Below are 72,089 nucleotides of genomic sequence, written 5' to 3' on the forward strand. Positions count from 1 at the left end.
GCCATATACATCTATTACAGGTCTCCCATAAGTCAAGCTATGGGTGTACAACATAAATTTTCAGCTGGGGCTAGAGATTGAGGCCACCTTGTATTCACCCAGCTGCAGTGACTCATTTCCTGTGAAGATGGCCCTGGCTTCCTACTCTGAGTCTTGTAACTTGGTTCATGAGGCTATGAGTCACTGAGATCTCATTCACTGCATTGCAATGGGCCTCACTGCAATTTGTCCTGTATGACCCGCCATTGGCTGGCTCAAATCTGAATGACATTGCCACCAAATAGAACAGGAACCACTGCTGCCGAGTGTGTGTTGGGAGGGCTCAATTTCCAACTCCGTCTCCCCCAAGACTGCCCCTTGACACCAGGCTGAGATTGGGATTGCAATGGCATGGCAGCAGGTATGACAATGAGTAAAATGAATGGTCATGGTAACATGTGACATACGTGTTTTATAACAGCTCAGAAATGTATACATTTAGAAACAAAGAATATAGGGTTATACTTATGGGATGAGGGACTCTATCCTGGGAAGCAGTGACTCTGAAAAAGACTTGAGGGTTATAGTGGATGATCAGCTGAACTTGACCTCTTTGGATAACACTGTGGCCAAAAGAGCTAATGCAATCTTGGGATGTAAATATAAACGGGACTATCATAGAGAGGTTATTTAACCTCTATGAAGGGGAGCTGACCACTACGCTGGGCCCCTGGGCAAAGTGTGGGGAAGGAGAGGCAGCTCTGTGCTCCCAGAAGAAATGGGACCTCAGGCAGAAGGGATGGGGCTGAGAACAGCCAGCCCTCATCACGCCTAGACTGCAGTGCTCCCCCCAGCACTGGGTGGATCATGCTGTGTGGTGCCCCTGCCTTCCCAGGCAGCCCTAAGAGCCACCTGGAATGCACTGCATGGCACTCCAGTGGTGATTTAGAGGGCTCTGGGCACTGGCTGCTTTGAATAACTGGATGCTAGGCAACTGCCCCTTTTGCCCCTCCTCTTCCCCTCCTGCCCCCGTCAGCAGGCCTGCCTCTGTGTTTGGTAGTGGTGCAAGTCCTGCGGAAGTATTGTGTCCAGTTCAGGTGCGCAAAAGTCAAGCAGGGTGTAGATAAATTGGAGAGGGTTCACAGAAGCGCTATGAGAATGCTTAAAGGATTAGAAAGCATGCCCGAGAGTGACAGACTCCAGGAGCTCAAGTGTTTAGCTTAATAAAGAAAAGGTTAAGGAAGACTGTGATCAAGTCATATCAGTACCTACATGGGGAGCAAATATTTAATAATGAACTCTTCACTATAGCAATGAAAGGTATAACCTGATTCAATGGCTAAAAGTTAAAGCTACACAAATTAGACTGTAACAGAGTGCACTTTTTAACAATGAGGGAAATTAGAACAATGTACCAAGGTCATGTTGGATTCTCCATCTCTGACCATTTTCAAATCAAATTTAGATATTTTTCTAAATGATTTGGTCTAGGAATTATTTTGAGGATGTTCTATGGCCTGTGATCTGCACTAGGGGAGCATAGTGGTCCCTTCTGGCTTCATAATCTTTGAATAATTGAAAGTGGCACCACCAATGACTCCCCATCTTCCCTGGTTGCAAAACCCAACTCTACCACTATGTACAATGATTTGTGTGAACTAAACTGCATTCATACAAAGGGATGTGAATTGATGCCTTGATGAAATAATTCTCCATAAACTAGAGTTCCTGCAGAAACAATATGTTTTACAGTTTCAGTGATAACAGAGACATGACTCAAAATATTTCTCAAGGCAGTGCTGATTGTTCACAAACATAAGGGGACATGTTAAATTAATTGCCTTACTGAGTACAAACAAGCCTGGAAATATTGGTGTTCTGTAAAGATATAGTCAGGGTACATACAATAGTAGATCAATTCTATCAGGCAGTTAAATATTTGGTATCATATAAAGAAGAAAATTGTAGCAGCATTACAGATTTGGTTAAGGCCTTAATACAAATAATGTTGCTTCTTGTTACATATACTCTATTTCAGCAAACTTTTGATAGCATGCACATGCTAGTGGTAAAAATATTTACATATGAAGGGTTGTTGAACAAGTACAGGAACTATATATTTCCCCATTTGATGTATTTATTGCAGCCAGTGAGAGATTGTGGGAGAAACTGGTCTAGGCCCAAGAAATTAATGTACTGGAAGGATTGAAGCTAGTGTGATAATCTATAGTACTGAACTCCTAATGCTGAAGGTATGGATTGCACTCATTCTAATAACTGGAATTGATGGTGGCTGCTCTTTGGAGACACAATGTTTCTTTGATGTGTTTCTGCAGAAGTTGCTGCCAAGAGATGGTGGCAGGTGTTTCAGAAGCAGCTTTTTTTGCTTGGGGGAAGTCAGAGACAGAAGCTTGCAGGAAGTACAACAGTGGATCAGGATGTGGTGACATGGACAGAGATGATGCTATTTATCATGGTAGCATCACTTTCCCACATAGAACGTGTTTCTGGACTAGGCTCACCATCACAGATTGGTAGGAGTATGAAACATAGAATGACTTGGGTGGGTTTGTTACAGCCAAGAACTGTCAAATGTGGGAAGCCACATTCCTGGAGCTAAGAATGGAGCTTGCTCATCTTGTGAGCATCAGCATACCCTAATGAGAAAGACAAGACCACTACAGATGCACTTTGTGATCACCCTATGCTATCCCCAGTTTGCTGGCAATCAGCCTGAAGCTGGCAAATCCACAGCTGGCTCAGTGGTCATGGAGGTCTGCAAAGTAATTAATGCTGTGCTAGCCACCAGTGCTGTAACAGTTGGAAAGAATCCTGGCAATAAATGGTAGAGTTTGTACAAGTGGAGTTCCTGAGTGTGCAGGTGTGTTTGATGGTATACATATATCATGTGCCTGCCATTTGACGCAAGCAAACATATTAAAGTGAAAGCAACCAGTCCATAATTATGTAGATCCTTTTGGATCACCATGGCGTGTTTGTAGATACATACACTGGATGCCTTAGCAAGGTGCCTGATGCCACAGTGTGCTGGAAGTCTGGCCTCCTTTAATCTAGGCAAGATGGCACATCATTCTGCCAGAGTAATGACGCAGTTCTCAGTGGGTGCCCTTTGTAATTTTAGGTAACTGAGCTCTAAATTCTGATATCCTAGTTTATGATGGATTTTCCTGATTTGTGATAACTGTGCAGGAGATATATGTACAGATACATGTTGAGTAGATGCCAGATGGTGATGGACCAAATAAAAGGGCATCTTTTTCTAGTGTATGGTCCTCTATGGAATATACCATACGGGATGTCTTGTGCACTCATAGTCTCAAGCTGCTATATGGCACGCTGGGGGTGTTGCATTGAAATCAATGTAGTATTTATGCATGAATAAAATGAAGCAATACTCTCTTCTGTTAACTGAAGTTTACTGAAGGTTAAAGCATGTGGGTAGATCCACTGCACTGACACAATAGAAAAGTATGCAAAAATCAGTTCAACCTTCCCCTCCCATGCAGATGCAACATAAAATCTTAATATGCTGTCTCACAAATAATGAAACTGTACATCATTAGTGTCTGTGTTCTCTTTCTCCCACAGGGCAGAGATGTGGAGTGCATCAGATATCGCTGATGATGTTTGGGTCCATGGTTAATTGTATGGCTCTCCAGTCCTTCTTTGTTCATAGTATGTAGGATATGATGATAATGCGAAAATGAAGCCACAAGACTGGGAACCAATGGGATGATGGTTTGTGTAGGAGAAGATGATGTTATTCACCTTGTGCAGTAACAATGGTTCTTCAAGATATGTGCTCCACTCAGGTCTCAGTGCATCCTCACACCAGAGATCGGAGATTTTTGTCTAGCAGCGCCTTCCTGCATGCTCAGTCACCCTCTCGCACTGTTTTCATCCATTGGCTGCACATATCGTGTGGGTTCCCCTCTGTTCCTTTTCTGCCAGAAATCCTTTAATGGACTCCAAGTTGTGGAGAGGAAGGAAGGGTAGTGGAGCACCCACAGGGGCACACATCTCAAAGAATCATCGTTATTGCACAAGGTGAGTAACTTCTTCTTCTCCTTCAAGTGGTGTCTCTGTGGGAGGTTCACTCAGGTGACTAGCCAGCAGTACCTGCAGCTCGTGGTGTTGGGTCTTGCAGTTAGTTGTGAGAAGAGGCAAGGACTGCATCAGCTATGGTGGTGGTAGGTATGGGTCCCTGCTGCAGAGCATAGTGTTGTGCAAAGATGTGATGCAAAGACGACATCGCTGCTTTACAGATATCTGTGAGGGATACATTACAGTAAAGCAGTTGCTGTGACCATTGCATGAATGGAATGTGCACTGATAGTCTGAGATGGTTCCCTCCTGTGAAGCCAGTACGAGGTATATATGCAACTGGCAATCAGCTTGGTGTGGAGATGGCTGTTCCCCTGTGGAGACCGGAGATAGAAGTGAAAAGTCTGTCTGATTTCCTGAATTCCTTGGTCCTATCTATGTAGAATGCAAGGGCTCGTTGTGAGTCCAGAGTATGTATCATCGCTTCCCTCGGGGAGCTATGGGATTTTGGAAAGTAGGTGGGCAAATAAAGGGCTCATTAATATGGAAGTCTGATACAACTTTAGGTAGGAACTTTGGGTGAGGTCTGAGGATGATTTATCCTTGATAAAAATATCAGAGGGGTAGCCGTGTTAGTCTGAATCTGCAAAAGCGATGAGGAGTCCTGTGGCACCTTATAGACTAACTGAAGTGTAGGAGCATAAGCTTATGCTCCTACACTTCAGTTAGTCTATAAGGTGCCACAGGACTCCTCATCGCTTTTGATAAAAATAGTATTTGGTGTCTGAGCCATTAGGGCTGCAATTTCGCTTACCTTTCTGGCAGACGTTATTGCCACAATAAAGGCCACTTTCATAGCTAGATATTGCAGAGAGGCAGTAGCTAGTGGTACAGAGGGTGGTCTGGTGATTGTGCCAAGCATAAGGTTTAAATCCAAAAGTGGCACCGATGAACATGAATTTGGGCATGTCTTTTGCAAATCCACTAAAAAGTGCTTCGTGACGGGATGAGTGAAGAGTGAGACGTTGTCCACTGATTTGTGGAAATCTGTGATGGCGGACACGTGGACATGAATGGAGATGATAGAGAGGCCTGCATCGTGAAGGTCCATCAGGAATTCAAGTATGGTAGATATCAGAACAGTATTTGGTCGTAACTGACATTGGCCACACCACTCTTGAAATTGTCTCCATTTGTTTTGGTAGGTATACCTCATAGAGGAGCGCTGACTGTTTAGGAGGAGCTGCTTTACTCTCTCATAATGGGTAAGTTCTTCATTCTGGAACCATGAAAAAGCCATGCTGTGAGTCTGAGGGCCCTCAGGTTGGGGTAGAGAGTTTTGCCTCGATGGTGGGTCAGCAAGTGGGGGCTGGTGGGCAGGGGAATCGGGTCAGTACTTGATAGATGATGCAGGTAGGGAAACCATGGTTGTCTTAGCCAGTAGGGCACTATTAGAATCACTGTGGCTTGGTCTGTGTGAATCTTATTGATCACCCTGGAGAGCAAGGAAATCCGTGGAAAGGCATACAGAAGGGGAGCAGCCCAGGGTATGATGAAAGCGTGTCTCTCCAAACTCTTGTCTCAATCTTCTCAGGAGCAGAAGCACTGGCATTTTAGTTGGCTGCTGTGGCTAATAAGTCTATGACTGGGAACTCCCATTGCTGGAAGACTGGGAGGATGACACTGAAGCTGAGCTCCCACTCATGCTGTTCTGAGAAGTGTCTGGTCAGCTTGTCCACAGTGATGTTCTGTCGGCCTGGTATATACATTGCGGTATATACATCTGCCTCAGACGAGGGGAAGGAAGTGTGCACAGGCATTGCGGATAGCCCTGAGTTCTAGAATGTTGATGACCATCTGCTCTGGACTACATGCATGTCACAAGGGGCACCCCAACCTAATAGTGATGTGACAGTTGTGATCAACATTGATGGATCTGGGTGATGGAAGGGTACACTCATGAGGAGGTTGTGTGGGGAGGTCCACCAGTTGAGAGATTGGAGAACTAATGGTGGAAGTGTAAGATGTCTTGCAAGGCTGTGTCGGTTGGGAATGTAACCTCATGAGAGAGACCATGAATGTGGCAGATGCCATGTGTCCCAGGATCTGAAGGCATGTACTGGCAGTCGTGAAGGGGGAATGTTTGACTCTGTTGGTAAGGTCACATAATGTCTGAAAATTATGTGGAGAAAGGTAGGCTCTGGCTGTCACAGCATCTAGGAATGCCCCAATAAACTCTATCTCCTGGGTTGGCTCAAGAGTGGATTTCTGAATGTTTTTGAGTAGATCCAAGTGAGAGAAGCAATCCTTGGTGGTATTTGTCATGACTAATGTTTGCTGGAGTAAAGAACCTTTGATTAACCAGTCATCGAGGAATGCCGTGACCATGGCTGAAATGTTGAAAAATAGCCATGGAGAGTCCGAAAGGGACAATTCAGTACTGGTAGTGGTCTTTGCCTACCATAAATCTGAGAAACCTCCCGTGTGCAGAATGTATCATTATATGAAAATATATGTCTTCGAAAGCTCAGAAACAGTCCCCCTTGTCTAGTGCAGGAATAATAGTTCCCAGAGTCACCATTTGGAACTTGTTGTTGCATATGAACTTGTTGAGCTTCCTGAGAGCCAAAATGTGCCTCCAACCCCCTGTTTTTTTTGTGTTTTTTTTTTGGTAGCTAGGAAGTAGTTGGAATAAAAACCTCTTCCTTGAAATTCTGGAGGGAGCAGCTCTACTGCCCCAGGCTGAATAGTTTTTGTACCTTTACTCATAGAAGGGGCTCCATAAGAAGGGTCCCTGAAGAGGGGCAGGGAAGTGTTTGGGTAGAGAGCATAGAAGTAGCCAGTATTGTGTAGCCAGTATTGATGATCTCGAGAACCCACTTGTCCATAGAGATGAGTACCCATTGGTGACAAAAGGAGTTCAGAAGGTGGTGGAAAATAGGAGTGGTATGCACTGGATTGCTGGGATGGTCGCTCAGACCCTCTACTGCATCCTCAAATTTGCTGTTTGGTCATGGTGAATTAGTTATTTGGAGGACTGATTGTGTTGCTCTCTTGTTCTGTTGGACCGTTGTTTGTGTCTGTGATTGTATGGCATCTGCTGCTGTCTCCAGCCTCTGTATTCAGTATTCCATGGTATTCCATTCTGATATGAAGTGTACCTGTGTCTCCTATTAGGCAGGGTATACATGCCTAAGGTTCACAGGGTATGTCTACACTACAGCGCTAATTCGAACTAACTTAGTTCGAATTAGTTAATTCGAACTAAGCTAATTCGAACTAACGCGTCTAGAACTAAAAACTAGTTTGAATTAGCGTTTTGCTAATTCAAACTAGCAAGTCCACATTGAGTGGACTCTGAACAGGGCTTAAGGATGGCCGGAAGCAGTGCAGGCAGGGCATCAGAGGAGGACTTAGAGCGTGGAGATGCTGTCTCAGGCTAGCCGAGGGCTGCGCTTAAAGGGTCCCGACCCCCACCCCGGACAGACAGTTCTAAGGGGTGCCCTGCTTGAAAACCAGTCCTGGTTTGGATTGCCCGGAGTACCCACACTGGGCACATCACACCACTCGGCCATCAGCCCGGCTGCACTTGCCGCAGGCTGCCATCTGGGGAGAGGGGGCAATTGGGGGGCTGCAGGAGAGCTTCCACCCCCAGAAGCCCACAGAGCCAGCCCAGTCCTCCCCATCGGGGGCTCGTACCCCATTCCTCCCTCACCTCCTTCCACTTACCCTTCCCTAGCCCCCCTTCTTATTGATGTACAAAATAATGATAACGTTTCTTCCAACATTGACTCTGTCTTTATTGAACAAAACTGGGGGAGACTGGGAAAAGGAGGTGGGAGAGGGGAGGGCAACTAACATGATCAGGGGTTGGGAACAGGTCCCAGATGAAGAGAGGCTACAGAGACTGGGACTTCTCAGCTTAGAAAAGAGGAGACGGAGGGGGGACAGGATAGAGGTCTCTAAAAGCAGGGGTTGGGTGGAGAGGGTGCATTCAGAAAAGTTCTTCATTAGTTCCCATAAAGAATGACTAGAGGACACCAAAGGAAAGGAATGGGTAGCAGGCTTCAAACTAGTAAGAGAAAGTTGTTCTTCACAAAGCAAATAGTTAACCTGCAGAACTCCTTGCTGCAGGAGGATGTGAAGGCTACAACTAGAACAGAGTTTAAAGGGAAGTGAGATCAAGTCATGGAGGTTGGGTCCATGTAGTAGTCTTAGCCAGGGGGTAGGAGTGGTGTCCCTGCCCAAGGTTTGAGGAAGGCTGGAGAGGGATGGCACGAGACAAATGGCTTGGTCACTGTCTTCGGTCCATCCCCTCCAGGGTTCCTAGGGTTGGCCGCTGTCGGCAGACAGGCTACTGGGCTAGATGGACCTTTGGTCTGACCCAGGACGGCCATTGTAAGCTCAGGGCTCAGGGTCGGGGGTCTCAGTGGACCCCCTTGATTTTCATGCACACCTGCTCCTGGGTGGCCAGGCTGGCAGCTCTCCTGCCCTAGACGGCCACTTTCCTGTGCCTAGTGCGGAGATCGTGGACGAGGGCCACGATGTCCGCACTAGCCCAGGAAGGTGCCCGCCTCTTGCAGTCCAGGGCAAGCTCCCGGGAGCCGCCAGCCTGGTCCTGGGATGAGGGGGTGGACTGGGGGACATCGGGTGGGTGGCTCTGTGCCGTACCAGGTGCAGGGTCTGCTGGCTGGGTGCTGGCAGGCTTGCACCTGGCACGGGCACCGTAGCCAGCCCGTGCCCCTTTAAGGGGTCCGGGGCCGGGAGGGGGGCATAGAGTTTCCCTGGTGTTGGCCAGAGTGGCCACCAGGGAAACCTGGGGAGGGCTAGCCTCCCACTAGTTCGAATTAAGGGGCTACACACCTCGTAAAATGAGGTTTTCCTAGTTCGAACTAAGCGCTCCACTAGTTCGATTCAAATTCGAACTAACGGAGCGCTAGTGTAGCGGCTATGAATGTTAGTTCGAACTAACGTCCGTTAGTTCGAACTAACATTGTAGTGTAGACATACCCACAGTGTGGTATGGGAGTCCTTCATTGAATGGAGGGCTTCATTCATCTTGGCAGCAAAGAATTGGTTCATGTTGAAGTGGACGTCTTCTACCAGAGGGTGCATCTACACTGCACCCTTAGCTCAAAATAAGCTCAAAATATTCAATTTCAGTGCAATGTAAGATCTACCTCAAACCCGAATACCCTTGCCCCACTTCCTTCCTGCCCCTTCTTTGAGGTCCTGCCCCTCATCCACTTCTTCTCTGAGGCCTCACCCTGTTCACTCCATCCTCTTCCTCCCCCATCTTCATTCATTTTCACTAGGCTGGGGTAAGGGGTTGAGGTCCAGGCTTTGGTCTTGGGCCAAAGGGTTTGGCATGTGGGAGGGACTCCGGGCTTAGCCCAAGGCAGGGGATTGGGGTCCAGGAGGGGTTTCAGAGTGCAAGCTCTGGGAAGGAGTTTTGATGTAGGGGGACTCGTGTCTGGGACAAGGGGATGGGTGCAGGAGGAGGTTCAGTGCTGGGACAGGGGTTCAGGAAGCAGGTTCTGGGTGGGCATTGTTTAACTGAGATGGTTTACAGGTGTTGGAGTAGTGGGGTTAAAGCAGGGTTACTCCTGCCCTGGCCCTGGACCACTCTTGAATGCAGTTGGCATTTACAGCAATAGCTCCATGAAGCCATGTGCTTCCCCTCATCTACTGACACTGAGCCCACAGCTTCTGTTGGCCACAGTCCCCGTTATTGACCAATGGGAGCTGTAGGAGCGGTGTCTGCAGGCAAGAACAGCATGTGGAGACCCCCTGCTCTGCCTTTCTCAGGGGCTGCTGGGACATGCCAGCCACATCCAGGAGCAGGAGTTACCACAGGGATAATGACTCCAGCCATGACAGGTTAAGCATTTTAGAACTCACTACTCAAATAATTAAATGTAAGTGTAAGAGAGAAATGAAAATGATGAAATGCACAGACCAGTCAAAACCGCAAAGTAATACACTTTGCAAGCAGTAAAAGAAATAACAATCCCCCATGTGTGTGTTGGGTCAGGAAATGCGAGGGAAGGACAGTGTGTGTTTGTGAGAATGACAGACACACAGTGTGTGAGTGACAGAAATTTGCATTGCCAAGCCCCTTCCATCCCCTTCTCTCTGTGTGGAGATAGAGTACAAGAGTGGGGGGAGAAGGCACAACCTGACATCAGTGCCCCTCCTTCTCCCTCCCACACCCAGCACAGCAAGCAGCAGGCTCCAGGGGGGCAGCTCTAAAGCAGAGGGCAGGAGCAGCATGACTGAGGGTGGAGGACTGAAGTGCCAGCTCTTGGTAGCTTCCCAACCAAACCAATCAAGATCACATGAGTGGGGCTCCAAGATCTACTGGTAGATCCCAATCTACTGGTTGGTGACCACTGGTCTACACTGTGCCAAATTTCAAAATAAACCACTATTCTGAAATGTCCCTTAATCCTCATGGAATGAGGTTTACAGGGACGTCGGAATAGTGTGCCCATTATTTCGAAAAATATTTTGAAATAATGGGCACGCGCTCAAGGCACAGAATAGCTATTTTGGGATACCGTAAGTATCCTGAAATAGTGCGGCAGAATAGATATCTGGCCTAGTGGTTGGAGCAAGAGTCTAGTTAGACTTACATCTACATAGGATCTACTGATCCAGAAGAGAAGCCGTGGGTCAAAAGCAGAATCAGAGACCAAAGTGTATGCAAAAGACTTAGCCATGGCTGTAGTCAGAAGAATGAGTTGAAGGTGTGAGACAGACGTCAAAATCTGAGTGGCAGTCAGAGGGAGGAGCTGAGAGTTCTGCATCAGTGATCAGGAAGGAACTAAGTACTAGAGCAGGTATAGCCTGGGACAAAGCAAAGCCAGAGACAGTGAAGGGAGAGACAGGACCAAGTGCAGCTGAAAGGTAGGGATGCGTTGAGCAGTCATTGAACTACTGTTGTTCCTCAGCTTAACTGTCTGTCTGCAGACTTCTGCAGCCTGTCAGGAGATGCAATCAATGAGACAGCTTCTATCTGGGTTAGGCACACTCACTGGGTTGCCAAGAGACTGGTCTGCTTATGGCTGGCCCCTGACATCAGGAAAGAAAAGTGTAAAAGCAGCAGAACAAAGAACAATGGGCTTAAAAAAGCAGACTTTAACAAACTCAGAGCAAGTAGTAGGTAAAGTCCCAATGGAAGAATATCTGACGGGGGGGGGAGGGGGGGGCGAAGAGTTCAGGAGAGTTAGCAGTTTCTTAGAGATACCATTACAGGCACAACAGCAAACTATCTCAATGTGAAGAAAAGACTTAAAAAAACAGTAAGAGGCCAATATGATTGCATCAGGAGCCCTTAAGTGATGCGGAAATCAAAAGGAATCCTACAAAAAGTAGACAAATTGTTAAGGATGAGTCAACTAAAAAATACAGCACAAGCATGTAGGGACAAAGGCTAAGGCATAAAGTGTCTTATACTTAGCAAGGGATATAAAGACAGTAAGGAGAGGTTCTATAAACACAGTAGCAACAAAAGTATGACACAAAGTTTAGGTCCATTACTGAATGTGGAAGGAGAGCTAATAATGGATGCTGAACTGTTACTATTTTGCTTCAGCCTTCCCTAATGAAGAGAATTGTGCCAGATGATTAACGTAATTAATATTAATAACAAAAGGGAAGGAACAGAGACCAAAACAGGAAAAGAATTAGTTAAATATTTAGATAAGTTAGATGTATTCAAGTTAGAAGGGCCTGATAAAATTCACTGCAGGATACTTAAGGAACTTGCTGAAGCAATCTCAGAACCATTAGTGAACTGAGAGCCCATGGAGACTGGGTGAGGTACCGAAAGACTGAAGAAGGGCAAACATAATACCTACATTTAAAAATTTAGATATCTGAAAAGATATCTAACAATCAATTTGTAAGCACCAAGAAGTGCCAACATGGATTTGTTAAGAAAAAATCATGCCACACCAAGCTTATTTACTTCTTTGGCAGGGTTACTGGTCTAGTGGATGGGGAGAAGTGTTTTACCTTGATTTACATAAAGACTTTGACACAATCCAACATTCTTATAAGCAAAGTAGGGAAATGTGGTCTGGATGAAATAACTATAAAGTGGATGCAGAATAAAGTGGTTGCAAAACTGTTCTCTAAAAGTATTTATTACTGATTTGCTTTCATACTGTATCTAGAATGTTGCCAGAGGGGTCTGTCTGGCATTCACTAATCAGTATTTTAATGATTTACATATTGGAGTGCAAAGTAAGCTTATAAAATCTGTGGATGACAAAAAGCAGGGAGCACACTGGAGGACTTTATGAAATTAGAGAATTGGTGTGAAATCAGCAAGATGAAGTTCCATAAAGAAACATGCAAAGTGCTACACTTAAAAAGGAAAACTGAAATGAACAAAATGAGGAATAACTGGGTAACCTATATTACACCAGAAAATGATCTGGGAGTAATAGTGGATCACAAATTGAACATGAGCCAACAAAGTGGCACAATTGCAAAAAGGGTTAATATTGTGGGGTATATTAACAGGAGTGTCATATGTAAGACACTAGGGCTATGTCTAGACTGCAAGCCTCTTTCGAAAGAGGCTTTTTCGAAAGATACTTTCGAAAAAGCCTCTTTCGAAAGAGAGCGTTTAGACTGCACGCGGAACTTTCGAAAAAGCAAGCCGCTTTTTCGAAAGAAAGCAGCAAGTGAGTCTGGATGCTCTCTTCCTAAAAAGCCCTGTTTGCTTTCAAGAACACCTTTTTTTGAAAGAGCACTTTCGAAAAAAGGCGTTCTTCCTCGTGGAATTAGGTTTACCACCGTCGAAAGAAAAGCCGCGTTCTTTCGATTTAATTTTGAAAGAACGTGGCTGCAGTCTAGACACAGGTGAAGCTTTTTCGAAAAAAGGCTACTTTTTTCGAAAAAACCCTTGAGTCTGGACACAGCCAGGAAGAATTGTTCTGTTTTACACGGTGCTGGTGATGCCTCAGCTGGAACATTGGGTCTAATTTTGGGCAGAGCCCTGTAGGAAAGATGTGGACAACTCCAAAAACGAGAGGACAACAACAAAAATGATAAGTGGCTTAGAAAACCAAGGAAAGGTTAAATATATTTGCCATATTTTGTTTTGAGGAAAGGAAATTTAAGGGGACCTGATAGCAGTCTTCAAAATATAGTATGGACTGTTATAAAGAGGACTGTGATCAATTGTTCTCCAATCTACCAAGAACAGGACAAAAAATAATTAGCTTAATTTGCAGCATGGGAGACCTAGATTAGATAGTAGGGGAAAAAGTTCTAACTATAAGACTAGTTAAGGTTTGGAATAGGGAGGTTGTGGAATCGCTATCATTAGAGGCTTTGAAGACAATCCCCTGTCAGGTATGGTCTAGGTTTACTTGGTGCTGCCTCAGCAGAAGTAGCTGGAGTAGGTGACCTCTTGGGTAGCCTTTCCAGCTCTGTGTTTCTGTGAGTCTATGTTTTCTGGCACATACACAAGGAAGGCAGATAAATACACTTGCTAGAAAGTTGCAGTTTAACACTTTTTCTTTCTTCTTTCTTAGAATTACTTTCTTAGAATCACTTTTTCCCCCCTCCTTCAGTTTCCTGTTCTGCTTCCTTGGCTTTTTGGCTAGGCCTTTGTCCTCTCCCAATGCATTTGCCCTGTAGTATGGTATCATTATAGGGTATCATTATGCAACAGTCTTTACATATTATTTTAACCATAAATTCTGAAGCTTTTCACGTACCGAAAGCGATCTTTGGGATCTCCCACCCCTTGGCCCCTTTGAAACTGTCTCAGAGGCTCTTGCTAGAGCAGGAGTGGGGAACCTTTTTTGGGTCAGGGCCACTAACCCACAGAAAAATCAGTCAGAGGCTGCACACTAGTGAGAAGCCAAAAAACAAACCCAACCCTCACTGACATAACTCCCATCTGCGAAGTTCCTTTCCCACACCAGAGCCTAGAGGGACCCAGCCTAACAGATTTTGTGTGCTCTATCCCTGCAGTGGGACAGTGAGGGAACTGGAGCGCCCGCGCATGATCCCCAAAGCTGGAGGAGGGAGAGCCTGAGCATTGAGCATTGGGGGCCGGATCCAGGCAAACCAGGGGCCACATTCAGCTCCTGGGCCTGAGATTCCCCATCCCTGTGCTAGAAGGTATAAAAGGAATTTTGAGACTTTTACTTTTATATTAACTCTATGCAGCTAGAAATAAAAAGTATCAACTTTTCTTTCAAAATAATGTCATTCTCTTTGCTGTTTCTCTTATTGAGCAGCCCTCTTCCTGGATGGAATCTTTATAAAGGCCTATTTCTGGGGAAAGAAACATTGAGTTAATTTTTCTTTCTAATTTTCCCAAAAACTTATTTTAATTTTGATGAGGAAAGGTATGCTGTGTGTGGTTAGTGTGCAGGATAGCCCAGTACCGCTGTGTATGTCATACCTTTTCCAGGATGCTGCACCTTACAAGATGATGTGCTGCTGGAGATCCTGAAGTAGAAGAGAGCACAGTTATTCTAGGACTGAAGGAAAACACTTTCTGTCTGCACCAGGGATCTCCTTCCTTATCTTGTGACAGATGTACTGATAAAGGACTAGAGAGGCTTGCTAGTTATAAGGGAGGCAGAGGGAGACTTACTATACCAGAGAGTCTTAGGGTATGTCTTTCTATTAGTAGATAGTGCATTCATTTTAATTATTGAGCACCTAGAGTGGCTAACATGCCATGTAGTCAAACTTATAGTCTATGTCTAGACTACAGGGTTTTTTCGAAAAAACTTCACCTGCATCTAGACTGCCGCCATGTTCTTATGAAATTAAATCAAAAGAACATGGCGGGTTTTTTGACAGCAGTAAACTGCATTTTATGAGGAAGAATTCTTTTTTTCGAAAGAGCTCTTTCTTGACCGCAAACAGGGCTTTTTCGAAAGAGAGCATACAGGTTGCCTGGGTGCTCTCTTTCAAAAAAAGTATCGCTTTTTCGAAAAAGCTGTGTCTATCTAGATGATCTCTTTTGAAAGAAGCTTTTTTGAAAGATTCTTTCATAAAAGCTTCTTTCAAAGAAGCGTGTAGTCTAGATGTACCCATAGTAGTGGTGGTGGTGGTGGTGGTGGGGTGTGTGTGTGTGTGTGTGTGTGTGTGTGTGTGTGTGTGTGTGTGTGTGTGTGTTCCAAAGCTGGCTTGAAATCCTTATTAAAACACTGGTGGCTGCTGAGCCTTGTCTACACTAGGGCTCTCTTAATTAACTCCCTTAATCATTAGTAGAGCTTACCTAATAGCAGCAATTGTGGGAAATTTTAGGGAATTAACTTAGTGTAGACAAACACTAATTGTGCCTATGCCATATAATATTTTGGTTTTAAAGTGAAAATGTAGTTACCTAATTTTCTATTTTTCCAAGTTAGCAAACATACAGTGTGCTAATAATACATGGACTGGCTGCATTTTCTTAGAGATGGACAAAACATGCAGAGGTTAATTAACTCTGACCAGAAAACCAACAACACAATGGTTGTATAAATCCTCTTATGCAATATTCATATCTCTGAATGAAGATAAAATCTGTCATAGGAAGCTTGTGTTGATGGTTTAAAACATCTTGATAGTCATTCAAGAGCAAATCATTCAATAATTGCTAAAAAAAGTCTTGGTGGTTACACGAGATGCCCTGCTGGGAGACCTGCAATTAACATCCAATTTCTTCAGAAATCTAGAAAACTCTTATTATACCTTGACTAATTGTGGTTCCCATTTCTCACATTTCTCATTTAGTATGTCTCACATAATTAGAAAACATAGTCATTGGAAGTCATTAGTGATTCTTAGTTTACTTCCACTCTTTTAATTGCTTATTATAGATGTTCTAAAATACTGAAATTTCATTCCAGACATATATATAACCCTCTGCGTAACTGAGCTTCAAAACATTCTTTGACTCTTAGAAACAAAGATTCTGGTCAGATAGGAATTTGTAGTTCAAAAAAGCCAACTACTTCCTAACAATGAGATACCCATGTACCTACTTGCAGGTGATTATGGTGTTAACCAAATCTATTTTTCCAAATCTCATAAGTCTGGAGATCAATCTTTCTTCATTAGCATCACCAGTTATTCACCATGAGAGTGGTACTGCTGATCAACAGAACACACTATAAACAACACAACAATTTAAAACAGGAAGTAAAATATTTTGTTTAGTTGTCAGGGAATTTAGACTAGCAAAATAACTGATGAAGAAATATGACCAGGACACATGGCCAGGACAATGGCATTTACACTCTACTTGTTGTGATTCTTTCTACTTTTTAAGGGCTATTTCATGACCAGAAGTTTTGAAGACCATCCTATTTGAAATACACTTTTCTTACCAGGGTAATGTATCCTAGCACTATGCTAGGACATTGTTTTTAAACTCACTTGGAAGAAAGAGTGCCATTCACTGGAATCACCAACCCCATTTCTTATATTAATTAGGTATTCCTAACAGGACTTCCATCCAAATACCAGACCATCCCAAACCTGCCTAATGTATGAGATTTGATGAGAACAAGTCATGCAATAGTGTAGCTGGAGAAATCTGTAGATGAAAACAGGCAACTCAAGTATAAATTTAGAAATTTTACTTTAAAAATGACTTTAACTTCTATTCTCATTTTCAAAGCAGACTTGTGTTCTCATTTTCAAATTGATAGTACAGTAATATTTTTTCTGTAGTGTTCTCAAAATGTATCAGATTATCTATTTTCAAATTTTTTTTGTCTTGTCAAGAGTTTACATTGTTATATTAAGATTCCCACCCTGATCTGAGGATAGTCCAGTTTAGTAGTGACTAGAAATGGGCAGATTCCAAAACATTGAATAATGAACTTGACAAAGCCCTGGCCGGGTTGATTTAGTTGGAATTGGTCCTGCCTAGAGCAGGGAACTGGACTTGATGACCTTCTGAGGTCTCTTCCAGTTCTATGGTTCTATGATTCTATGAACTAAAACTTTGTACAAACTCAAACTAACCCCAAAATGTCTGTGAATTGAAAAAGAGTCAAACATCTTCTAATGTTGATAGTGACTGAACTGGATCAGGTGTCCCAGATTCAATCTTCTGGCTTGTAGAACTGTATTAAAAACTCATCACATGAAATTTCTTCTTCTGGGGTTTGGAAAAAAAAGAGAAAACTTTGGTCCATTTGCATGCACAAAGTGGTCTTTGTGTTCATAGTTTGGGTAATTGGCACATGTAAATAATTAAATGCACAATTACCCAATGTTTGCTGAAAATACTGATTTGTGTATGCAAGAATAGAGTTTTTAGGGTGCAACAGTCATGCAGTGTATGTTTTCTTAAAAATCAGAATCTTAGGTTTTTTTCGTTTTTTTTCTTTTATATCACAGCTATGTTATGGCTTCTCTGACTATAACTAGATTCCAGATAAACTATATTTAAACAGACAAAAAAAGCAGGGAAGAAAGGAGAGAAAGCAGAAGAAGGAACAAAAGAAAGCTGTAGACAAAGTTGAAAATCCCTATTTTCAACAAAATAATTGTCATTGCTCCTCAGTTCATACTCAGGGATTAGTCTTCATTGCGATGCTTCATCCCAGGATGGATGTCTCAAATATTTGCAGTTCTGGCACAATTTAGTGGAAAATCATGGGGCCTTTAACCTCAACCTCACCAAAGAAGACTTAGCAGTGATCTTTTGCAGCTGACCTTGAAACTGGGTAAGAAATCAACTGAGCAAAGCAGATCAGACCTGTTTTCCAAGTTCCACTTATACCTGGTGCAAATGAAATCAAACTGAAGAATGAGATTTAATGGGAAATGTGTGAAAACCTCACCAAAATCTGCAGGTAAATCCTCTTATCTTCTCAGAATATTTCTAATCCATAGGAAAACTAGCACATGCCATGAGTCAGCGCGCTGTACACAAGGTATCTGTAAAACTGACTAGGAAGATTTGTAAAATGATATCCAGGGTGGGGATGGAGGGAATGGATTTCAACCCCCCAGAGAGATAGGTCCAGGCGTTTGATTTAAAAGCATGAGTTCAGGGTTGGGTTGAAAAAGAAGCGTCTTTTGATTTCTGACTCAGAATGTGCTTAGGCAAGCAAGACCACTAGGGTTCCACAGTGATTTCTACAGCAATAGAATATTTTGGTAGATGTCGGCCAAATAACATCAATAAAACCTCATATCCGGGGTCAAAACTCCATCTCTATGAATAGTAATACACACATTTAGAAGTTTTCAGTATTTGAAAAGAGACTGGTGTTCCCAGATGTCATTATAAGCAGACGATGCCATCAATCACCTCTTCAGTAAATTATGGAGATTCAGAAAAATGATGCAAATGAACAGTATTTGGATTTTCTCTCAGCAGCTTTTATATTAAAAAAATATAGTAAGCCCAACTCAAATGAGAATATCCAATGAAAAGAAATAAGCTAAAATCTACAGCAATAGGATTTTGTGATACAGCATTATATGACTGACTTCAAGTTGAGAAAATTCATGCTTGCTCTGATGGACTTGGCCATTGGGAAGTTTCTCTTTAGCTCACCTGTTAGAAAAGTGCCAGCCAAAAATGGCGAGAAAGTAACACATTTCATACTAGAAATGTGAGACTCTTCTAGAGAGCTAAGTTTGCTTTAAATTCCAGCTCCTTGGACAAATAGTTCTTTGCCACACAGAAGGTGCAGTGATGGTTCCTTATTACTGGATACAAATCACATCCTTATAAAATTCAGTGGAAAAAAATCAGTCAGACCATGTGTCAGCCAGACCATTAGACTATTCTTAGGTTTTGAAACATTTGCCTGTTTGACTGAGAAAAGTTGAGGGATGATGTTGCTGCTGTTGTCTTAGTACTGTAGATAAGTGGACCTCAAAAGGTTCAGTGTTTTAAATAAGAATCCAGAATTGTGGATGAGTATCTAAATATTTTTGGTTTGCAATTTGGACTGTTGACCTCACTAGATCATTAAGTCATGTGATGTGAAATCCCAAAACTTCCTGGTTTAGGATTAGAAGTAGCAGAAGAATAAGTTTAACTCTCTGAATAAGATTAACATACTCATGCTTCCAAATTCAAAACACCAAATATTCTGACTACACTTAAATTTGCTATGTCAGGTATTCCTTCCAGTAACCTCAGTTTGTAGAATTCTCTAAAAAGGTTAGCACAAATGGTGATGTAATCACAGCTGAAGAAAATTCATTTAAAGTTGTATAAGTTTAATAGTGGATAATGTTTTGTAGTGTTAGCCAGCCTCTGGTTATAAACTCATGAAAATATCAATCTTGTAGCAATATACACAGCAGCAGTATTTTTGTTACTTATGGTCCCTTTTTGTATTAGAAAAACTGTCACTACTTTATTATTCTTTTCATTAGTCATTGTTATTCAGATAATATGCTGTGGTTTCCCTGCATACACATTCTCATTATACTTTTGGGCTCAAGAGGGGCTAATAATAGTATAAAAAGTATGGAGAATAATTTTCATTCTCATTTGCTTTTCTTTCTTGAAATTGAATTTTTTTAAACTTTAAAATAGCTAATAGATACACAGCTGATATCGAACGGAGCCCAATTGCTATTTTATATCTTTTATAATAATTTGCCATGTATTCGCGTAATTAAATATGGGATTATGCAGTGTTTTATTCAACTAAATCATGATCAAATTATGCAAAATTACAAAAGAAACAACATAATGTAAGTAGATTAATTGCATTTCATTTTTATGAAATTGACTGATTGTCATGTTTTGTGTGTGCATGGGTATGTGTGAGTGTAAAAGGATAATATGTATATAGAAATTCTAGAAAGATAAATAATCCAGTTTGGATTATGATGTCATAAATGGGCCTACAAATTTACCCTGATTGTGAGCTCTTGTAAACAGTAGTTGAAAATCAATAATACAATAACTTAATATAAGAAATGTTGATGGGAAAAGGTGCAATAGGGAGACAGACTGAGTTACAACAAACAAGACAACCTATTGATAAAACTTAAAGTCTGTATTAGGATCTTATTAGAAAAGTTTGGAACCAGAAATCAGTTAACCAAAATTAGTGTGTTGAAAACTAGGCCTATTTTGTGGAAAAAGTAAGGAAGAAAGGACTATTCTGCTCATCCTTCTCTCTGTGAGTATTTAAGGAAAGAGAATGTTTGGAGAAAAATTATCTAGCTTCTCAAATGTGGCTGCTCCCTCACCTCCTCCTGGGACTCTTCATCATCTTGATCCTGAGAGATGCCCTGACCAGACTTGAGCAAGAAGGGACCCAGATAACATTGGTACTTACTCAAGCTTCAGCTGAATCCTAGACATTACTTGGATGAAATGGGACTGGGTTTTAATAATAATGACAACAACTGCCCTAGGCCATCTCAGCTAACTTCTTTGATACCATCTAACAGACTGTCAAACAAGGAGGGTTTCTTTCTAAAACCCCTCTCTAACTAAAGGGAATAATAATGAATGTGCGACACTGAGCCAGAAAACTTTAAGTGAAATGACCCAAATTCAACCTCTAAAGATATACTAGAAAAGTATATAAATGGTAATTAGGACTATTCCTTATAAATAGCTAATAAAGTCATGTAAGATAGACTAGAGCTTTGAAATGCAAATCTTTATTATTAGAAAAGTAGAGGTAAATACTAATGTGTCTGTTTACTAATTTCTTATTAGATGTAAACTACATAACTAGAGGTTTCCTGTCTGTAACTATATACTAGTTATCCAGAGATCAAAAGGGTAAATTAACATTGAGATGAAACATGGGGGGTAATAATATCATTGTCAATATTTCTCTCTGAAGTTTGTAGTAAAGTGTCTATGAACTGTTTAATGGACGATTACCTAATGCCGATGAATGCAATTACCTGAGTATACGGAGGAAAAGGAGGTTTTTCTTCAAAGTTACAATACTTACCCTAAGGATTGCCAGAGATCTATAAAAGAACTCTAGGGCCCTGATCCTGTTAGCACAGATCTGCTTAAGACTGGTCAGGAGAAGTTTGAGTCACAAGATTGAGATCTCCAATTACCCTGCTAATTCTCATGGAAGAGCTGGAAAAAATTCTGTATCTGGAATGCCTATTTGGACTGTAACTGGATGAACTGATTCTGGAAGCTTCAGAGGGGTAGCCGAGTTAATTTGTAACAGGAAAAACCTAAAAAAAAAAAAAAAATAGACTAGTAGCACCTTAAAGACTAACAAAACATGGGGTGTGTCTAGACTACCTAGTTTTGTCGACAAAAGTGGACTTTTGTCGACAAAACTATACCAGCGTCTACACTACTGCTGAGTTCTGTCAACATAACGTCGACAGAACTCAGCAGTTTTGTCGACGCTGGTATACCTCATTTTACGAGGCATAACACCTTCTGTCGACAGAACTCTGTCGACAGAAGGTGTTATTGCCTGTAACATTGCGTCCAGACTACGGAGTTCTGTCGACAAAGCAGCTTGCTTTGTTGACAGAACTCAATGTGTCTGGACGCTCTTTGTCGACGGAAGTTTTGTCGACAGTATCTGTCGACAAAACTTCCGTCGACAAAACGCGGTAGTCTAGACGTACCCATAGATGGTGTTATGAGCTTTCATGGGCACAACCCAGTCCTGTCATCTGAAAAAGTGGGCTGTGCCCACGAAAGCTCATGATACTATCTACATGTTTTGTTAGTTTTTAAGGTGCTACTAGTCTATTTTTTTTAAAGTTGATTCTGGAAGGAAATTTTTGCTTCAGCAGCTCAGCAAGCTTGCTTCAGGGTCCTGAATGGCTGCTGATGGGGAACTGCCTAAGTAAGTGTGACCCGGCCAGAGTCTGCCTCTGGAACCACCCTCCTTCCACAGGTCACCACCCAAACCTTCTGCACCTCCCCTTCTCCAGGTCACAGCTCCCTCCCAGACCCTGCACCTTCCTCCTACATCCCTCCCGCAGGCCACAATCTTCTCCTGCACCCATACCTCATCCCAGACTATGCACCCCAAGCCTCTGCCCCAGATCACAATCCCCTCCTTCACCTAAACTCTCTCATAGACCCCACACCCTCTCCTGCACCCTAGTCCCCTACCCCAAGCTTCTTTCTGCACCCAACTTCTGTTCCAGACCCCTCCCCCCATCCATAGAAAAGTGCAGTCCTTGGTCATTTGCCAAAATCTTGGAGTGTCCCCCCATTAAAAATTATTGCCCACGCTGATCTACTAAATGTTTGAGAGAGTTTGTCAGTGCGCAAGTCTCTGTTCAAGAGCTCCTCCTAATCAGTGAAAGCTAGGACAAATTTGGTATGCAGCTTCCTCGTAGCATAACTTAAAGCAAGTTAAGGGTTTGGTTGTGTGGGGCAGAAGGGGGAACGAAGCATAAAACCATACAGAAAAGAGACAGAATCATCAGGCATGTGAAAGTGGTGGCTTAGGGTGTGCCCCCGTCTCTGGTCTGGACCTTCACCAGCCCTGAGTCTCCCACTTTTCAGTCACCCTTTGGGGACATTACTAGTTGTTTCCCTTCATGAAGGAGTGAGGGGAAAGTGCACGGTTTGCTGCATTCCTCACTCTGTGCAAGAAGCAGATGAACCTGGTACTGCTCCAACTGGGGGACACGCACCCCCCCCCAGCTACGCTCTACCTAGGGCATCCTGCATACTGAACTCCTCATTCCCAGCCCCACCCCAGAGCAATGATTTTCATTTTCATTTTATTTTTCTTGGAAACACCTCTGTTTAAATGCTCCATCACTCCCTGTCTTCCTTAACTCTAATATCAGAGTTCCTTTTTTATTGTTATCTATATTATAGATATTATATTGCTATCTATATTATCTATATTATACCATTTTAATTGCTATTCATTTTTCTCCCCTCAGGGTGGGTTGACTCTTTTGGCTGATTTGTAAAAAATAATGTATGGCTGGCAGAGGTGACAGTCATTTGAGGTGTTAGGTTTTTGATTAATAGTATTCATGTTTATATTCTTCAGACTGATTATTGTAGTTTCCTTACTAACCTGTGATTTGGTTTTGTTTCCCTTAAGCATATGGTTTTTCAATTCCAGGTCTTTGTGTGAGCATGTTATGATTCTAGGTGGTTAGCTTTATGAGGCTGATTTATTTCAAATGTACTTTTGCTGGAATTATACCTTCATCTCATGCTTACAGGGTTAGCTGTTTTGCTTTCTGAGTGTAATAGAATGCAGAACTAAAATATCCAGGGAGATTTTTCTTTTCTTTGAGTGGAAAGCTGCTCTAATGGTGATAGGCAACATGTGTATTTTCACAAGATGTTCCTCTGTAGATGTTCTTTTCTCCTGGCTACTGGAAAGTTTCCTACGGGGACTGTTGTAAGATATGGTTAGAGCTACCGAGAAACGTTTTGCACTGCTCCTTCTGGTTGGTCAGAGGTGATGCTCTCCATTGGTTCTAAAATAAAGCTGACACTTGGCTTGACATCCTTAGCATGAGTATAGCCTCTTTAGAAGGTGGCTGACAGTGGCACAGAAAATTTCCCTTCTTCCACCCCCTCCCCATCTCCCCTATTTATTTTGGTTCTAGACATCCAATGCTCCAGTCATCTGAAGAAGTGGGCTGTGCCCACGAAAGCTCATGATGCCATCTACATGTTTTGTTAGTCTATAGAGTTCTACCAGACTATTCGTTGTTTTTTCAGTTTACTTGTACAGACTAACTCGGCTAGCCCCTGCAGCTATTTTAAATGATTAGGTAGCTGATTGACTCTTCTTCAGTGACTGCATGATTTTGTGCCCAAACTAAACAGCTTAAATTCAAAAATTAAAGCATTGCCATCCAGTGATTCTGGAACGATGGAACGTTTTACAATGGAGATGCTGAAAGTCAGTGGTCCCCAAACATTTTACCTGGCAGCCCCTTACCAGGACTCAGTAGTGACTCCTGGGAGAGGGGACTGCAGACAGTGATAAAGGGACTGAGGCTGGAACCACAGCTGGGGGCAGATTCCCTGTCATGGGTCCTCCAGCTGCGTCCCCACATATGGCCCTGGAAGTAGAGTAGATCCAGCAGCAGCCAGTACCTCATGTGCTGAACTGGGAGCAGAACCCCTGGTGTGGGTCCTGTAGGCAGGACACTGTGTGTCGAGCCAGCAGGAGCAGAGTCCCAGTATGGGACATTCAGCTGGGAGTGCAGGGCTGGCAGCGCTGCTGGGATCCCATGCAAACTGGAGGTGTTACAGCATACCCCTGCGCCACTATTCTCTGCACTCCTGTTAAGTATCAGAGGGGTAGCCGTGTTAGTCTGAATCTGCAAAAGCGGCGAGGAGTCCTGTGGCACCTTATAGACTAACTGAAGTGTTGGAGCATAAGCTTTCATGGGCAAAGACCCACTTCGTCAGATGCATGTAGTGGAAATTTCCAGAGGCAGGTATAAATATGCAGGCCAGAATCAGGCTGGAGATGATGAGGTGGATCCAATCAAGGAGGATGAGGCCCACTTCTAGTAGCTGATCTGGAGGTGTGAATTCCAAGAGAGGAGAAGCTGCTTTTGTAGTTAGCTAGCCATTCACAGTCTTTGTTTAATCCAGAGTTGATTGTGTCAAATTTGAAGATGAACTGTAGCTCAGCAGTTTCTCTTTGAAGTCTGGTCCTGAAGTTTTTTTGCTGCAGGGTGGCTACCTTGAGATCTGCAATTGTGTGTCCAGGAAGATTGAAGTGTTCCCCTACAGGTTTTTGTATGTTGCCATTCCTAATATCTGATTTGTATCCATTGATACTTTTACGTAGGGACTGTCCAGTTTGGCCGATGTATATAGCAGTGGGGCATTGTTGGCACATGATGGCACATATTACGTTAGTAGATATGCAGGAGAATGAACCAGTGACAGTATGGCAGATCTTGTTAGGTCCTATGATGGTGTTGCTGGTGTATATATGTGGGCAGAGTTGGCACCGAGGTTTGTTGCATGGATTGGTTCCTGCGTTAGAGTTACTATGGTGCGGTGTGTAGTTGCTGGTGAGAATATGCTTCAGGTTGGCGGGTTGTCTGTGGGCAAGGACTGGTCTAGCTCCCAAGGCCTGTGAAAGCGAGGGATAATTGTCCAGGATGGGTTGTAGATCACTAATGATGCTTTGGAGAGGTTTTAGCTGAGGACTGTAGGTGATGGCCAGTGGTGTTCTGTTGGTTTCTTTCTTGGGCTTGTCCCGTAGCAGGAGGCTTCTGGGTACACGTCTGGATATTTATACCTGCATATTTGTACCTGCCTCTGAAAATTTCCACTACATGCATCTGACGAAGTGGGTCTTTGCCCACGAAAGCTTATGCTCCTACACTTCAGTTATTCTATAAGGTGCTACAGGACTCCTCGCCACTTTTGCACTTATGTTGCCAACCTCAGATATTCAAAACTCAGGAATCAGCCCTCCCTCACGATCATGAGATTTATAAACAACAGCAAAAGTGGGGTTCTTTTTATTTGCCTTGTGGATTTTGAGATTTTTGGGTGCACCCCATTACATTTTCAAGCTTTCCACTACAACCATGAGGACTAAAACTATACTCCCCCCCCCCCCCCCCCCCCCCCCCCCCCCCCCCCCCCCCCAGAAAATGGAAGCTGAGATTTCCATATAATATCTTGTTTTCAGGAACTGGGACTTCAAGTAAAACAAGCTACTTTGCCAGACTCTCAATAAAATAGCCTGAATTGTCTGTGCTGTATAAAGTGCACATAAACAATATGTCATTCTGTAGTGCAGGGAATGTGGAGAGACATTTACACTTAGAACAGAGCAGCTTATTTTTCTCTGATCTGGTTGCTTTTCTCTTTGCCTTCTCATTTGGCTGTTGCTTTCCCTGCCCTCCACAGTTTTAATTGCTCCCTCCTCACCTTTCTGTCTTTCAATGTAGCCTAGCAGCACCCACTCTCCTTCCAGCTGCTCCTGTGTTTTAGAATGATAGAGACAAAGCTTCTTCACCCTTATCCTTTCTGCCTTTATTTCTGTCACTTTGTTTCCTCCCTGCGGGATCCAGTGAGTTCTGACACAATGTCACAGTTGCAGGGCAGGCAGGATCAAAAAGCACAAGACCAGCTGCAAAAGAGGTAATTGCTTTATCACCAGTAACTGGACTTGATTCAACAGAAGCAATCAGCACTACTTCTGGCTTTGTATTAACTCTTCAAGTGTCTCCCAGAACACACTATATAGTCCAAAAATCACCCATTCATTCTGAGCATCACTAGCTAAATGCGAGGCCAAGACTTGAATGGACATAGATGTTGCAATGCCCTCAAATCTTTTATTAGAGCCCAAGGCAAAGGTCAAAGCCATTTTTCAGGGTTCTGGGAGCAAATGTGCTCCATCTCCCTATGCTGTAGCTTCATGGATAGAAATAGAGAGTTTCTCTCCACGGAGATAAATAGAAATAATAAAAGTATGGGTGCCAATCTGGCACTTTTCACCCACACTGAATTCACCTAAAATTTTAATAAAACAGTATCGTAGAATCATAGAATAGTAGGGCTGGAAGAACCCTCAGGAGGTCATCAAGTCCAACACCATGCTGGAAGCAAGACCAACCCTAAATAAATCATCCCAGCCAGGATTTAGTCAAGCTAGGGCTTAAAAACCTCTAGGGATGGAGATTCCACCACCTCCATAGTTAACCCATTCCTAACCACCCTGCTAGTAAAATAGTTTTTCCCTATATCCAACCTAGACCTACCCCCCACTCTAACTTAAGACCATTGCTCCTTGATCTGCCATCCATCACTACTGAGAACAGCCTCTCTGCATCCTCATTGGAACCTCCCTTCAGGAAGCTGAAAGTTGCTATTAAATCCCCCCTCACTCTTCTCTTCTGCATATTGAATAAGCCCAAATCCCTCAGCCTTCTTCATAAATCGTGTGCTCCAGTCCCCTAATCAATTTGGTTGTCCTCCACTGGACCCTCTCCAATGCATTCACATCCTTTCTGTAATGGGAGCCCAGAATTGGATGCAATACTCTAGATGTGGCCTCACCAGTGCAGAATAATCACTTCTCTAGATCTGCTGGCAATGCTCCTCCTAATGCACCCTAATATGCCATTAGCCTTCTTGGCTACAAGGACACACTGTTGACTAATATTCAATTTCTAATCCACTGTTATCCCCAAGTCCATTTCTGCCGAACTAGCCAGTCGGTCCCCAGCCTGCAACAATGCTTTGGGTTCTTCTATTCGAAGTGCAGGATTCTGCACTTGTCCTCGTTGAACCTCATCAGATTTCTTTTGGCCCAATTCTCTAATTTGTATAGATCACTCTGGACCCTTTCCCTACCCTCCAACATATCTACCTCTCCCTGTAGCTTAGTTTTATCCTCAAACTTGCTGAGGGTGCAATCCATCGCCTCATCCAGGTCATTAATGAAGATGTTGAATAAAACTGCCTCTTAAGCTGATCCGTCCACTTGAAACCAACCGCCAACCAGGCATCAAGTCCTTGATCACTACACGTTGGGCCCGACAATCAAGCCAGCTTTCTATCCACCTTACAGTCCATTTATCTAATCCATACTTCTGTAACTTGCTGGCAAGAATATTGTGGGAGACAGTATCAAAAGCTTTGCTAAAGTCAAGCTATATCACATCCACTGACTTTCCCATGTCCACAGAGCCAGTTACCTCATCATAGAAGCTAATCAGATTGGTCAGGCATGACTTGCCCTTGGTGAATCCATGTTGACTATTCCTGATCACTTTCTCCTCTTCCAAGTGCCTCAAAATGGATTCCTTGAGGATCCTCTCCATGATTTTTCTGGGGACTGAGGTGAAGCTGACTGGTCTTTAGTTTCCTGAATTGTCCTTCCTTTTTAAAAGATGGGCACTAGATTTGCCTTTTTCCATTTGTCTGGGATCTCTCCCAATCTCCACAAGATTTCAAAGATAATGGCCAAAGACTCTGCATTCACATTTTCCAACTCCCTCAATACCCTCAGATGCATTGAATCTGGACTTATGGATTTGTGTTTGTTTAGCTTTTCTAAATAGTTCTTAACCTGTTCTTTCTCCACAGAGGGCTGCCCACCTCCTTCCTCTACTGCGTTGCCTAGTGCATTTGTCTGGGAACTGCCCTTGTCTGTGAAGACAGAGACAAAAAAAGCATTGAGTACTTCAGCTTTTCCCACATAATCTGTCACGGGATTATCTCCCTCATCCAGTAAGGGCCACACACTCTCCCTGATCACCCTTTTATTTCTAACATGCCTTTTCTTGTTACCCTGCACATACCTTGCTAGCTGCAATTCCAGATTCACTTTCACCTTCCTGATTACTCCCCTTCATTCTTGAGCAATATATTTATACTCCTCCCCAGTCACCTGTCCAAGTTTCCACTTCTTGTAAGCTTCCTCTTTGTGTTTAAGCTCACCAAGGATTTCCCTGGTAAGCCACCCATGTCACCTACCATATTTGCTTTTCTTAATGTGCATCGGGATTGTTTGTGCCTGAGCCTTCAATAAGGCTTCTTTAAAATACAGACAGCTCTCCTGGACTCTTTCCTTCTTCATGTTAGCATTCCTGGGGGATCCTGCCCATCATTTCTCTGAGAAAAGTTTGCTTTTCTGAAGTCCAGGCTATGCTGCTCTCCTTTCCTCTTTTGGTTAGGATCCTGAAATCTACAATCTCATGATCACTGCTACCCAGGTTGCCACACACATCTACTTCCACTTCTAGCTCCTCCCTGTTTGTGAACAAAGGTCAAGCTGCACATGGACCCTGGTCAGTTCCTTCAGCTCTTGTACCAGGAAGTTATCCCCAACATTCTCCAAAAACTTCCTGGATTGCCTGTGTACTGCTGTATTGGTCTCCCAACAGATGTCAGGGTGGTTAAAGTCCCCCATGAGAACCAGAGCCTGTGATCTGGAAGCTTCTCTTAGTTGTCTGAAGAAAGCCTCATCTGCTTCATCCACCTGATCTGGTGGTTTATAGCAGACACTAACCACAACATCACAGTAAACAAATTCTTCCTTGATAGCAACAATGAAAGGGGACATTTAAAAAAAACTAGATATGTATAAGAAACTAAATGAGGACCAGAATAATGGTAGAGCAGGATCTTCAACTTTTGTAAGTCATGGGAGCTCTGTTGAAGTCAGTGAAGCAATGTTATTTTACACAAGTTGAACATCTGGAAAAAAGTGTACCCCACCTTTCTGCCAAGGTTAACTGAGGAGACACATTTATTTTATGTTGAGCTGCCATACTAGATATCAGAGCAAGACGTACAGTAAATTGTATTGACGTAACACTTCAGACAGTACTAACTTTCTTGTCTTTTGTCCCTGTGAGTTTCATAGCCTCCCAGGAATGCCAATGTGCAAGTTCGTCTTGAAGACTAATGCACTGACTCGATTAGAGTGATAAGTGGTGAGCCTGTGCTAGGGCAGAGAAAGTACATAGCACCATTTCACATAGTGTCCTTGAAGTTTTTCATTACTCATAAACTCCTGACATACTGTTCTCAATGCCCTGTAAAAGTAGCTGCCTGCCTATGTGCCAGTATCAGGGATGGAAGGTTGGACTGCTGCTGGTATGCTAGCCATAGTTCTCTGAGCGCAGTAAAGCATTTCAGTAATGAGGGCTCCCCTCCCCCCTTCTATCTGTAGTCACCACTAAACCTGATCAGTGCTCACTTTTCCTGGCTTGGTGGATTGACACAGATTAGCCACTGCTGCTGGCAGTAAAGCCTAAAGATGTGCTTCACATCTAGGACAGTGCTAAAGAACACACATTCTGAATTATGATGACCCAGCTACTGGATGACCAAAATAGCAGGCCAAACTCTGTCCTCAGATACACCGTTGCAATTGGCTTAACTGAATTTGCCTCAGTTCTGCTAAAAGTTCAGTGCACTTCAAAAAAAGGGAGGATTAGAAGTGAGCCCAAGACTCAGAATGTGGATCTGGCCTGACATTTCCTCAGTCATCTGAGAGGAAAAGGAAGCACTGTTTCTGTGGAATGTGTGACTGCAGAAATTCTCCACTGTCTTGCATTTTGTGTAGTCACACCTTTGCAGAGGGCAAGCAGAGGTTTAAAATGGTACCCTGAACCAGAACTGTACTATTTTATATCAACTTTACACAGCACCAGGTGAATGGCAATGGAGAATCAGGCCTCTAAAGTTTTACTATGAGTCCATCTTTATTGGTGATTATAGCAAAAGGCTGGTTTCAGGGAGCGGGATCAAGTATACCCAGCTGTCTAACCAGGATGGGCAATAATTTTTGATGGGGGGGGGGGTCATGCCAAGATTTTGAGTGGTCAAAGGCCACATTTTTCTATGAGGGGGGGTGTGGGGTCTGTGACAGGTTGGATGCAGAAGGGAGCTTGGGGTAAGGACGTGGGTGCAGGAAAGAGTGTGGAGTCTGGGTCAAGGAGCTAGGACAGAGGCTTGGGTGCAGGGTCCATGAGTGGGTCTGGGTGCAGGAGAGGATTTTGGCCTGAGAGAGGGGTGTAGGAGTTGTGACCTGGGGAAGAGGGGGAAGGTTTTCAGAGAGTTTGGGTGGCTACCAGGGATAGAAAATTGGGGTGCAGCAGGGGATGTAGAGTTGGGGAGAGCAATGGGTGCAGGAGAGAATTCTGGTCTGAGAGAGGGGTGAAGGAGGAGATGCAGGGTCTGATAAGGCGTTTTTGCCTGGGGGAGGGGATGCGGAAGATTTGGGTGGTGACCTGGGGCAGGAAGTTCTGGTGCAGATGGGGCTGGGTTGCCAGAAGCAGGCTCTGGTCAATAAGCACTTACCCAAACAGCTCCCAGCCAGCAGCCCAATGGGACTGTGCCTCTCTGTGCCGCGTGCAGGAGGAGGGGGGGGGGGGGAGTTCACTTACTGCCTCCACCTCCGTACAATCTCTCAGCTCTCATTGGCTGGTTCCATTGTGGGGCAGCACACAAAGCTTCTCCCTCCCCCCAGTGCAGAGCCAGATGGAGCAGCCAGAGGCTTTGAGCCCTGGGGCTGCTCCCTGCCTGTGAGTCTCAGAAGGGTGGGTCTTGAGCCAGATTGAAGGCTCAGCAGGCTGGATCTGACACACAGGATGTATCTTTTCTGTCTCTGATCTAACTTGTTTTTAAAAACCTCCAATGATGGGGATTCCACACCCTCCCTTGGAATCCTATTCCAGAGATTAGCTATCCTTGTGATTAGAGAGGCTTCCCTCATATCTAACCTGGATGACCTGATTACAATCTATATGTACTTACACAGGGACCAAATATTTAATAATGAGCACTTAAATCTAGCAGAGAAAAGTATAACACAGGCAAATGGCTGGAAGTTGAAGCTAAACAAATTCAGACTGGAAATAAGCTGTGCATTTTTAATAGTGAGGGTAATTGACCATCGGAACAACTTAGGTTCATAATGAATTATGAAAAGTGTCAAACAAATGCTCATAGACAGACAAACACTTGGATACTCATCCCACCAGCTTGCAACACAGCCCCACAAAAGCCACACTTACCTCAGCTCCTCTCACACGTTTCCCAGGCAAACTCCCTGTTGGTTGCTGCCCTGTTTGCTGCTCATACTCGGGGAGGAACTAGTAGGGGAAGTAGATGTGGGTGGCAATCTGGGAAGCAGTGATCATGAGATGGTAGATTTCAGGATCCTGACCAAAAGAAGACAGGAGAGCAGCAAAATACACACCCTGGACTTCAGAAAAGAAGACTTTGACTCCCTCAGGGTATGTCTACACTAGCCACCCTAGATCGAACTAGGGTGACTAATGTAGTCATTTGAACTTGTAAATGAAGCCTGGGATTAAAATATCCTGGGCTTTATTTGCATGTTCCCGGGCGCCGCCATTTTTAAATGCCCGGTAGTTCGGACTCCCTGCCCGTAGCTACACGTGGCACGGGCTAGGTAGTTCGAACTAAAGCCCCTATTTCAGACTACCGTTACTCCTCCAGCAATGTTACTGCACCTCTTCCACCCAAGGCCCTGCCCCTCCCTGGAGTGCAGAGCCCCTCACTCCCCACCTCCCATTACCTAGGGCCAGACAATTCTATTGGCTCCCCTGAAATGGTCACTTCTGGCCTTTGAATCTATGGATCCATAGTTTGGATATTATTTATCACCTTATTGTCCTCTGGTTACTGCTTACTGATTGGTTAATGATTTGTTCCATTGTCTTTCTAGATACTGAAGTTAAGCTGACTAGTCTATAATTTCCCAGGTCTTCTTTGTTCCCCTTTTTAAAGATAGGTGCTATGTTTGTCCTTCTCCAATCCTCTGGGACTTAATGCATACTCCATGTGTTCTCAAAGACAATTGATAACGATTCTGAGATTTCCTCAGCTGGCTTCTTACATACCCCAGCATGAATTCTGTCAGGTCCTGCCAATTTAAATACAGCCAATCTATCTAAATATTCTTTAACCTGTTCTTTCCCTATTTTGGTTTGTGCTCTTCCCCCTTGTTGTTAATATTAATTGTATTAAGCATATGGTATATTTATTTTCTTTTAGGGAAGAATAAAACAAAATGGGCATTAAATACTTCAGCTTTCTTCTTGCCATCAGTTATTGGCTCTCCTGCCCTCCTAAATAATGGACCTACACTATCTTTCATCTTTCTCTTGCTCCCTAAACTATTTATTTATAGAAATTTTGTATAAAGTTATTCCCTTTATATTCCTTATTAAGTGAAGTCCTAGTGTGTGTTGGCCTATCTGATTTTGTCCATATACAGGCCGTCCTCACTATAAGTCCGAAATACGTTCCAAAAAACTTGGACTTATAGCAAAACAACTGAAAGCGGGGAATTTTTTTTCCCACAGCTGACTTCCATTTAAGCAAATTGGGGGAAGAGTGGGGGGTGTTTCGCACAACTTATAGTGGGGAATGAGAGGACTTATAACACATCAGTTCCTATGAACGTCAATGACTTTAGTGTGAAACGGATGTATATGGGGGCGACTTATAGTGGGGATGTCCTGTATGCTTGGGCTATTCTTTAGCACTCTTCCTTATTCATTTATCCATGTTTCCACTTTTTATAGGATTCCTTTGTGATTTTCAGATTGTTAAAGAGTTCTTAATGCACCCATATTGGCCCTTTACTATTCTTCCTACCTTTTCTTCACATCAGGCTAGTTTGCTTTAATATTGTCTTTTTGTGAAGCTGCTAGCTCTTCTGAACTCCTTTTTCCCTTGGAGTTTCTTCCTGCAGGACTTCACCTACCGGTTTTCTGAGTTTGTTAAAACTCTGCTTTTTAAAGTCCATTGTCCTTATTCTACTACTCTTATTCCTCATGGAGTAGTAATTATATCCATCATGAAAGCTTTCTTTCTCCACAAAAAGTGAGTTTATCATTAAACATTAAGTTTTCCTCACTTGTGGAATTCCTAGCAGATCCTGTCTACTGTGGGTCTATCTTTTAGTCTTTGCTATACACCTTTTGAGGCAAGCAGACTGTTTATGTCTAATATATAGTGCTGATCAGATTATCAATGTCAAATATATAATGAAGAATAGTAATATAGTCTTGTCAATATGGTAAAAACTGAAAAGTGCCACTTTTCTATTGTCTTTCAGCTGATTGTTGATGACTGAGCAGCAGACTGAAACAGAATGCTTTTTCTCGACTTCCTTTCAGGCTATTGTCTACACTGCTGAGAAAAGTTGGAAAAAGAAATGCAAATTGTGAACCACAATTTGTGGATCTTTTTCCATTTTTTTTTTCCAAAAGAGGCTTTTCCAAAATTTGGCCCATCTATACAGGGCCAAATTTTGGAAAAATCTCCTCTTTCAAAACATCCCTTATTCCTCTCCCTCAGAGGAATACAGGGATACTGAAAGAACACGTCCACTTTTTCAGAAACTGTTCCAAAAAAGAGGACGTGTTCCTTGGACAAAGCAGAGCTTTTCCGGGATACTGGAGGTATCCCGGAAAAGCTCTGCAGTTTAGACATAGCCTCAGTCAGCCATTAGTTCACACCCTAAATATGCCAGGAATAGCATTATACTCAGAACTGGCATTGGAAATGGTGCCTTTCTTTGCTTATGTGAGTGGATTCACTTTTGTATTCTGAGCTCTAAATATGTACTGCTCTTGCCACTACCAATCTAATATCTTATTCTGTTTAAGTCCTCTGACACTGCCAGCAGGATGCATTCTCTGATTACTTTAAAGCCTTCATAGACTAAGAGAACATAGTTTGACAACTTGTGTTCTCTAGCGATGAGTGTGTTCATGAATTTCTTAAAAATGTCTCCTCCTTTGTGCAGTGCCCACTGCTGTGGTATCTGAAAACCTTAGAAACAGATTAAAATAACATATTATAACATTAAAATAACATAAATAGCATTCTTATAAAAAGCCTGTAGAGTTTGACATAATAGTTAAATATAGGTCTTCATTTTCCCTGAAACTCTAAGCCCATTCTCTTGGGACTTTGTCAGGGTAAGTTTTAGACATGAGGGGCTCTCACGTGTGAATTCTCTTGCTTTTAGCCTTGGTCAAACTACAGGAAACTACTGGGGCTACAAGACATAACACCAAGACAACAAATCAGGATAGCAAACAACAGGAGATAAGATGAAAGGGTGAACAGTAGTAGCAATTATAAGATCAAATCATTCAAATCTGCAGATATTTTTAATTAGCATTATAAAGTTCCCTATGAAACTAAGACTCCTGCATTCTGTTAGTGTTTGCACCCACCCGAAACAAATAAACTTGGACTATCTCTTAGGCTACGTCTACACTGGCATGATTTTTCGGAAATGCTTTTAACGGAAAACTTTTCCGTTAAAAGCATTTTCGGAAAATCGCATCTAGATTGGCAGGACGCTTTTCCGCAAAAGCACTTTTTGCGGAAAAGCGTCCGTGGCCAATCTAGACGCGCTTTTCTGCAAAAAAGCCCCGAACGCCATTTTTGCGATTGGGGCTTTTTTGCGGAAAAGAAATCTCTGCTGTCTACACTGGCCCTTTTGCACAAAAGTCTTTCAGAAAAAGACTTTTGCCCAAACGGGAGCAGCATAGTTTTTCCGCAAAAGCACTGACAATCTTACATGAGATCGTCAGTGCTTTTGCGGAAATTCAAGCGGCCAGTGTAGACAGATGGCAAGTTTTTCTGCAAAAGCAGATGATTTTGTGGAAAAACTGCCAGTCTAGACACAGCCTTATTGTTTATATCTGTGTCTGGTGTGATTCTTTGTGATAACTTTAAAAACAACAATAGTCTACTCTAGCAGCACCCTAAAGACCAACAAAACAAATAGATGGAATCATGAGCTATCATAGGCACAACCCACTTGGTTGTGCCCAGGAAAGCTCATGATACCATCTATGTGTTTTAGCGGCGAGGAGTCCTGTGGCACCTTATAGACTAACTGAAGTGTTGGAGCATAAGCTTTCATGGGCAAAGACCCACTTCGTCAGATACATGGGTCTTTGCCCACGAAAGCTTATGCTCCAACACTTCAGTTAGTCTATAAAGTGCCACAGGACTCCTTGCTGCTTTTGCAGATTCAGACTAACACGGCTACCCCTCTGATACTTGATTCTATATGTTTTGTTATTCTTTAAGGTGCTGATGGACTAGTAGTTGTTTTTTAAGTTTTTCCAGTTACAGACTAACTTGGCTACCTCTCTGAAGCTTTTGTGTGATAAGTTAAGACTCAGAGGAGATACCTGAGTGCAAATTTTGATTTTCTCAAGTGATCTCTTACAGTGGTCACTCAGCAAAGGCTCTTTAAAAGCTCCATTTATGCTGTGTCTACACATCAAAGTTATTTAGGAATAATAGCCATTACTCCAAAATAACTATGTGGGCGTCTACACTGTTATTTAGAAATTATTTTGCAATAATTGATGGCTTATTCCAACTTCTGTAAACCTCATTTTACAAAGAATAATGCCTATTCCAAAATAGCTATTTCGAAATAAGGTGTGTGTTGATCCTCCACTTCTGCTATTTCAAAATAGCCCCTCACTAGGGCCATTCTAAGTTATTCCTCCCAGGGCTCTAAATCGAGATAGCACGCCTACATTAGGGAAGCCTGCCTTGGACTAATTTTGAGGCTTCCATGAAGTGTAGACATGCTATTTTGAAATAAGCTATTTCAGAATAACTATCCAGACGTATCCCGAAATGGCTACCCCGCATCCAAGGACCGCATCTGCTATTTAGAAATAATTTTCGAAATAATGGATACACTATTTCACCATCCCTGTAAATCTCATTGCCTGAGGGATTAGGGATAGCTCGAAATAGCACTTTTATTTTGAAACTGTAGACGTGCCAAATTTTGAAATAGCCTATTAAGAAATAAAATTGAAATAAGATACACAATTTGCATAGCACAAATTGCGTATCTTATTTTGATTTTAGAGTGCAGTGTAGACGTACCTGTAGCCTCAAAGTCCTTTTTCTTTCCCGTGAGCAGTATCACAAGACTACAATACTTGGTTGGCATCGCGCAATATCCCTCTGGTATAATTGTATTTAGCTCAGGATAGGGAAAAATGACTTTCTGCCTTTCCTAAAGGCAGATCTAATTACCTTTAAATCTTTAGTGAGTCAACAGACTCATGTGGTGAAGTGAAGCAATTTGGGAGCCGTGGAGAACAATTTAAGGGATAACATGGTATCTTCTGTTGTTGGGAATTTATCTTAATGGGGAGGAATGGCCATTGACTGGTACATTAATTCCTTTTAAGTGGATTCTAATGTATTTTCCCCTGAAAAGGAGAGCTTATAATGGACATTGTGGTAGATGAGTTGACAACTTCCTCAATACAATGCTAAAAAGCAAGAATTCCTGACAAAAAATATATAGAGTGGGCCACAAAGTACTAGATTTATCTTGTTAATTCACATCCTCTTTCATCTGCAGACCCATGGGAAATCCTCTAGCCCATTCACAGCTATGAAAAGTACTTCCTTTCACCTTTGTTACATCCCTATGGAAAAATACAGCCATTACTTATGTATATAGGTAACATAAGGAAAAGTAACTGATACATATTTTGGTTCTCTTTTAATTAAACTTAGCAGAAAACAGGAAAAGATACAGCAAGCTAGCCACACAGCTGTGACCAGCCAGCTTTTTGCTGACCACTAGTAGCCCCTATGAACCGGGTAGCAACCACTGCTAGAAAGAAAATACAGCCGAAATATTGTTCTGCTTCATGGCTTTTTTGGCCAATTGTGTTAATTGTCTAATAGTTTTCTCGTATGTTAACAAGTACCCACCACAGAAAACCACCTCACTCGTTTCCACTACGACTTTAATTGGATGTGAACCTGGCTATGTTTATGGTGGTGTTCTCTGCACTATCTATTTCTCCTTCCTTTCATATGTGTTTTTTGGATTTCTCTTACACTCTTTAAAACTTTTGTGAAAACTATGGCCTATTTTCCTTACTTTATTTGTAAACCTCTGTATCCTCTAGTATTGTTTTTTGTTGTTTTTCTGTTTCTATAGGCCTTTTAATTCTGTTCTCCATATGATGATTAATTTTATCCCAAATAAAGTTATTTTTAGCATGCCCTCATTCTGCCAACTCTTTTTAATCTTACCTTTGTGTTAACATGTGCTTGGCTACTGTAAAATCTAGTGTAAAATTGGCTGATCACCTGTACTATTTTTTCATTTACTAAGATATCCTTGGTGTTTAGCATGTATTTTATTCTGCCATTTAGTGGTCAATCAGAGTAAAATGTACTGCTATCCTTTTCCTGAGAGGCAACCTTAAAGAGGATTCCTTGCTTTAACTCATAACTAGAAAAGGTCAAACCAATCTTTGTGAAAAATATTAATGGCAAATTTTGGATTTTTGAATAATTATTCACAAGTATATTTTCCCCATTGTTTGATGGGTATTCGTTTAGGAAACAAGGCTTTTGTTTCTTGTAGTTCATATAGTGGTGGTGTATGGACTACTTAATAGCTTTACATACTTTTATAGCTATGTAGCAACACAGCATTCAAATAAACAGCTCAATTTATGTTGCTTGTACCAGCATGTGTCAACTGACTTGGTCAGTAGACAGTCAGATTGTCTTTGGACTTTCATGAAAACAGTTTTAAGTGGCTAAATCGTTTCTCATCTGATGCTACTTAGTGCTACATGAAGATAACTTCTGTGAATGTGCTGCAATTTTGTAGCAGAATATTTATGAGAAAGATCAGAGGGCATAAGAAAGTTGCAGGGCTGGTGTGAGATGTGTGCACATGGCCTGAGCTTTATTATTGGCCCCCCTCCCTTCCCAGACTGTGTGTCCCCTGCATGCCCTCTCGGTTCCCCTGCACATGGCCCTGCACTTTATTATTGGCCCCGCCTTCCCGGGCAGTGTGTCATATCTGAGGTGCATCCTGAAGCTGTGGGATGCACATGGTGGCAGCGCTCCCTCTCCATTCCCCTGACATGGTGAAAAGGAGAAGAGGAGGCGGCTGCTTGGATGCCAGTTGTGAGGGCACCCTGGGTGGCCTGGTCCCCTGCACTGTTGGCTTGGGAGCTCTTTGTGCTACTGGGGGAATTGCCACTACAGCCCCATGGGGGAACAGCCCCTGAAGCCTTGCACTGGCATAGCTGGAGCCACGGGCCTGGTGTGCAACCACTGATGGCCTGGGCCCCAGCACTCTCTTGAACTAGACCCCCTTGAACTATGCTGGCCCTGGAAAGTGTTCTTCAAAAAGAGAAAAATAACAAAAGATGCATTTTTATAGTAACGTCTGGAGTAGGTTTAGGTGAATTTAGTGCTTTTCATTAAAAGTTTTAAGACCAAAGAAAGCATAGTTTACCCAAATACATGCAAATGTGGTGTGTAGACCCCACCCTGGGGAGGAAGGTCCCAGAGAGGTGCTGAGAACCTGGCTAGCTCTATCCCTCCAAACATGTCAGACATGCATGGCAAAGAGGAGGCCTTTAAAAGGGGGGAAGCTGCAGTCAGGTGTGGGGTAGTGGTGGGATTAGGATTGTTCTAAGCAGTGAGTAGACTGAAGGAGTGACTCCTACAGCCATGGTGGAAACTTCTGGACAGATGCTCTTTAATCTGACTTTATGGAGAATACAGCAAACCAGATAGATTTAAGAAGGCCTGTCAAGAGCAAGGGCCCCTTGGAACATGTAAGGAGCAGGCTGAAGAGACCTGGGGTAAATAACTGGGCGTGTCAGATTCTCTCACCATCTGTGGAAGAAGCCTTAGGAGGCTTTGTTCACTGGGGTCTGAGTGTAACTTAATGTGAGACCCAAACCTGCAAGTGCTCGTGCACGTGAGTAACTTTACTAATGTGAGTCTTTCTACTTGCACAAATCTTTATGGGCCAGGCTTTTAAAGCTATTGCAGGTAGGAACTTACTAGTATTTTCAAGAGTGCCTGGGTACATGTCTCCCATATTGTTACCTTCTCTTTTAACTTGCGTGAGACTTTTGCCCTGCTCTCTGTAATACGCAGTTTTGGGATTAAGCTCTTCCTCTGTTTTATCCTAAATCATATGTCCGCTGGACTTTGAGAGACATGCCCATGGGTGAAGACTACCAGCCTGTTCCAACAGAAGAAGGTGTAATTTTGTTTCCTTCCTTTCCCAGCTGTCACATTTATGTTCCTGTAGTTCATTTGCAAGTTATTTTCCTTTTTCTTAACTTCCTGATTGACAGTAACATATTGTGTTTCTATTGTGCTCATATAGAGAGAGCTGTATTCCCCTAACTCTAGAACACTTGGCAGGCAGCCCCCAGATTGGGTGGCCCTGGCTCCAGATGCCCTAAGTCCCTGGCCTAGACTCACCTTCACCTGCGGTCAAAGGGGAAGAGCAGAAATCTGGAAGGGGCTTTGGGCTGGAGGGTGGGTGAGGTCACACCTAGATATTTGGGGACCCTAAGTCTCCCCTGGTCTATGATACCTGAGGTATCATACATGAGGTCAGAAATGTGTAAATATTTACCCAACGTGCCATGCAGTGGAGGATTAGGCCTTGCATTTTTAGACTGATATTTAGAAATCTCTTTTGATACTAATCAGTGAGATAAAGGGAAAGCTTCACAAAGCTAGAGCAGATGTGACATCCAAACTTATACCATCATATATTCCCTCTGGGAAAGGCTGGGTCTGTTAGACACAGTGCCATTTCTGAGGGCAGTTAAGAGCCATGCTACCTCTAGGAAAACATTCTGCCTTCTTTAGGCAAAAATGGCTCCTGGAGATCCTCAGAGAATAGGGAGCAAGCAAATTGCTACATCATATTAAAGTGTGCAGCAAAGGGTCCCGTTTAGGGAGATTAGGAGGGTCTGTAGCCCTCTTAAAGTTTGAACCCCCTGGATTTCATATCTGAGGTCTGCTTAAAGTGCATGCCCTGGCTCCAGTGCCAATTCTTAACTGCAACAGAGGTTGTGCTGCTTCCATCATTGCCTTTTGGGACAGGAAGTTTATTTATAAACAGGGAGAGGCAGGTTGATTAAAAAAATAAAAGGCTTGTCATTCAAGTTATTGAAATATCATTAGATCATGAAAACATTGCCAGGAACTCCACTTAAAAATAGGGGGGAAAGAGTTCAACATACTTGGAAAAAGAGGTAAATAGTGAGGTGGCAAAAATTGGCGGATGATACAAAATTACTCAAAATAGTTATGTCCAAAGTTGACTGCAAAGAGTTTCAAAGGGATCTCACAAAAACCGTGTAATTGAAGCAGCAGATGGAATTCAGTATTGATAAATACCAACTATAGCACATGGGAATATATAATCCCACCTATACATACAAAAATGATGGTGTCCAAAATAGCTGTTACTGCTCAAAAAAGAGATCTTGGAAACATTGCGGAGAGTTCCCTGAAAACATCGGCTAAATGTAGAGAGGCAATCTAAAAAGGATAATAGGACAGAAAATATCATATTGCTTCTATATAAAGTCATGATATGCTCATATTCTGAATACTGCATGCAGATCTGGTCATGCCATCTACAAAAAGGATATACTGTATTTGGAAATAGTACAGAGAAGGGCAACAGAAATGATTAAGAATAAGGAGCAGCTTCCATATGTGGAGAGATTAAAAAGACTGGGACTTTTCAGCTTGAAAAAGAAAAGACTAAAGGTTGGGGAATATATTAGAGGTCTATAAAACAATGAATGGCATGGAAAAATTAAATAAGGAAATGTTATTTATTCCTTCACCAGCATAATACTAGAAACTCCCCCAATAAAATTTATAGGCAGCAGATTTAAAAACAAACAAAACAAATTATTTCTTCACAGTCAAACTATGGAATTCTTTGCCAGGGGATGGTGGAAAGGCTCAAACTGTAAGGCTATGTCTACATTCGCAGCTCCTTGCAGCAGAAATATGCAAATGAGGCTAAGCGTGGAATATCATCGAGCCTCATTTTCATACCTAATGAGCCACCATTTTTGCAGAAGAGGCTCTTGTGCCAGAAGGAGCTGTCTACACTGCCCCTTCTTGCGCAAGAGGGGTTTTCAGTATAGACAGTTTCTACTGGCACAATAGCCTCTTCTGCAAAAATGGTGGCTCATTAGGTATGCAAATGAGGCTCGGCGATATTCCACGCTTAGCCTCATTTGCATATTTCTGCTGCAAGGAGCCGCAAGTGTAGAAATAGCCTAACAGTGTTCCAATAAAAACAAAATTAAGTTCTAGGAGGATAGGTCCATCAAAACCAGGATGAGCAGGGATGGTGTCCCTAACTTCTCTTTGCCAGAAGTTGGGACTAGGTAACAAGGAATGGATCATTTGGTGATTGTCTCTTCTGTTCATGCCTTCTGAAGCCCCTGGCAATGGCCACTATTGGAAGACAGAATACTGGGATAGATGGATCATTCACCTAACCCAGAATGGTTTTTCTGATGTCCTTATGTAAAGCCCAAATGTATCTACCCCCCGCTATAACCTACAAGACCCCAGTCCCTTTCCAGAGTTGAGCTAGAGCCCAGGAGTCCTGACCATCTCTCTCTCTCTCTCTCTCTCTCTGCAGAGTTAGTAACAAAGTCAGAATATATATTAAAAATTGAAGACTAACCAGTGTCCCTTAAAAGTCTCAGAGGGGTAGCTGTGTTGGTTTGTAACTGAAAAAACTTAAAAAACAAGAAGTGGTCCAGCAGCACCTTAGAGACTGACAGAAATGTAGACAGTGTCATGAGCTTTAGTGGCACAACCTACTTCTTCAATGACTCTTAAGTGACTTGCCACAAAAACTCAGAATATGGTTAGTATTAGAGCTGAGTGGGTCTACTATTTATTTGTCTTTCTTTTATATAGGAATCAGATACACTGCTTCTGTCAGCTAATTGCTAAGTTATCTTCTGAAAAAACTAATATTTTCCAGTGCATTAGTGGTGCCTGGAAAGAGGTGTTGTATGTGTGTGTGTGGAGGAGGTGGGGGAAATGGACACGTGCGGATGGGGTCAGTTCCCTACCAATTTGACTTGTACTGAGTGTGCTCAGTAACACTGCTGTCCTCAGTCTGCCTCCCCCATGTGCTGTCACTTTCCCCTCTCCCTCATCACCGCATGCACAGGTCACTCCCACACACAAAAATCTGAAATGGCTCCCCTGTGGGTAGCACATTCCTTCCTCCCACCATACACACCCTACTGCATATGTGGAGCTATGGCTCTGCTTGCTCCCCACTCCTTTTATACTCCTCAGGGAGTAATTAGGGAGCAGCTCCTATGTAAATGGGCCACACGCACTGGGAGGAGGCTCTTTATTCCCTTCCTGAAGTTGTTCACAAAAGTAAGGGGTAGGCAAAAATCTAGACCTATATATTCTCTTAGCTAGCAGTATGAAAAATGCCAGCATTCTGGATGTTAAAGCATTTGTTCCTTCAGTCAGGAGATGAAAAGAGCTACTTGCTCCTGCTTCTTCTTCTCCCCTCCCCCTGGCTTTTCATTTAATCACCCCTCCAGCCTGTAATGAACAACTTTCATTTTCTTGGATTTCTCTCTCACCCCCAACCTTTCTGCTTCTCTCTAATATTTTTTTGGATTATCTATCCTGGTTATAGAGGTCTGGCTCTGCTTCATTGAACATCCTATTTCCTTTCTTCATCTCTTGACAGTAACTAGTACAATTTAGGATTCAGCCCCTCGCTGTTTTCAACAACATTCTTTACTAGTCAGCATATCTTGGCACTGATAGTGGGTTTTTTCATCCCTGGAGGTTTTCTTCTGCTGTGCTCTGCACACCTCCTCTGGTTGTGTAAAACTTCTTAAAATATAGCTGCACTCAGGAGTACTCCATAGGGAAATGGGGATGTGGTGGTTGCAAGAAAGTGGAAGTAATCTTATGAGGGCTAGGGAGATGAATCCAGGCTAATTCTTGTCAGGAACCCAAATGCCAGCAGTCCGGCTTTGTGGCTAGAACTGGACTGATGGGGCCAGGAGCCAGAGGCAGAAACCAGGCACCAGAGGCAAGGGTGTGAACCGCAATCAGAAGCCAGGAACCAGGAAGGGAACACAGAGTTGGATCAAGGGAGGAACAATCATCAATCTTGAGCAGTCAGCAATTCAGTGATGCCGCTTACCTTAAAAGCAGCTTTTCAGGCTCCTGTAAGCCAATCAGCCAGGCTATCCAATGACACCAGCCTACTGCAGTCTAGATTAGCTCATTAATCAGTCTGGCTAGTCATCAGGCTCTGGTGAAAGGGCCAGTCATGACACTCTGTAGGTACCAAGCCTGAGAGTAGAACTCCAAGGTGAGAACTATTGAGGAAGACAGTTCCACAATATGTGGATTTAAGATGTGCAAGACTGGCCACTAACTGGCTGAGACATGCAATTTGGTATTGCAGGAATGTCTGCAGACCCCACTTAGCATTGGGCCCCCTTTGCTAGGTTCTGTACAAATGCAGAAAAAGATCTAATTCCTGCCCTGGAGAGCTGGCAATCTAATTTAAGATAAAACAGAACAAGTGAGCGTAACACATGATTGATGGGAAAAGGGAGAGAAGACGACAAGAGTAACAGCATCTAGTTTAAAAAAAGACATAGTTTAGCCATGTGCACAATAACTGGCTCCAAGTTATAAATGTTGACTTTCCCTGAACGTTCCCATGGTTAGGTGGCTGACTTCTTAGCTCAGTAGAAAGGCCAAAGACTGAAGGGGGCATAGAAATTGAACTACTGTTCCAGGGAGTTCCTCCAAATCAGGTGATGATTCACTGGTCTGGCCAGTGGCACATCCCCTAATTTGAGATGTACAGTGCAGCCTCCACCCTTTTCTTTGGCTCACCTCCGCCCCCTGCACTGGGAAAAGGTTGGCACCACTCCTGGATTCATATATTATAATCTCAACTTACTTCTCTTGTGGAAGTGAAGAACTAAAAAAAAATATTAAAAAGTCACTTTTCTTGGTGAGCCAGGTTTTTTTATGCTTTATATCCCACTCCCTTTGTATATGAAAACATATCTTTGGGGACTTTGGAGGAAGCTACATTAGAAATGTGCACTTTAATATGTCATTCCCTTTAAGAAGAGTGTGACTAAAGTAGTGTTACTTTCGTTTCTCTATAGTAGGCAGCTACCTGTGAGAACTTTTTGTGAAAATCAGATGAAATACAAATGAAAGTTACAGTAGGCACGAGGCAGTGGCTAATGCATGGAAATGGGAGAACATTTGGGATCTGTGTCACAGACTCATAGGGTGCCCGAGAGAAGGCCAATTAAATAACTCAGGACTTTGGTGTCCCCATCCGTAAAACAGAAACAAAAAATCTCGCCTGGGTTTTAAGAGGCTTGAATTCATTGTTAGTAAGCTGCTTTGAGATTATTTCTGGGCTTCTAGGAATAGTCATTTATTTTCACAGAAGTAATTCAAATAGCTACCAGTTTACCACCATTCAATGCTGGACATCCACCTGTGACTTAACAGCTATTCTGGTTCATGTGTTGTGAAGTGATGAATCCCACAGAGTAAAAAAATGTAAAAATGGATTTGCTGTAGCAGCACGGTAGAAGTGTTGTGGTAAGGCTTGAACAATAGGGTTGACTTATGTAAAGTCTTAAACTGTTCAATGTTTTTCACATCTTGGTCTGACTTCCAGGGGTAGTATATTTACAAAATGCATGTTTAGGTCCAGATCCTTCAAACTCATCTGCCAGTCATCTCACTAAATGTAATGGGATTGGGTCTTGAATTGGCACACTTTCACTTCCTAACCAAGCTCCTTCCAGAGAATAATCTGTCTAGGTAGTCAGTAGTTTTTAAAACTCAAGGCAAAAAGTTCATTACCCCATGTCTCTATTACTGAGACAGATTATTGATTCTACAGATACACTCAATGTATTTCTCAGAGGAGAAGCACATAACTATTTTGTTTTTTTCTCTCTCTGTCTCTGCTGATAAGGTTTCCAGGTTCCAGCTGAGGTGTCAGAAAGAGAAAATAATTGGAACTGGAGATTTAAAATTTTTCTCCATACTGAAATTTGTAAGGACCTTGTTTACAGGGAGAAGAAATAGAGGACATCAGCAGAGAGAGGGCATCAGAGATAAGGATTCATGATTAGAATTTCTAATTATATTTGTACTATCAAATATAGAAATTCTTCCCCCCACTGCACAGCTATTCCTTATCATATAGCAGAAGGATACTCATCAGTTTGAATCTTGATATTAACCGCTCTCTGATCAAAATGATACATGTAACCTTTATGCTTGAGATACTCATTCCAGTCTATGAAAGTATGCATGTCAAAAAGCTGCATGTGTGCCATTGCTGAAGATACATCAGTCATATGCATTCCTTTCAGCGCTCCATGCTGGGATGGTATTGGGCACACTATGGTACAAAGTGTTACAGGTTACTTGCTTTCTATTATCAGAGAGGTAGCCGTGTTAGTCTGAATCTGCATAAACAGGAAGTCCTGTGGCACCTTATAGACTAACAGATTTATTGGAAAAAAACAACAAATGGTCTGGTAGCACTTTATAGACTAACAAAACATATAGATGGTATCATGAGCTTTGTGGGCACAGCCCATTTCTTCAGATGACCCAAAAGACAAAGTGGATCTTTGCCCACAAAAGCTTATGCTCCAATAAATCTGTTAGTCTATAAGGGTGTGTCTAGACTACAGGGTTTTGTCGACAAAAGTGGACTTTTGTCAACAAAACTATACCTGCATCTATACTGCTGCTGAGTTCTGTCGACATAACGTTGACAGAACTCAGCAGTTTTGTCGATGGCTGTAAACCTCATTCTACAAGGAATAACACCTTTTGTCGACAGAGTTCTGTTGACAAAAGGTGTTATTGTATCTACACTGTCCTTTGCATCTACATTGTCATGTCGACAAAGCAGCTTGCTTTGTTGACAGAACTGGATGTAGTCTAGATGCTCTTTGTCGACAGTATCTGTCGACAAAACTTCTGTCGACAAAAGCCTGTAGTCTGGATGTACCCTAAGGTGCCACAGGACTTCTCATTGTTTTTGCTTTCTATTGTAGCATTTTGTTTGTTTATTGTCTTAAAAATTACCTCCAAAGGAGGACCAGCAGCTACAGTTTCTAGTAAAATAAGATTTCTCTAAGATGTTCATCTGTTAGGTAACATTTCTTGCTCCTGTAAATAAATGTTGGGGAACTTGGGATGAAGGAGATTTTATGCACATATAGTGGACAGGTTCAGTTACTGAAAAGTATTGGGACACCAGTCATAACCACATATTACAAACTGTTGGATATTTATTACCAAATGATCCTATGGTAAACCTTAGAAGAAATGGCCACGTGCAAAGAATTGAAGAATTAATCTCACAGCTACTATGGTAATGAGGCTATTGATAGTCTCTTACCGTAAAAAAGAAAAATAGCCCCAAATTAGATGAATGATCCAAAAAATATGAGAAGTAGCAGTTATAGAAAAATTATGTACTAGTTATGTTCCCAGCAAAATAAGAAAAAGACAAATACATACTTAGATATTTGACTGTTTATTCATTTGCAACATAGAATCCAGCTCACCTGCCCAACTTTGTTGAATATTAATATTCAACTTACATACCCTGTTTGATAAATAGGTCAGTAGTTCCATTCAATTTAATAAAAACACCTGAAAAAGCCACATCCTCGAAGGTTTAAAGAGACTCACTCTGAATATGGAAACACCCTGCTAAGCAGAGAAATATGTAATGTTGTAATGATTAATGTTTTATATCTGATGTTTACATGTTAATGATTCAGAAGCATGCTAAAGCTTCCTAAAGTTGTTATAAAATAAAAATGGAAGAATTGCCACAATAGGATAGTCTATGAAGAATCTATAATATTGCACTGAAATCATCACAAATCACTATCAATTGTATTTACACTGATTTGATTTTTCTGTTTCTATATTGTAAAGTTTGGCTTGCCTATGATGTGGCTGAGACATGGGACCAGAGATTTTTCTGGAGAAAAGTGATTTTTCTCTTTATTATCACTCTTTAATGGGGAAACAATATCACCATGTCATTTTATTTAAAGAAGTTCATTTATATGAGCAATACTTAAAATATCTGAGGGTATGTCTACACAGCAAAGTTATTTCAAAATAACTTCACTACCATCTACACAAGTCAACCGCTATTTCGAAATTAATTTGAAATAGCAGAGGGCTTATTTCGAAATTGGTAAACCTCATTCCACGAGGAATAACACCAATTTTGAAATTGCTATTTCGAAATAAGCGCTGTGTAGATGTTTATTTCAAAATAGGGGGCCTCCAGCCCTTCCCAGGGTGCCCTGGTGGCCACTCTGGCCATAATCAGGAAAACTCCTCTCTTCCCCACCTTCCCCAGAGCCCTTAAAGGGGTAGAGTCTGTTTGGCCACAGTGCCTGTGCCAGCTCCAAGCCTGCCAGGCCAGAGCCAGCAGTCGCTGCCTCTGACCCAGTTGTCTCAGCATGAGCCAGGTAGCCAGTGCCAGCCATCCCTCCACTGCTCCCCAGGACCAGTCTGCAAGCTCCCAGGAGCTTGCCAGTGGCTGGAAAGGGCGGGAACCTTCCTGATCCAGTGCGGAGATCATGGATCTGATTGAGGTTTGGGGGGAATCGTCCAACATCCATGATCTCCGCACTATATGGAGGAACGCGGCTGTCTACAGGCAGATGGCTGCCAGTCTGGCCACCAAAGGCTATATGTGAACCCAGGAGCAGGTTCGCATGAAAATAAAGGAGCGGTGGCAGGCCTATGCCAGGGCCACTGGGGGCAGCTTCCAACAAGGGGCAGACTCAGACCCTGCCCCTATTTTGATGCCATGGACCACATCCTGGGGGGCCATATGGTCTGTACCCCCCAGGTGGTCATTGACTCTCCCTCCACAGGCTCCCTCTACACAGAGCAGGGGACATCTCCTATCCTTTCCCCCCACCCTCCACACACACTATATATAGCACAGGGGCATGGGTACAGTCCTGGACATGCTCACACTCCTGGGGATAGCAGGACACGATGGTGCGGAGACCTGCTGTCCTCACCTTGCAGAGGGGGGCTGGGCTTTACCCACTGTGTCCCCAGGGATAACTGACCACTTCTCTTGTTTTCCCACAGCGGCAACAGCTACGAGTGCAGGGCACACCAGCCCGCCCAGGACATCCTCCCGCACCTGGGCCAGCAGGCTCACCCGGAACCAGTACTAGTGGCAGCATCTGGGGATCCTGCGAGGCCAGCACCACACCCTGGACTACTGGGTGCACGAAGACCTGCAGCTCCAGCGGGAGAGCAGGCGGGAGCAGCTTGCTCAGGACCGTGCCATCTCCGACCACCTGCAGACCCTGGTGCAGAGATTGCTGCCTCCTGCCGCTCCAGCCCCTGCTGCATCCACAGCTACCATTCCTCCTCACACTCCTGCTCCCCCTCTCTCTTCTTCTTCCCACCCCCCTCACTCCGCCTTCCATACCCTCCCCTCCCCTGGGGATGCTGAAGCCTGTGCACCCGCAGTGCTGGGAGACAGGTGGGCCAGCAACCCTAAGCTTCTCCTCCCCCTTCCTCCCCTTGCTTCCTCCTTCTATCTCCCTCCTTCCAGGTTTACTTCTCCTCTCTCCCACCTTCTCGCCTCCCCTCTCCCACCCTCATTTCCCCCCCTCCCCCCACCCCAGTTTTGTTCAATAAAGAGAGTTTGTTTTTGTCAACACAGGTGTCTTTATTTACATGAGGAAGGGGGGCTAGGAAGGGGTCAGTGAAAGGACGTGAGGATGGTGAGGCACAAGCCTCCAGTGGGGCACACCAGAGAGACTTTAGTCCTCCTTTGGGTGGAAGCTCTCCTGCAGAGCCTCCCGGATACGGACAGCCCCCCAATGGGCATTCCAGTTGGCAGCAGTGTGGGGCTGCATGTACAGGCCGGCCAAGTGGTTGGTCTCTGCCATCCAGCCTGCAGGAAAGCCTCCCCCTTCTGCTCACACAAATTGTGCAACACACAGCACGCTGCCACCATGTGCAGAATATTCCGCTCAGAGAGGTTGAGGTGGAATCTGAAATGGGCCTTCAACTGGCTGAACGCCCCCTCCACCATGATGCAGGCCCTGCATTAAAGGCCTGTCAGGAGGGGTTGAGGTGTCCTGTGTAGGGCTTCATGAGCCAGGGTTGTAGGGGATAGGCTGCATCCCCCCACCAGGCACACAGGCATGTCTATGTCTCTGACCCTGATATGGCGGTCAGCGAAAAAAGTCCCAGTGTGCAGTCTCTGGCACACAGAGGAGTTGCGGTAAACCCGCGCGTCATGTGCTTTGCCAGACCAGCCCACGTTAATGTCCACAAAGTGGCCCCGGTGGTGAAAGACAGCCTGCAGGATGTTGGAGAAATATCCCTTCTGGTTTATGTACAGGGAGTCCTGGTATTCCAGGGCACAGATGGGGATGTGTGTCCTGTCGATTGCCCACCCGCAGTTGTGGAAGCCCAGGGCGCCAAACCCCTCGATCACTGCATCCACATCAGTGAGGTGGATGACTCTGCGTAGCAGCACTCTGTTGATGGCCTTGACCACCTGCAGAGGGACACACAAAACCACTGAGAGTCACTGGGGTGCCAGGGTGGCTGAGAGTGCTCCTTCCCCGCCACTGCTCCATGCCCCGCACTCCCCAGAAGCAACCCCCGCCCTGCAATCCTGGCCACCCCAGGCAGTCCGTAGTGCGGGTGGGACAGAACAAACCCTCCCGGGGAGGGGGACTTACACCACCTCCCCCCCTTTTCCCTAGGGCAGCCCATCCCCTCCTTGCATTCACCCCTCACACACACACACACACACACACACACGGCACAGTGGCTGGAGATTGCCATACCTGCATGAGCACCACTCCGACAGTGGATCTCCCCACTCTGAACTACCGGTAGCTATCTGACATGGAGAGCTTCCAGAGGGAGATGGTCATATGCTTCTGGAGGGGGATGGCGGGCCTCATGTGCGTGTCCCATTGCTGCAGAGCAGGCGCGAGCCACTCACAGAGCTCGAGGAAGGTGTCCTTCTTCATCTTGAAGTTCTGGGTCCATTGTTAGTCTCCCTAGCGCTCCTGGACAATGTGGTCCCACCAGTCGCTGCTGGTGTCCAGATGTGGTGGGGCATGCTGGCATCCAGGAGCTGCAGCTGCTCCTCCACATACCCTAGGAGGGTCCAGATAATGGCGTGGGGGTTGGGATGCAGCAAATGCTGTGAGGCAGCCTGCAGAAAGCGCAGCCAGGCTTGCAGTAACACATCTGGCTCCATGGTGCAGAGTGGTGTGGTGTCTCGAGTAAGGGCAACTAGAGCACGCAGAGAAAAAAATGCTTTGCTGTCCCTCATTGAGGTAGACAAGCAAGCAGGGAAATCTGAGAACCGGCTGTCCAGGGGGGTCCCTTTAAGCACAGGCCTCAGATAGCCTCAGGCAGCAGCCACACAAAGTAACTGGACCTGATGCCCTGATAGAACTGGTTTCAGCTGGCCTTAAATGTGATTCAGTATCTAATCAGCGTGGACGCGCTATTTCAAAATAGCAAAACTCTATTTCAAAATGCATTTTGTGTGTAGACGCATTATTTTGAAATACCTTATTACAAAATATCTTAATACCATGCTGTAGTATAGACAGATCCTGACAGAGTAATGAATAATGTAGATTTCCGATCAGTGTCTGCCTTTTAGTTCTTTATGGATGCAGAATTCATATAGGGAATGTCTACACTGCATTATTTAAAACAAAAAAAAGGAAGTTTTTCTTCACTTAGCATTCAGCCAACTTGCAGAACTCCTTGTCAGAGGATACGGCGAAGGCTAGAACTTTAACAGTGTTCAAAAAAGAGCTAGATAGATTCATGGAGGTTAGGTCCATCAATGGCTATTAGCCAGGACGGGTAGGAATGGTGTCCCTAGCCTCTGTTTGTCTGGAAATAGGTGACAGGAGAGGGATCATGTGAGGATTACCTGTTGTGATCCCTACCTCTGGAGTATCTGGTATTGGTCTCTGTCGGCAGACAGGATACTGGGCTAGATGGAGCTTTGGTCTGACCCAGTATGGCCATTCTTATGTTCTTATGTTATTTCAAAATAAGCTATTCTTGAAGAAATACTCCGAAATAGCTTATTTTGAAATAGCACGTCTACACTACAGGGAAACTTCAAAATTAGTCCAAGGCAGGCTTCTCTAATGTGGATGTACTACATCGATTTAGAGACCCAGGAGGCACTGGGGAGTAATTACTTTGAATGTCCCTGGGGAGGAGCTATTTTGCAATAGCAACAGTGGAGTGTCCATGCTACTGCTATTCCAAAATAATTATTTTGGAATAGGCCTTATTTCTCATGGAATGTGATTTACAGAAGTCTGAATAAGGCGTCCATTATTTCAAATTTATTTCAAAATAATGGAATTGCTATATAGATGATCACATTGTTATTTTGGAATAACAGCCATTATTCCGAAATAACTCTGCTGTGTAGATGCACCAATAGAGACCCAGAGCTGACAAAGGAGTGGGTAGACCTAGTGATTAGTGAGTTGTTATATTTTAGTGAATATAACCCGTGGGTTATATTAGTTTTTACTAACCCCGCACCGCCCTCCCCGTGGGGTATACTCGGGTGCGGGATATACAGAACTTTTTTTACTCACTTGGGGGTGAGTGCGGCTGTGCGGGAACCAGGTGGTGAGTGTTTCCCCCTCCAGGAGGCTTGGCCTCCAAAAGCTACCAAGGGGGTGAGTGCTCCCCCGCCCAGCTCAGGCTCACAGGCAGGCGTCACGGGACACAGTGCTGAGCAGGCCATGCAGCACGTGCCTTGGAGAATGCCCCCCTCCTGCTCTGAGAGCCCCTCCTGACTAAGCCTTTGCCGGGCTGGGGTTGAGAGCTGCAAACACCTTTGCCCCCACAGGAGAGCCGGGGCCGGATTGAACAGCCTGCGGCTGAACAATGTGGGGAAACTTACAGGGGGGTGGGGCGCATCCCAGTAACTTTTTCCTGGCGTGGCTTTCCCAGAAGGGGGAGTGGGGGGCAAAGTCTGCCCGGAAGCCCGGCTCGCTCTCCGGGAACACTCTGGAGCCGGGGCAGAGGCATCCCCAGCAGAGGCACAAAGTGGGAGGCTCCCAGCCCGGGCTGACAAAGGGAAGGAACTCGGAGCCCTATCCTGGGAGGTGGGTGGCCTGCGTCGCAGATCGCTGCAAATCGCCCATGCCCCCTGGCAACCTGCTCGCAATCTCCCCTGTGCCCCCTTGCAAATCCTCCTTGTAGCTCTCTTGCCACACCTCGGAACAGTTGCGGGCATGGGGCTCGGTGGCCAGCAGCAGCAGAGGGAGGCTGCAGGTGGCCACAGTGCACAGGAGCAGGGGCAGGCAGGACTATATCCGCACCTGAATAAACGCCGACCCCCTTCCCCGCGAGCTATACTAGGGGTATACAGGGATTTCTAAACTCAAACGGTAATAACCGCAGGGTATATTCGGGTACGGGGTATATTCGCTAAAAGACAGTAGTGCAAGTTACTTGCTGCAGAACTCTATCTCAAGCACTTACATTTGTTATGTCTCTTCAATATTCTATCATTAAAGGCTACAGTGATTGGCAATGATTAGTTGTATGTTTCTTGTATGTTTAAAAGTATTAGTAAAATATTAATTTAAAATAAAAAAGACAATAAAGCAAAATCTAAATTGGCTTCCATTTTAGGATTCATTCATTTGCCTTCCCCTCTTAACCAAAACCAAAAATACTTTGAATATATTGAGCATGTTAATAGTTGCTAACAGCAGGGGTTTCTTGATAGGATATCAATATGCATTATTAAATATGTTGTGGCAAATCAATATTCTGTTACAGTGAAATACTTTATTTTTACAACACAATTGTTTGTTGCCCACTGATTCCAGCATGGCTTTTTATCTTTAATAAATGCTAGAGCTAAGCAATATAATTTTCTGCACTTACTTTTTTTTACATCAATGAATCCCAGCTGATGTCCGTGCTTTCTTAGCAAAAGACTAAATACCATAGAACTTACATTTTGTGGTATGCAGGGACTAGGATGACTCTGCCAAAATACCAAAAGAAACAAATGAGGGAAATTGAACAGCTGGTACTATCTCAAGCAAAACTAGAAATTACATTAGTTTAAACGACCATTCTATGCCCAAAAGCCTCACTCCCAGTTCTTTGGTAAAACAGCACTAAACAATATTCAAGTTAGAAGATGCAATTATTTTTTATAATGGGTAATGCCCAATGGGTTAAACCACATTCTTAAAGAAAAAAGTTGTATGCCACATATTGGGACAGACATGAGCACAGTACATGGACCAGGCCAAGCAAAGTCCTATGGGATGTTTGTAGTAGGAGGGTAGCTGGCTCCGAATTGCAAAGACTTATTGGGAAGCCCATAAAGGCAACTGGAAACATGAAATCTAGCTTTTTGCATTAGTGGCCTTTGCTACAAAGAAGAGGGAGAAGACCCAGGAACAACCAGGGAGTTGCCAGCCACCAGTTGAAAAGGAATGCCCAGGAGAGCAGGGAAAAGGAAATAAAGGCTGTTAGGCAGAGAGGATAGGTCAACACTACACCTTTTTGTCAGAAAATGGCACGCAAAATGTGCTTCTTGGTCTATACTGAGCCAAATTTTGGAAAATCTCCCTCTTTCAGAAGTTCCCTTCTTCCTCGTAGAACAAGGAAGACTGGGCTTCCAAAAGAGCACATTTGCTCTTCCACAAAAAAAAAAAAAAAAAAAAAAGGGAAGAGCAAACGCGTTCCCTGGGTGCGGCAGAGTTTTTCTGGGATACCTCTGGTATCCCGGAAAACCCTCTATAGTCTAGACATACCCTAAGACTATCTGTCACAACAGGAGAAAAGGTGGGAAGCATGTGCAGGGGAAGAGGAGGAAAAGGGTAGGAGTTAGCAGGGAAATTACAGAGGACTGAGAGATACAGAACAGATGGAACGGGAATTGAATTTATAAGCCACATTAAAATCAGTTGCAAATATATAAATCCTTTCCCGGTAATTCTTTTTCATGTAAACAAGCACAATAGTTTCCCTAGGATGCTGGGCAATTCTCAATTTGGAGGACTATTTGAAGGCAAATGCCATATGACAGTCCTATGTTAAATTGTAAACTGCACTGTGATGAAAGTGCTTTGGAATTGCTGGCATTGTATCTGAGTGTTGTCTGAATGGTAAGTCCGGGGAGGCATTTAGTGGCTTTTGTTTACTAGTGAATAGTATGTCATGCTGTTGGTGTGTTTCCATTTCTGCATCATAGAACAGCCAGTATTAAAAGCTTGGCTTGAATTGCAACATCAGCACAATCTCTGAATGGGACTGCACTTGGCACACTTCCTGAAACACTTCTGTTAAACACATCACTTCATCAAAATCTCATGTAACTCACCAGCAGCATAATTATTTGGGAAATAAAAATACAACTGTCATTTTAAAGCCTTTTACTCCCCAAGTGAATATAGACTATGTAAAGAGCTAACTACCTGAAAAATGTACAGTGAAAGGCCCTCAGGTGTGGGTGTTAGCCAAATCCTAGGGTCAGACTATTGACTATTAAACAAAACCTAGCAAAGACAGTTATTAACCAAAGAGTCATCCAATTAGCCCAATCATTCAGGTTCCAGCCTTCTAGAATGCCCACTTCCATCAGTGACAAGGACAGATCTATGTAAGGGACATTCAAAATACACATGTGAAAGATAACTGCAGACACTTGAACATTGTAGAAGGATAGTGTAGCGGGGTGACGGGTGCGAGCACTGCTCCCCTGCCCCTTTTCCCCAGGGGACAGGGGGGGCTCCGCGAACCCTCCGCTTCGAGTCTGCCCTGTTCGTCCCTAGCCGGGTCTATACGTGGCGTGAAGGCTGGGTGCGATCACCCCCCTGCCCTAGGTGGCGGGGGGGGATCAGTGAACCCGTGGCCACGTCCTGCCCCTTGCCCAGTGGGCTGGGCGGGGTTCGGCCCGAACGCAGGCTTTGGGGTCCCTGCCCCTAGTCTCGCCCTCACCGGGCACACGTCCGCAGGGCGGGGTTGCGACCCTGTTCTCGCAATGCCCTCGTCGCGTAGGTTTTGGGGTTTCGGGGGGGGGGGTTGTTTTGGGGTTGGGATGGTATGGGGAGTGGGGGACCCGGGCCCACTCTCTCCTCCGGGTCCCAGCCTAAGGGCGGCCCTCCACGGCAGACGGGGCTGGCGCCCTAAACTCGTCTGCCCATGGGCGCCAGAATGGCCCCGCCCTGGGCTCCTTCCACTCCCCCAGCCGAGCGCGTTCCCAGTCACTCACCCCGGTGGAGGCGTCGGGTCCGTCCCAATGCCGCCCTCCAGCTGCCGATGCTGTCTTTCTTGTTGGTGCAGGGCCCCGGAGGCTTGGCACCTCGGGACGCCAGAGTGGACGCTTCCTTGCTCCCCCTTTGCTCGTCGTCGGACTGCTGCAGTTAAAGTCCCTGGGGAGTGATGTCAGAGGAGTTAACTCCGCCCCCTCGGCGCCTCCCCCCTGGGCCTCCCTGGAGGCGTACCCGAGGCCCCGCCCCTCTGGGTGAGGCGCGGCGCCCTAGCCGGACGCGGCTCCGCGGCTTGAGCCCGCCCCCGCCTCTCTCGGCGCACGCTCGTCCGCGCTGCCTGGCGCCTGGGTTCCCGCGGCTCAGGGATGGCCCTGCCACCGCCCGCAGCCGGCGCTTCCCCGGCCGGAGGGGAAGCCTCTCCCCCATGGCTAGTGCAGACCCCACCGGGTCTGTCACAGATAGGTTCTGAATTCCAGTTTCAGATTTTTTACTGACTCACTCTATGACCCTGGCCTATTCACCTGGCTTTTTCCTGCCTCAGTTTCCATGAAAGCAGGCAGATGCAGGAGTAAGATGCCTCATGTTCAATTATAAAGACCTTTCATCGTTGCAAGAAAAGTATGCATGCCAAGGAGCCAGGTGTTCAATACAAAGCTATGATCAGTTCTGTGCACTCTTCTGCATGGTGCAGAGATGGTGCCCTAAACTAGAACATTAGGTATGCAGTTATGTCATGGTCATTCAGGGTTTTCTGTACATTCATTTTTTTTAAATCAAAATAATGACCTTATATTTTGCAAATTAGCGGCACCACCATTGTATATTCCTTTAGGAGCAAGGGACTGCAGCAAGGGGGTTGGGTAGGGCATCCCCAACTATCCAACATCACTACTGGGGTACTCAGGATCTCCTTTTATGTTAAAAACATCAGGCGCCCAGGCACACCAGGTGAGCGTGGCCTGTTCCCGAGTAACCCAGGGAGGAAGAAGTGGGTTACATACACAAAGTACCATAGTCTCTTCCTCACTTTCCTAATCTCAGAGCAACCTTAGAGTAGAGAGATTGTTTCTGACAAGGTTATATCAAAGCCAGCAGCAGTTTGTATAGTTGATTGTCTGATGGCGAATTGCTAGACCATGGGGTAGACTCCTAAGGGAAGTGATGGAGTATTATACTGCCTGGGACAAATAAAACTAAACTGGATAGAGTCTTGGAGTGAGAATGCACTGTAAGGAATCTTCAGGTAGATGAATTAGAGCAATATGTTTCAAACTGCATGGTATGACTCACAAGCAGGTGGTAAGCAAATATCTAGTAGGGAACATCCCACAAGTTTGGATTCGGCAGAGGTGTTGGGGGAAGAGACAGAACACTGACACTAAAACCTAGTGGGATTAGGCAAAAGCTAGGGGGAAACTACCTCTTGAACCAGTGCTACCTGAAAAGCTGTGAAAGCAGGAAGGAGAAGGAAGAAGCCCCTTCCATCCATCATCCCACCAAAATCAGTCCCCCACAATCAAACCCATCCATATGTTCTTGCTGTGTGATTCCAGTTGAATAATACTTGTTCCCACAAAGGATTGTGGGCTTCTGATAGGTTATGGTGAAGCCAGCGTGCATTTTGTGTTCTTGAAAAATGAGTGAGAGACAACCAGATAAATAAACAGGTCTTTTCAGTCTTTAGTTTATATGATTTGTAAGTGCTTATGAATATTTTTCAACAGACTGCCATGATATAAGATCATGACTTTGAATTCTTCTACAGATTTTTACAAGGTGATCCTGTCTCCTATAACTTTCCTTTGTGAGGCTTTTGTATTCTTGCCTGTCCTAGTTATGGAAGTTGTACATAGTACTCTGAGGTAAGGCATACAAAGGAAAACTTTACCTCCCTAGGATGTTGGCACCATACGACAGTATATTCTATTGCTTAATATATTGCATAGTATAATGCAATAATCAGTATTTGGTGTTCAATCACTGCTTTCTATGATTAGGAACAGCTTTTCAAACAGCCTTTGTTTTGTGAATGTTCACAGAATAGGTAACTGTTGGAGTGTAGTATTTGTACATGTGCATGGAGTAGAGGGTTGTTTTTTTTGGGGGGGGAGGGAGACTGGCCTCAGTTCATTAGGTCTTTGTGTGGTAATGGGATGAGCAAAGCTGGTTCAGGAAAAATTGAAACTGACTAAAACCAAACCTAGACCTCAGATTGACATCTGAAATTACTCATCTATATTGATTTTCCGTATATACATCCTGGAATCAAAAACAGGACAGGAAGCAGAAGTGTCAATGCACTGCATCAGAGGGGCATTTCTAATCTGTTTGGCACAACATAATACCAGAAATCTAAAAACAGATTTCCAGTCCACCTCTGACAGAGGTGCAGGCCAGTTTCAAATAAGCATTTGCCATTTTCAATGGTTTTTGAGTCACTAAACTTTATCAAGTTCACCCAATGTTGTTTTTCTGGCTCTGGATATTGTTTGTTTGTATCAATCAATTATGTTTCTATCTGTTGTAGCAAAGCTGTTGCAAATCAGGTCTCCAAGCTAAGAACTGCATTATTGTACTTCATACACACAATTGGATTTTATTTGCCTTCCTTTTCTTTTTTTCCTGCAAATAATTGTGGACAAATATAGGAAGCCAGCAGTCACCTAACTATATAATACACAGGTTAAGGCAGGGAGGCTGATTTTAAGAATCTGGCCTTCTAGTATATGTTTTGAAGGATCCTATATATTTAATTTTACAGTGGAAACTGTTTACTCTTGGTTTTCAGAGATGTGGACAGACCTTAGAGACTACTGACTTGATTGGTAATGCATCCCACATTCCATTGCTTTCCCCATCTGAACACAGCCATTGAGAACTGACTTCAAAGCTCCTCATTTCTCATAGTTACATGCTTCTATTAATACCTAATATTTATGCTGCACCACAGCTGAGCCTGTGACTGACATCTTACTGTTTCATTTGAGTTGCTTGTCTCTCCTCCTCCTCCTCCATCCCATCTGGGTGTAAAGAGTATCTCTGAGCATAACGGTACACAAGTCTTGTTGTAGACTAGCTTTTCCTTTGAGAGCAAAAGTGCTCAGCACTGAAACTCAGGTATGTAACATTGCAATCATTGGTATAGAATCGATACAGTTTGCTATGGCTCATGTTCCTTGTCAGCCCATAGAGGATTGTACCAGCAGTCTGTAAATACAGTCAGAAGGGGGAACAAGAAGGATGGATAGATGTAGATATAGATTTAGATATCCTTGTATGTTGGACAGATTTGTCAGTTTCCGGTAGCATCATTATATGCATCTGAGCTCATTAAAACACAAATAAATTTTCACAATTACATAATAAAACCAGGTTCACAATATCGCATCTGGGCTTAGTTCTTACTTCAATTTATGTCTATGTCTCACTAACTAACTGCCCATAGCCTGCCCCTTATATTTCCATGGGGGCATGGTTGACAATATTCTAGGAAGTTGAAGGAAAATAGAGTTCTCATGTAGTTTAAAAGGTTCCACGTGATTCTACAAGAGTCCTGAACATTCTAGATGGTAAGTGAAAAATAAATCCACATATGTAATATCCAAAACCTGTTACTTCAAACATTCTATTTTCCTTTTGTCACTAACAACAAAAGCAGCCTACTCCTCTCCTCCCCCGCCCTCCCCCACCTCAGCCAGGTTTGCTTGCCCCTTAATCCAGCCTTGTTCAGATATTCATAGCCTTTGGATAGAAAGTAAAGCTCTGACAGTGGCCTATTTAGACAGTCTGGAGATATCACTGTGTAGTCAGGGGACTGTGCAGCCTGGAAAAATCCTGATTAGGATGCAGAGAGATGTGTGTCTATCTGAGAATGTCAGTTATGGAGCCAGCAGCCTGGAGAAGATGTCCTTGGGGGGGATCTTGGAGGAGGAAATACAGGTGTAGATAAAATTTCACTTTGTATGAAATACTTAATTTTTCTCTGGGCAAGTGAATGACTATGGTCTTCTGGGTAGAATACATTTACTCCAATGGCTATTTAATTATTAATGCAACCTTCCACTGGAGAGACTGAAGGTGACCCACACAAGAGTAGCCCATGGATTAGAACACTCTGCTAAGACACCTGGGTCCATGTCCTTGCTATTTACCAGACAGAGTGGGGATTTGAATCTGGGTCTCCTGCATCTTAGGGGAGTGCTGGAATTATTGGGTTATTTGATGTAAAGGGAAAGGAAAGGGAGGGTGTTTCCTTGGTTGCAACAGTGTTGTTAAGCCAGAGTGACTCTGGAATTCAGGGTTACTCCAGTGTGTAGTGTATCTGAGAGCAGAAATTGGCTTTAAGGATGTGAAAGCAGATCCCATACAGCCATCAAATACTGTACGCCAAGCGAAATTTCCCTCTTACTGGATATATATAATCTTAAATAATGAGAAATAAAGAAATAAAAACAAGCAGATAAAAAAACCCAGCACTTGATATATTCTAATCTATTCAGGACATCGCCTGTAACATTGCAAGAGGGGAATTCTGCTCATAAATCCTGTAAGCAAACAACAGGTTTTGTATATGTAGCTCCCAAAGCACCATGTTCAAAATGATTTCTTTATGATTTTTTTCCTGTTATCATTTCATAGATTATAAAATCACCCATAGAAACGAATCCCTTGGGAAGACCTGTATTATTCCATCACTAGTGGTTAGCAGCTTTTTTCATTCAATACCTAAAAACAAAATACTCTGCCTTGGATGACTGCTTCTTTTCCCAGAAGATCATAGACTTTCTAGTGTCTGTTGCTTACTATTTTTTCCTGGCTAAACACTCCTCCTCCCCCCTTATTTCTGTAGATGAACATCTTTTTTCTGAAACTGATTCATCCTCTCCTCCATTTCTCTTTTCTGTAAATAAATATGTTTCTATTTATTTAATTTCTTACTGAGAAACTGAAAATGCAAAAAAAACCCACAATTTTTTTGGCAGAAGGAATTGAAAGCAGAAAACATCACCATCTGATGCTGGTGGGGAGAATTAGCTTTTTTGTTTCTGATAATCAAAAACATTTCTTCAAATAATTTCAAATAAAATAAACAATTTGTTGTCTTTAAAATTTGTCATTGAAAACAGAATCACTTTTTTGACCAGCTGTAGTAATTTTCAACCTTATTTATTAGTTTCATACGAACATGAATTTAAGTAATATATACTTAAATATACCTTTACATTTGCAGGAATGTTCCATAAAAAGTCCCTCAAATATTTAGATGGGTACATATCTGAACAAATATTCATAACAGAAATGCTCACAAGACCATCTTGAAATAGCTGACAGTGACCAGCCACAATGCCATGTGACTTAGATGACCAATCAGATAGATTCACTGTTGATATTTGCAGCAAACAGTTCATATTTAATCCATAGGATGGAATTTGATCACACATAACTTTTGTCAAACATTTCAAACAGTGAAATAAATAGTAACAATCACAGTCTAAGGACTGCAGCAAAGTGATAATTTAGACAAATTGCTTGCTAGGAACTGTTGGCCTTTCCGTATCTTTCATCACAAGCAGGTGGCCTGACAGCTACAGTGGTGCATTGGCTATTTGAATATGCCATGATAATCAACTTGGGCTACTAAGTGGTGATTCATTAATCATGCTGAGGGAAATGGCATATGTTAGGAAGATGACACTGCCCCTACTCAATTTTCTAGGTTCCTGTTACTCTCCTTAATTAACTCAATACAGTAAATTGAGTTGTGGCGTAACAGCTTTTTTAACAGCCCAGTTCTGTCTGTGTTCTAGGACCCTTGCTCTAGGTTTCAGAGATGCAGCCATTTTAGTCTGTTTCAGAAAAAAAACCCTCAAAAAATAAGGAGCTTGGTGACACTTTAAAGACTAATAAATTTGTTTGTCTTTAAAGTACTACCAGACTCCTTGTTGTTTTTGCTTTATGAAGACAGTTTCTCCTTGTTCTCCATGCTTCAATTACTACATTTTGTGCTTATAACATACTAAAAGATTTATCCAACATTGTTCTAGTTCTTAACTCCATTAATTTTTGTTTTTTGGAAAATAAAATGAAAATGTGCATGCTTCATTTGAAACATTGCTCTGGGGTGGGGCAGAGGATGAGGGGTTCAGTATGCAGGCTGCCCCTGGGAGAGGGGATTGCCCCAGCCCTCTCTCACTGCAGCAGCTTGAGGCCATGTGAAAAACGTAGCTCCAGCAGCATAACCAAGGGCACCATTTATGGGTGGGTATGAGGGCATTAGCTCCCCCCCCTTCTTAGTCTGAACCCTTGGATTTCAGACTTGAGGTCTGCTTAAAGCCCATGTCCTAACTCCAGTGGAAGTTCTTAAATTCAAAAGAGTTTGAGCTGTTTGCAGCTTTGCCCTTAGGGCAGGGAGTATGTTATAAAAGTGGGAGGCAGGGTGATTAAGAGCAACAAAAGGCTGGGCATTCCAGCAGTTGAAGGATCCTTAGATCATCAGGAAAACATTGTCAAGTACTCCACCTAAAAGGTACGGGATGGGGGGAGGGAGTAGGAATGAGTGTTGTGCTGCAGGGATCTGCATTTTGAGCACTGCTGTTAAACTTCTCATGAATGTTCTTAAAAAAGAGGTAAACAGTGACTAATCCAAAGCTGACTGCAAAGAGTTACAAAGGGATCTCACAAAACTGGGTAATTGGGCAACACAAGGGCAGATGGAATTCATTGTTGATAAGTGCAAAGTAACGCACATGGGAAAATATAATCCTAACTATACATACAAAAATAATGGGGTCTAAAATTGCTGTTACTATTCAAGGAAAAGATTTTGGAATACTTGTGGGTAGTTCCCTGAAAAAATCTGTTCACTGTGCAGTGACAATCTAAAAACTAAAAAGCTAGCTGAATATTGGGAACAGGGGCGGTCCGTGACTTGATTACGTCACGACCATTGACGGCTGTGCAGGCGGGGGTGCCGATCGCACCTTCCATCTGGGGCACCAGCTGCCACAGCCAGCCTCGGGCCGCTCCTAATTGGGAATCATTAGGAAAGGACTAGATAAAACAAAATACCATATTGCCTCTATACAAAGTCATTGTATGACCAATCATGACTACTGTATACAGATCTGGTCACACCATCTAAAAAAGATATATTGGATTTGGAAAAGGTGTAGAAAGGGCAACAGAAATTATGAGGGAGTAAGGAGCAGCTTCTACATGAGGAGAGATTAACAAGACGGGGACTTTTCAGTTTGTAAAAGAAACGACTAAAGGGTGGAAGAAGGTTATGATAGAAGTCAAGAAAATCAAGAATGGTGTGGAAAAATAGAATAAGGAAATGTTATTCATTCCTTCACTAACATAACACAAGAAGGTGACCCAATTAAATTTATAAGCAGCAGATTTCAAACAAACAAAATGGGCGACGGGATGGATCATGATGATTGCCTCTTCTGTTTATTTCTTCTGAAGCACCTGGCATTGACCAATGTTGGAAGCCAGGATACAGGGCTTGAAGGATCATTGGTCTGACCCAGTAGGGCCATTCAGATGTTCTTATATAGCACTGGAATGTATCTGCCCATGCTGTAACCCACTAGACCCCATTCCTCTTCCAGAGTTGAGATAGAGCCCAAGGGTACGGCTAAACTACGTTTTTTTTTTCTGAAAGAGGATATGTACATTCTGTGGGAATTTGCCTATCTTCTTCCGATTGCTCTTTCGAAAGCGGGTCTTTTGGGGGGGAAAAACCCTTTTCCGAAAAACCACGTGAACCTCCTTTTTTAAGGAAGAGCGTTTTTTTGAAAAAGGGTTTTGGGGGGCTGCAGGAGAGCTTCCACCCCCAGAAGCCCACAGAGTCCCATCGGGAGCTTGTGCCCCATTCCTCCCTCACCTCCTTCCACTTACCCTTCCCTAGCCCCTCTTCTTGATGTACAAAATAAAGATAACGTGTCTTCCAAAATGGAATCTGTCTTTATTGAACAAAACTGGGGGAGACTGGGAAAAGGAGGTGGGAGAGGGGAAGAGAGAGGTTGGGAGAGGGGAGGGCAACTAAAATGATCAGGGGTTGGGAACAGGTCCCATATGAAGAGAGGCTAAAGAGACTGGGACTTTTCAGCTTAGAAAAGAGGAGACGGAGGGGGGACAGGATAGATGTCTCTAAAAGCAGGAGTTGGGTGGAGAGGGTGCATACAGAAAAGTTCTTCATTAGTTCCCATAAAGAAGGACTAGAGGACACCAAAGGAAAGGAATGGGTAGCAGGCTTCAAACTAGTAACAGAAAGTTGTTCTTCACAAAGCAAAGAGTCAACCTGTGGAACTCCTTGCTGCAGGAGGCTGTGAAGGCTACAACTAGAACAGAGTTTAAAGGGAAGTGAGATCAAGTCATGGAGGTTGGGTCCATGGAATGGTATTAGCCAGGGGGTAGGAGTGGTGTCCCTGCCCAAGGTTTGTGGAAGGCTGGAGAGGGATGGCACGAGACAAATGGCTTGGTCACTGTCTTTGGTCCATCCCCTCCAGGGTCCCTAGGGTTGGCCGCTGTCGGCAGACAGGCTACTGGGCTAGATGGACCTTTGGTCTGACCCAGGACGGCCATTGTAAGCTCAGGGCTCAGGGTCGGGGGTCTCAGTGGGCCCCCTTGATTCTCTTGCACACCTGCTCCTGGGTGGCCAGGCTGGCAGCTATCCTGCCCAAGCCGGCCACTTTCCTGTCCCTAGTGCGGAGATCGTGGACGAGGTCTACGATGTCCGCACTAGCCCAGGCGGGTGCCCGCCTCTTGCGGTCCCGGGCAAGCTCCCGGGAGCCGCCAGCCTGGTCCCGGGAAGAGGGGGTGGGCTGGGGGGCATCAGGTGGGTGGCTCGATCCGTGCCAGGTGCAGGGTCTGCTGGATGGATGCTGGCAGACTTGCACCTGGCACGGGCACCGTAGCCAGCCCGTGCCCCTTTAAGGGGTCTGGGGCCGGGAGGGGGGCAGTAGAGTTTCCCTGGTGTTGGCCAGAGTGGCCACCAGGGAAACCTGGGGAGGGTTAGCCTCCCACTAGTTCGAATTAAGGGTCTACACACCCCTTAATTCGAACTAGCTAGTTCGAACTAGGCTTAATCCTCGTGGAATGAGGATTACCTAGTTCGAACTAAGCGCTCCGCTAGTTCGAATTAAATTTGAACTAACGGAGCACTAGTGTAGCGCCTATGAAAGTTAGTTCGAACTAACATCCGTTAGTTCAAACTAACTTTGTAGTGTAGACATACCCTCTCTCTCTCTCCATAGTGTTAGTATCAAAGTAAGAATATATATTAAATTTTTAAGGATGACCAGTGTCCCTTAAGAGACTTGCCACAAGATGTCAGAATATGCTAGTGTTAGAACTGAATGGGTTTAACATTTATTTAATTTTCTTACTTTTGAATAGGAATCAAATACAGTGCTCCTTTCAGCTAATTGCCAAGTTGTCTGCCAAAAAAAAGTAGTTTTCCAGTGCCTTAGTAGCCCCTGGATAGAGATGATGTGTGTGTGTGGGCGGGAGGATGAATGGGGTTGGCTCCCCCTCCCGTTTGGTGCTTAGCTTGTACTGCTCAGTAACAGAGTTGAAGCCTCTGTCTTTGGTCTGTTCCCCTCATGCTCTCACTCTCCTCCCTCCCATCGTGCCTTGCACAAGTTGCTCCCTCTACCCCTAAAATCTGAAATGGTACCCCTGGGCACAGCTGGGGAAGGAGTGCATGTTCCCTGGCTGGGGCAGGTCCAGGTTCGTCTGCCTCCTGCACTCCCTAGCCAGCAATGTCCCCATATGTCTGGTGATTCTGTCCCTTTTCTGTTTATCTTTCTGAGAAGCAATCCCATTCCAGGCACATCACATTTTCCTGGCGCAACCAAACCTTTATGTTTTTTTAAATTGTGATAACAGGAAGCTCTACACTGAATTTGATGGCCCTAGCTCTGAAGTTCTTGAACAAACAGATAGGCAGAGAGACGAACTGTTTCAAATATATAGTAGATGTCAGGGCCCACATTTTGGAGCTTTAAATCCCCAGGAAAGAGCAAAACCCTGAAAACGATTTCTATAAAAGGGCAGTTTTCTGTAATTCAGCCCTGGGTGGCTTGTAAAAAAATAGGACTGAGCAAACCGTTTGGAAGGAAATCAGAAAATAATGTAACCTTCTGCTCCACAGTTGCTTGAGTGAACCTGAATGTGGGGAACTGATTTTTGCCAGAAACTTTTTAGACATTTCTGTTGCAACATACTGTTATGAGAATAATCATATAACCCCAAATTCAAGCCCCCCAGGACAAGGAAGAGTTGATCCTTGGGTAAAAGTGGTCAATTGAACCTCTCTGAACTCAACCTTAATAGCAAGCTATATAGTGGAATGGTATTCCAAAATAGCTGACCCTTTGTTCATTCTTACAATGGTTTTTGCTTCATTCTGTATTTCAGGCAATCAAAAGGGCATCAGTAGGGGCTGCAGTGATTCTCTCAACCAATGGGCCTCCATCTTAAAAGCTAACAAGAAAACTTTTACTTTTTGGCACAGGGAATGCAAACTTCTTTCTCTTTCATCCTTCTGCTCACTTTCATTTTTATTCTGTCCGTGAGGCATTAGGATACACTTCAGCACAGGAATGCTTGTTTGGGAATCTTCTACTGAACCAAGACGTAGTTCTGATTTACACCAGGTGCAGAGATGGTGAAGCTGGCTCTACCCAAGAAACACTGTAATTGGGTACATTAGAAATCGATAGAGGGAATGCTCACCATCAAAGTCAGCACTTGCAAACTGTCACTATATATATCAGTGGAGTGTATTGGAATATGCAGGGGTTGGATAGTCAAGAACTAAGGACAGCGCTGATCTGCTGTGTTACCTCTATTTAGGCAAAACCAAAGAGGAGTCTTGTGACACCTTAAAGACTAACAAATTATGTGGGCATGAGCTCTTATGGGCTGCAGCCCACTTGGTCAGTTGCATAAAGTGGAAGCTTTAGTTTGGCAAGGCTTTATTCATACAAAGATGGAAATGTTACATTACAATGGGAAGGACCAGTGCTAAGGAGGCTAATTCAATCATAGGGTTGATGTGGCCTGCTCCCAAGGGTTTGTTGCAAGGATTGGTTCCTGGGTCAGTGTTTCTGTTGCGTGGAGTGTAGTTGGTGGTGAGTATTTACTTCTGATTGGGGGGGAGGGTGTCAGTAATGAGGACTGACCTGCCTCCCAAGGTCTGTGAGCATGAAGGCTCATCATCTAGGATGATGTGCTGGAAAGGTTTTAACTGGGGGCTATAGGTAATGGCCAGTGGCGTTCTGGTGCTTTCTTTATTAGGTCTGTCCTGTAGTAGGTGACTTCTGGATATCTGCCTGGCTTTCTCAATCTGTTTCTTAATTTCCCCAGGAGAGTACTGAAGTTGTAAGAACACTTGATAGAGTTCCTGTAGGTATTTGTCTCTGTCTGAGGAATTGGAGCAAATGTGATTGTATCTTAGGGCTTGGCTGTAGACAATGAATTGTGTGATGTGTTCCAGATGAGAGCTGGAGGCATGTAGATAAGCATATTATCCAGTAGTTTTCCAGTAGAGGGTGAAATGTATGTGACCATCACTTAGAATCATAGAACCATAGAGCTGGAAGAGACCTCAGAAGGTCATCAAGTCCAGCCCCCTGCTCTAGACAGGGCCAATCCCAACTAAATCAACCCGGCCAGGGCTTTGTCAAGCCGAGACTTAAGCACCTCTAGGGATGGAGACTCCACTACTTCCCTAGGTAACCCATTCCAGTGCTTCACTACCCTCCTAGTGAAATAGTTTTTCCTAATATCCAACCTGGACCTCTCCCACCACATCTTGAGACCATTGCTCCTTGTTCTGCCATCTGTCACTACTGAGAACAGCTTTTCTCCATCCTCTTTGGAGCCTCCCTTCATGAAGTTGAAGGCTGCTATCAAATCCCCCCTCATTCTTCGCTTCTACAGACTAAACAGACCCAACTCCCTCAGCCTCTCCTCATAAGTCATATGCTCCAGCCCCCTAATCATTTTGGTTGCCCTCCGTTGGACCCTCTGCAATGCGTCCACATCCCTTTTGGACTTATTTGCACTGTAGTGTCCAAGACATGGATCTCTTGTTTGGCTTGGTCTAGGCTGAGGTTGATGGTTGAGTGGATATTGTTGAAATCCTGGTGGAATTCTTCAAGGGCCTCCTTCCTGTGGGTTCTGATGATGAAGATGTAAAGGAGGGGCACTTGGGGACAGGATCTGAGGAAGCATTGTTCTAAATCAGCCATAACAATGTTGGCATACTATAGGACCATGCGGGTACTCATAACAATGCTGCTGACTTGTAAGTTTGAATTGTCCCCAAATTTGATATGTCTGTGAGTGAGGACAAAGGACTTTATTTAGACAAGTCATTTTTACCTACGTTATCGCTATTTTATAAATGGGCCAACTGATGCATAGTTCCTTTCTTTATAGGTGGTATAATGAAGGTTAATTAATGTTAGTATAGCACTTTCTTCATGTAAATTAATGTAAAAGAGATAAACATGGACACCGAGATAACATCTAGTGAGTGTTGAAATCTTCCATAGAGAGACATTTCCTTTTTGCAAAAGAATCCCTATATCATTTCAGGCAACATCTCCAGGCAACGAAATATAAAACTGAATAACTTTGGTCCAATGAAAGGCTTAATATGAGTCTTGCTGAATGTGTGTGTGTGGAATTGAACACAAAAGGTTTTTACAACAATGCTAAGATAGCTTTCTAAGCCGTTACCATGGCTTTGCCACGAGGGACATGTTTGCAAATATAGGCATCAGTATCAGTACTTTACTAATCACCAAGTGAAGTCCATTTTAAACAAATGAATGTTTGAGGTACTATATTGTACTTTAGTTGAAAATAAACCTGCAGCAACTTTAGAAAACAAGTCGGTGCAGTGAATTGTAGAGGCTCTCCTAAATGAGTATGTAATGCCTGAAGGCTTAGCAGTAGCTTGTTCTCTCTGCTTTTTTATATTGCTGCTCTATGCAACACTTCATGTGAGGCTTCACAGCACATCATAAATTTTATTCCAACTAATAATTAACTTACCCCTCGGTAATATGTCTTGCAGAATGACAGCTAACAATACCTAAAGAAGACACATTAATGGCATAACACAGGTGTTGAGGGGAAAAGGAGAGCATGACTGAGTTTGAGTGCTCTCCAAAATTAAATTCATTAAAAGCTTGCTTATAAGCAAACACTTGTGAATATTTAAACAAACACATTGCTGAATATATTTCAAGACACATTGTGAAAATTAGGGCACTCATCAGATGCCCCACTAGTGGGCACATTCTTTGAACTTGCAGCTACTGTAGTTTGATTGGTTCTGAGCCCTTTAAATAAGCATGTAAGGCAGATGCAGAATTGTTTTTTACTACAGAAAAGGCATAAAATATTTAATGTTCTTTGTTGTCTGGATTCACAAAGGCTTTCACAGCAGAAGGAAAACTCTCTGATAAAAAGAGACTGCACTGAAGGTGGGTAATACTTGACGATCAGACAGACTATTTGATTCACATCACAGATGATCATCCTAAATGATAAAAGGTGTTATTTTAAGATGTAGAAGGCTTCCTGTTTGTCACTTCAACATCACAGGCAAAGGCCACTTTTTCACTAGAGTTTTTTTTTCACAGGGCTGGAAAGCAGGCATTTCTGGTTCTCCTACTTCATACTCCCTGCACTAGAGCAATAGCATCCTTCATTTATCTCAGACCTGGCTTTCTTACAAAGCTCTAATATTCTTTCACTGGCCCCCCAAAAGATCCCTTTCAGTATAAGATCTGGAAAGCTCCCTATGTCCTACAACTGGTCCATGGGAATCTCCTCCCTCCATCTCTGATCATCCTCCATTTCCCATGCAAACCTTCACCACAGCAGATTTTCACATCCCCCAGAGCTATCATTAGCTATCTCCTATAGAAAAGGACAATTTCTTTTTCCTCAATTGTTTCACTAAGTTCTCAGAAGCAAACAATGGTTTGGTCTCCCAATCCAGGATATTCCAGATTGACCACTTGGCTCTTTGAGGATACATCTACACAGCAGGGCTAAAGCTGAAATAAGCAATGCAAGTTGAAAGAGAATAATACGGCCTTTGGTGCTGTCTACACAGTACGAAGTCGGAGAAAGAGAACTCTTCCTTCAACATCCCTTACTCCTCATAAAATCAGGGTTACAGGAGTCAGAGTAAGAAGTCTTCCAGCTTGACAGTATTTTGACATTGTCAAAATAGCTGCTTTTAGTATAGACACGGACTATATTATTTCAAAATAGCACTGCTATGTACACATACCCTGAGAGTGTATGCTGCTGGGTACAAATACCCTGTCCTCTTGTATCCATAGATCTTGTGGGAAGCTGGCAATGTGTCCATCCTGTAGTACTAGAGCAGGAAATAAAATGCTGCTGGGTGCTCGGGTCTGGAAACAGAGCTTCTTACAAGTTTCTTATTGAGAGCAACAAGATTGGAAATAGAGCCCATGTCTGCTCACTCCTAGTCTGTTGCTCTAAACACTTGACATCATGCCTCCCCATCAACCTATGAAATAGGATGTCTGACAGCCTCTGTTTGGGAAAATAAAAGGACTTGGGTTAAAAGCGTCAAAAGCACCTAAGAGCCATCTTTAACAGAACCTAAAGGCATTAACAAAATTGATGTGAGCAAGACACGAGAAGTCATTCTTCTGCTCTACTCTGTGAGTAGGCCTCAATTGGAGTATTGTGTCCAGTTCTGGGCACCACATTTTAAGAAAGATGTGGAGAAATTGGAGAAGGTTCAGCGAAGAGCAACAAGAATGATTAAAGTTCTAGAGAACAAAAGGAAAGACTGAAAGAATTGGGCTTGTTTAGTTTGGAAAGGAGAAGAGGGGACATGATAGCGGACATGAGAGGTTTTCAAGTATTTAAAGGGTGTCACAAGGAGGAGGGAGAAAAATTGTTCATCTTGGCCTCTGAGGATAGGATGAGAAACAATGGGCTTAAATTGCAGGAAGGGAGGTTTAGGCTGAACATTTGGAAAAAGTCCTAACTGTCAGGGTGCTTAAACACTGGAATAAAGTGCCTAGGGAGGTTGTGGAATCTCCATCTCTGGAGAAATTTAAGAGCAAGTTAGACAGAAATCTACCAGGGATGGTCTAGATGGTGCTTGGTCCTGCTGTGAGGGCAGGCAACTGGACTCAATGACCTCTCAAGGTCCCTTCCAATTCTAGTAGTCTGTGATTCTAAATCAATGACTTTTAATAGAACTCGGGCTCCTAAGTGAGTTTGGACTTCATTTAGTTGTTAGTTGGGTGCCTCTATTTTTTTGGATGCCCAACTTGAGTTATTGCAAGGAGGACTGATATTTAGGAAGTTGTGAGTATTCTGCTTTCTGAAAGTCAGACCCCTTAAAGGTGATTTAATGTTAGTACCTAAAGCAAATAGACATTTCCAAAAATATAGTCCATGGAATCTCATTGAAAAAATGATAAAAAAAGCCGCATTTTCTTAAAATGTATTACAAAAGTTTCCTTCTGCCCCTTTATTAGTAGTAGGCTTTATCATACAGTGTTTCATTTTGTTACTATAGAATTTGTAACTGACAACCTAACCTCTAGCTTTGCATCAACCTGAGGTAAATGGAGATGGAATTAATTTTGTTCTACCCTGATCTGAATGGAATTTTAGGAGGAGTATGGTAGAGACGAGCTTGGTCCACTACATTATATGTTGAGTAGGCCTTTTGAAGGAAGTTTATATCCCATATATTTAGAGAGACCACTTTTGTGCAAAGTATTGAAATGAAAGGGGCATTTGAAGTGATTGGCAGTACTGACAGCAGTAGATGTGTTCAATGCTTGTGCTCCTCAGCCACAGTAGGACTAGCCCAGCTTAGGGACAGGCAGTGGAGAAGGCACCTCATCCCCACGCTCCTCCTTGAAAACTTGCTAAGAACCAGTTACAATCTGGAGTTAAAATTCAGAGTGCACAGAGCTAACCAGAGAGAGGGGTCAGCATGGCTTTAGACTGTCCTCTATTAACAAACCTCACTTTCCCTCTCATGACAGGCTTGGGAGGAATATGATATACACAAAGCAAAAATAGCCCTGCCTTTATTAGCTATCGACTCCACATGCAAGCTGACAATCATCTCCTCAGTTAAATGCTGCTCACTGCCTTGGGAATCTGTCAGAGACTCAGAAGATACTGTATAATATAAATGGTAATGCAATAGCATTCAACAGGTTACAGATAAATGAAAGCTATCCTCACATTTCCTTTGAACTATGCCAACACACAAGTGAATTGGCTGAATCACATTACAATGCCTTTTGACTCTCTGATTTCTATTAGCATGCAAGTGAATT

Source organism: Pelodiscus sinensis, chromosome 3, assembly GCF_052426305.1.
Source record: "Pelodiscus sinensis isolate ZL-2025 chromosome 3, ASM5242630v1, whole genome shotgun sequence".
NCBI lineage: Eukaryota > Metazoa > Chordata > Testudines > Trionychidae > Pelodiscus > Pelodiscus sinensis.